General features: G+C 36.0%; 11 protein-coding genes across 21 annotated transcripts in view; 6 read left to right on the top strand and 5 right to left on the bottom strand.

Moving 5' to 3' along the window:
- The first annotated feature begins 8973 nt into the window (after positions 1–8973).
- Positions 8974–12911, top strand: LOC105137009 (ankyrin repeat domain-containing protein 2-like). Of its 2 annotated transcripts, XM_011042563.1 has the most exons (10): positions 8974–9024; positions 9115–9172; positions 9289–9390; positions 9510–9700; positions 9961–10173; positions 10269–10417; positions 10583–10751; positions 11832–11924; positions 12333–12472; positions 12568–12911. In XM_011042563.1, exons 3-10 carry the CDS (start codon positions 9354–9356, stop codon positions 12665–12667), a joined length of 1092 nt encoding a protein of 363 aa, XP_011040865.1. In that variant the 5' UTR covers positions 8974–9024; positions 9115–9172; positions 9289–9353; the 3' UTR covers positions 12668–12911. The 2 variants fall into 2 exon arrangements, with proteins under 2 accessions (XP_011040865.1, XP_011040864.1); XM_011042562.1 differs by having other exon boundaries at positions 8979–9172.
- Positions 12912–14741: 1830 nt separating this feature from the next.
- Positions 14742–19760, top strand: CLC-E (chloride channel E). 3 transcript variants are annotated; one of them, XM_011042556.1, is made up of 7 exons: positions 14743–15640; positions 15729–15929; positions 16087–16227; positions 16363–16553; positions 17479–18039; positions 18510–18718; positions 19112–19760. In XM_011042556.1, exons 1-7 carry the CDS (start codon positions 14839–14841, stop codon positions 19140–19142), a joined length of 2136 nt encoding a protein of 711 aa, XP_011040858.1. In that variant the 5' UTR covers positions 14743–14838; the 3' UTR covers positions 19143–19760. The 3 variants fall into 3 exon arrangements, with proteins under 3 accessions (XP_011040857.1, XP_011040858.1, XP_011040856.1); XM_011042555.1 differs by having other exon boundaries at positions 14742–15640; positions 16087–16553; positions 18510–18761; XM_011042554.1 differs by having other exon boundaries at positions 16087–16553.
- Positions 19761–20492: 732 nt separating this feature from the next.
- LOC105137005 (histone deacetylase 19) lies at positions 20493–23946 on the bottom strand. 3 transcript variants are annotated; one of them, XM_011042552.1, is made up of 8 exons: positions 23847–23946; positions 22899–23490; positions 22235–22675; positions 21861–22091; positions 21576–21646; positions 21436–21493; positions 20965–21036; positions 20493–20820 (listed from the first exon to the last, which is right to left on the bottom strand). In XM_011042552.1, exons 2-8 carry the CDS (start codon positions 23427–23429, stop codon positions 20719–20721), a joined length of 1506 nt encoding a protein of 501 aa, XP_011040854.1. In that variant the 5' UTR covers positions 23430–23490; positions 23847–23946; the 3' UTR covers positions 20493–20718. The 3 variants fall into 3 exon arrangements, with proteins under 3 accessions (XP_011040854.1, XP_011040855.1, XP_011040853.1); XM_011042553.1 differs by having other exon boundaries at positions 22899–23485; positions 23847–23937; XM_011042551.1 differs by having other exon boundaries at positions 22899–23895.
- Positions 23947–26517: 2571 nt separating this feature from the next.
- Positions 26518–43207, top strand: LOC105137004 (phototropin-2-like). Of its 2 annotated transcripts, none has more exons than XM_011042549.1 (24): positions 26518–26731; positions 27305–28039; positions 28433–28615; positions 28739–28830; positions 28943–29192; positions 29312–29528; positions 30506–30576; positions 31248–31354; positions 31590–31639; positions 32387–32491; positions 33117–33176; positions 33796–33885; positions 34678–34754; positions 35397–35481; positions 36217–36297; positions 37667–37770; positions 38160–38209; positions 39018–39124; positions 39622–39744; positions 40353–40404; positions 41118–41230; positions 41881–42021; positions 42157–42275; positions 42515–43207. In XM_011042549.1, the coding sequence occupies exons 2-23, from the start codon at positions 27333–27335 to the stop codon at positions 42271–42273; spliced, it is 2982 nt and encodes a 993-aa protein (XP_011040851.1). In that variant the 5' UTR covers positions 26518–26731; positions 27305–27332; the 3' UTR covers positions 42274–42275; positions 42515–43207. The 2 variants fall into 2 exon arrangements, with proteins under 2 accessions (XP_011040851.1, XP_011040852.1); XM_011042550.1 differs by having other exon boundaries at positions 26586–26660.
- A 3096-nt stretch (positions 43208–46303) lies between these two features.
- LOC105137003 (pentatricopeptide repeat-containing protein At4g38150) lies at positions 46304–47759 on the bottom strand. The gene has a single exon (XM_011042547.1). It carries the CDS (start codon positions 47624–47626, stop codon positions 46487–46489), a length of 1140 nt encoding a protein of 379 aa, XP_011040849.1. The 5' UTR covers positions 47627–47759; the 3' UTR covers positions 46304–46486.
- A 126-nt stretch (positions 47760–47885) lies between these two features.
- Positions 47886–49886, top strand: LOC105137001 (uncharacterized). Of its 2 annotated transcripts, XM_011042545.1 has the most exons (3): positions 47887–48067; positions 48493–48593; positions 48698–49886. In XM_011042545.1, the coding sequence occupies exon 3, from the start codon at positions 48703–48705 to the stop codon at positions 49702–49704; it is 1002 nt and encodes a 333-aa protein (XP_011040847.1). In that variant the 5' UTR covers positions 47887–48067; positions 48493–48593; positions 48698–48702; the 3' UTR covers positions 49705–49886. The 2 variants fall into 2 exon arrangements, with proteins under 2 accessions (XP_011040846.1, XP_011040847.1); XM_011042544.1 differs by lacking the exon at positions 48493–48593 and having other exon boundaries at positions 47886–48067.
- Positions 49720–53527, bottom strand: LOC105137002 (probable L-type lectin-domain containing receptor kinase S.5). The gene is made up of 2 exons (XM_011042546.1): positions 51654–53527; positions 49720–51103 (listed from the first exon to the last, which is right to left on the bottom strand). The coding sequence occupies exons 1-2, from the start codon at positions 52939–52941 to the stop codon at positions 50280–50282; spliced, it is 2112 nt and encodes a 703-aa protein (XP_011040848.1). The 5' UTR covers positions 52942–53527; the 3' UTR covers positions 49720–50279.
- Positions 53528–55184: 1657 nt separating this feature from the next.
- Positions 55185–56188, bottom strand: LOC105137000 (uncharacterized). Its single transcript, XM_011042543.1, has one exon. The coding sequence runs from the start codon at positions 56116–56118 to the stop codon at positions 55378–55380; it is 741 nt and encodes a 246-aa protein (XP_011040845.1). The 5' UTR covers positions 56119–56188; the 3' UTR covers positions 55185–55377.
- A 2666-nt stretch (positions 56189–58854) lies between these two features.
- On the top strand, positions 58855–62474 carry FRS9 (FAR1-related sequence 9). Of its 3 annotated transcripts, none has more exons than XM_011042538.1 (4): positions 58855–59126; positions 59420–60910; positions 61585–62054; positions 62455–62474. In XM_011042538.1, the coding sequence occupies exons 2-3, from the start codon at positions 59420–59422 to the stop codon at positions 61750–61752; spliced, it is 1659 nt and encodes a 552-aa protein (XP_011040840.1). In that variant the 5' UTR covers positions 58855–59126; the 3' UTR covers positions 61753–62054; positions 62455–62474. The 3 variants fall into 3 exon arrangements, with proteins under 3 accessions (XP_011040840.1, XP_011040838.1, XP_011040839.1); XM_011042536.1 differs by having other exon boundaries at positions 59417–60910; XM_011042537.1 differs by having other exon boundaries at positions 59413–60910.
- Positions 62475–62492: 18 nt separating this feature from the next.
- LOC105136998 (protein FAR1-RELATED SEQUENCE 5-like) lies at positions 62493–66176 on the bottom strand. The gene is given in 2 exon segments (XM_011042540.1): positions 62493–62899; positions 63952–66176. Coding segments are annotated over 2 exon segments (2370 nt in total). The 5' UTR covers positions 66148–66176; the 3' UTR covers positions 62493–62725.
- An 864-nt stretch (positions 66177–67040) lies between these two features.
- LOC105136999 (AT-rich interactive domain-containing protein 6-like) overlaps positions 67041–68692 on the top strand; it is a 5987-nt gene continuing 4335 nt past the window's right edge. Inside the window, exons 1-3 of one of the 2 annotated variants that reach the window (XM_011042542.1) lie at positions 67041–67130; positions 67560–68423; positions 68521–68560. In XM_011042542.1, coding sequence (XP_011040844.1) covers positions 67597–68423; positions 68521–68560 — 867 coding nt within the window. In that variant the 5' untranslated portion in view covers positions 67041–67130; positions 67560–67596. Of the gene's footprint in view, positions 67131–67382; positions 68424–68520; positions 68561–68692 lie in introns of those variants that run through there. The other variant, XM_011042541.1, reaches the window with a different exon arrangement.

The raw sequence follows: 68692 nt of genomic DNA, 5'->3' as shown, positions 1-68692 counted from the left end.
CAAAATTCTTAAGTGTTTTGTTTTCTTTTTCTTAGTCATAGCTTTATGGAGAAGTCAGATAATGTCTGTGTTAGATTTATGAGTAAAAATTATGCTATTTGGACATTTCAATTAGAGATCTTTCTCAAGAAAAATGAATTATGGGGCCATATAGATGACAGTGACAAAAAAGACTTAGCTGCTGAAGGATTTGCTATTGTTAAGGCAAAATGGGCTACCAAAGATGCACAAATAATGTCTTGAATTCTTAGATCTATAGAGCCATATCTGATCCTTTCTTTGCATTTTTTTAGATCTGTAAAGGTTATATGGGACCACCTTACTCAAGTTTATAACCAAGACAACAATAAGGAGATCTTTCTATTCAAGATTACTATTCTATATTTCTAACTTTGTGGAATGACTATTTTAATCTTGTTACGACAAAGGTTTCTGCAGAAGGTGTGCTGACAATACAACAAGTCCATAAAATCAGCCAACAAGACCAAATTTTGATGAAATTATGACCAGAATGTGAACTAGTTCGTGCTTCTCTAGTCAATTGCGATCCTGTTCCATCCTTAGACGCTTGCTTTGAAGAATTCTTACGTGAAGAGTAGTGTCTCCATACTCAGACCATTCTGGAGCAGGCAAGAGTTATCTCTTTCATTATCTTCGTTGCTTATGCTATTTACAACAAGGGGAAAAGTTGCGATATGAGCAAGACACACTATTATAGTTGTAAAAAGTATGGACATATTGCTCCTTATTGTCCTTATAAATTTTACAACTACTACAAGCAACCATGACACGTCATTAAGGAGTGTCTTATTCGTCATCCTCCACGCTTTAACAAAACTTATCACATTATTGTTACTATTGCTGGTTCCTCTATTTCACAAACTCAGCCTCTGGTAAATTTCCTAACCTGAGAGATAGTGCAAGAAATGATTGTGAGTGCTTTCTTCATGCTTGGCCTTCAAGGTATTGGTTCTTCAGCTCTTTCTTGGATTTTAGATTCAGGTGCTTTCAATTATATGACAAACTTTTTTTGTGGCTTAAGTAATATCTGAAAATATTATAGATCCTTACATATTAAAATAGCTAATGGTAGTACTTTTCCCATTATGGTTGTTGGTGATGTTCTTTTTTTTTTTAAAGATGTTTTTGTCTCACCTAAATTTGTTATAAGTTTAACTTATGTAGGTTATCTTATGGACAATAACTATGATGTACACTTTTCTAATCATGGTTATATTATATAAGACCAGATTTCAGGATAGCTGATAGCAGAAGTACCTAAACATGAACTTCTATTTTCTCTTCAACTCCCTATTCCACGCACCTTGCTTCTTTCCTCTATTTTATCTTTCTTTTGTACTGTACTTAAAGTGTCCACTAAAGTTTTGCATAGGCATCTTAGTTATCAAAATCCTATAATCTTCTTTTATTTGTTGAAATTTAGGTTAATAAACAATAAAGAACATTCGAGTTCAACTATGTTCCTTGACTGTGCTATATGTAAACTTGGCAAAAATAAATTTTTACTATTTTCTTCTAAAGGCAATAGAGCCACAAAGCTTTTTGAGATAATTCATAGTGATGTCTGGGGAATAAGTCATGTCGTTTCTCATGCACATTACATATATTTGATCACCTTTATTGATGACTATAGCCAAGGTTGTCAAAACACTTTTTTGACACGACACAGAATACACAATATAAACTCGAATCGTAAACTTGAATTGTAGAATCATAAAATCATAAGTAAAATATTTTAACTAATTATTTATTGATAATTTCAATCAAGTAGTAAATAATAATATAATAAAAATAAAATAAATAACACAAAAGTCTAAACACCTTAAAATACATAGTTCACATAAAATTCATAGATAGTTTAAATAACTTAAAAATTATGTCCATAGAATTTTATTAACTAAAAATTAACTAAAAATTAACAAATAATTTGTTGGGGTGTCATGTAAATTAAAATCAACCTCTTTGCCTTTATCTTATTTGTTATTTCTAAAACATTCATCAAAATCTTTATCATCTTAATAATTATTCCTAAAACCAATTAGTTTTTTTAGATGCCATGTATCCTGTAGTTCAATTTTCAAACTAGTTGCTTGCAAACCATGCCATAAACTTGAGCCTTGATGCACATTAAAGATGGCACGACTGATTCTCTAACATATGCTAAAATGAATGAATCATAAATTATATATATAGTATAAAACGTGTAAAAATAACTAATACAAGGAATATCTCTCTTTTAGATGAGATTTTAAATCCCAATGCGACCAAATCACAATCTAAGTAAAGAACCTCACCTTAACTCCCCTATTTTTGTTTTTAATATACTCTCACATAATGGTAATTCTTTTAGCTATTGCTTGTACTTTAGTAAGGATGACTTCAACTTCATTTGAAATATTATTGATATGATTGCAAGGTTAACAAAAAATATATAAAGATAAGCCATAATATTGCTTAATCAAGTCTAGTTGTTATTAAATACTTTAGAGTAGTTAATGGGTTAGGAAAATAAAATGATAGAGGATTACATCAAACTTAACAATCCAAGACAACCAGAAGAAAAAATTAAGAGCTCAGATGCCAAGTCTATTTTATGTGCAACTTGGTATTAACATTGTTATATAAAAGCTTCAACAGATTGAAAATTTTGATTATAATAAAAATATTCTCACGTCATATGGTTTGTTTAAAAAATAATACTAGCGATGTTACAACCATCTTAATAAAACCCAATCATAATCAATGGAGTAATTCATAAATACAGAAGGACATAAGAAAGGCAAGGATTGAAAAATAATGAGATTAACTACTTATAGGATAATTGTATCAAGTAAACCATAATATTGCTTTATGAAATCTGTTTGCTTATCTGGTATTTTATAATGGCTTATGGGTCTAGAAAATGAAATTAGAGAAGCATCAAAAGATTATTGCACAAACATAGCTTATTAATCTCTCTTGTAGAAAGATGGAGTTTTCATAAAAAAAAAATAATGGTAATTAGATGATGAACATTAGAGAAGAAAAGTGTGCTTTATTTCAAAACAATATTAGAGAATTTACAACTCTTTCTAATGAAACTTGTAATCAATGACATTCTTACAACACGTAAGAAAACTAACCTTGTAGTGCCAAGATCTCATCATTCTTATGACCATCAGCAATATTAATGCATGTTTATCTCTTTCCTATTAAAAATCATCAATACAAAAGGTAAGCATTAAATTGGCAAATGAAAAAAATATTGCAATGCCTCAAGATAATTAATGAATGATTTTAAAACAGGTTGCCTGAGATCGTTTAGTCATGAATGACAAACATTTATTGATAAAATTATGAAAAAAAAGTTATTGCATTATATAAGAGCAAAGATGTGATAGAGGCGAGAAGAAAATGTGACAAGAAGGAGCGTTGGAAAAGGACCTGATTGTGTATCAATTTAAATTACCCTTGTCCTGGAATTTCAAGTTCTCTCACAAGCTAGTAAATGTGAAAGAAAAAAAGCTAAAATATACATAGATCCTACCAAATAAACAAACTAAACATTGTATTTCATGAAGTTAAGAAAATAAATTACTATGTAGATCACATATTTTAAAAGAGAGAGAATCAATTACTTTTGATTGAACTAGTTAATAAACACATATTTCATATTACTGATAACAAAGTAAATTTTTAAATTTTAAGCCAAAGAGTTGGGAAAACCCTAATGAAAAATTCCAAATCACTAATAGCAACCAAAACAAATTCAATTCCACTTGTAAGTTTCCATTAAATTAAGTTAAATTTAATATAGAAAAAGGAAAATAAAGAAGAACTTAAATAGAACATAAGGATTAAGGTACATAGATTGTTCAATCTGACTTTTGCAGCAAACCTATCTCTAGAAACAAGTCTTCAAGAATCAAGTATGTCTAGAAAAGCAACTAATTTGTAATAGAGAGGTGAGGTATGAGAGTCACAAAAGATAGAGAGTGGAGAGTTTAGAGACTCGAGGAAGAACATAGGCCAACAAATTAAACAAAAAAAATGGATGTTTTAAGAAAAAAAAAGTGAAAGTTGTGGAACTGGTTAGGGGAACTTGAGATTTAAAAAAAGAGAAAAGGAAAGATGATTGGAGTTTGGAGAGTGAATGAGTGATGGCCTGACGAGGAGGAGAGTTAATTGATTTTTTTTACTTTTTTCAAACTCGTAAACTCGATATAAGTTTCTCAAGTTTGATCCAGTTTGCTAGTTTTGGAGTTTTTAACCCAATTTTACACATTATATACATGTTGACTCGTAAAATTATACAATTTTATGGTTTAATTCGTGATTTTGACAACCTTAACTACAATTGCTATACATAGGTCTATTTTTTTGTGAAACAAATTAGAAGTTTTCTTTATATTAAAACTATTTTTAGTACTTGTTAACACTTAACTTTTTACCACTGTTAAAATTCTTAGATCAAATTCTGGTGGGAAATATATGTATAATGATTTCCAATCTTTTGTGCAAACTAAAGGTATCATTTCTCAATGATCATGTTCCTATATCCCTCAATAAAATAGAGTAGTGGAACGAAAAAATCATCATCTTTTAGATATGGTTTGGACCTTGCTTATTGAAACTTCTGGTCCTTCTAAGTTTTGGGTATAAGCTCTCATTACAGCAATTTATATAATCAATAGACTTCTTTCACAAATCTTGGTTCTAGAATCTTTATATTTTCGCCATTATCATTGCCATCCTATATACAGAAATCTTCACACCTTTAGGTGTTTATACTTAATGCATCTTTCTTCACCTTATAGAGATAAACTTTCTACTCAGTCAATTCATTATGTCTTTCTTGGATATAGTGTCACTTAAAAGGGTTATTTATGTTTTGATCCATACACTAATAGGGTTCATGTTTTTAGAAATGTTATTTTTTTTGAAAATCAATGTTTCTTTCCCTTGCCTTCATCATCGGCCACTTCTCTTGCCTATTTGCCTTCTTTCAATGACACTTCTTATATGCACAGTGTTCAAGTTGACAGGTTCAAGCCATATTTGGTGTATAAAAGAAGACTTTCAGTGCTGCCCTCTTCAGCTTCTGTCCTATAATCTACTCCTTCTTTACACCCTGTTATGAATTTTGAGTTAATTATTTTGGATTCTTTACGTTGTTCCTCTAAAGTATCTATACCATATGATAGGTATGGATTTAATCCATCTACGACACATAATTTTACTACTACTCTTTTTACCACTTTATCCTCTAGTGCTATTCCTATTGGTTATGCACATGCAACTAAAGAACTATGCTGTTAGCAGGCTACGCAAGAAAAATTAAGTGCCCACTTATTGGCTTTTAGAAATCATAAAAAATATGGAGTATATTATGAGGAGACTTTTGCTCCAGTGGCCGTAATGAGTACTATTCAAACAATTCTGGCCATCACAACTTTTAAATATTGGTGTTTACACCAATTAGATGGAAAAAATGTCTTTATTCATGGTGGTCTCATTGAATATATATATATATATATATGACCACCAACTAGTTTATTTTCCACTCCTACCTCTGCTATATGTTAGTTGTGCCGCTCTTTGTATGGTCTCAAACAAGCTCCTTGTGCTGGGTATGAGAAATTTACTTATATCATTCTTAAATTTGATTTCCTCAAAAAGTAAATATGATGCCTTTTTGTTTCTACAAAAGACTGCACATGGAGTTGTATTTTTATTGATGTATGTTGATGATATAGTCATCACGCGTATTGATTTGGCTTTAATTGATCAACTAAAATAGCATTTACAGAACTCCTTCTACGTAAAGGATATAGGTCCTCTAACATATTTTCTTGGTCTAGAGATTCATGCTAGTTATTAATCTCAAGCTACACAAGGATAAGGGTGATTTATTATCAAACTCGGCAGCATGTTAAATACTCGTGGGCAACTTGATCTATCTTACAAACACTAGACCTGATATTTCTTATACAGTACAAAAGGTTAGTTAGTTCATATCCTTTCCAAGGCACAATTATATGGTTATTGTTAAAAGAATAATACGTTATGTTCATGACACAATTTGAAGAAGGGTTTGCTATCCTGCTGGTACTTCTCTTGATCTTATTGCTTATAGTGATATTAATGATGCGAGGTGTTCTGACACTTATTAGTCAACAATTAGTTGGTGTATGTTCCTTGGCCCTACATTTATTTTCTGAAAGAGCAAGAAACAAGACTGTGTTTCTAAGTCTTCTACTAAGTCCGAATAGAAGACTATGTCCTAAGTTTGTTCTAAAATAATCTAGCTACACGAGCTCCTTGTTAAGCTTGGTTTTCAGCAGTGCACTCCTACTTCTTTTTTTACAGATAATACAAGTGCTATTCACATTACCGCTAATCCTATCTTCTGTGAGTGCATGAAACATATTGAGGTGGATTGCCAATTCATTCGTGACGCCTATAAGGCTCAAACTACATCACTTCCATATATGTTGTACAATCTTCAGGTGGCTGATGTTTTCACCAAGACTCTTATATGATAACGTCATCATTTTATTACTACCAAATTGATGCTTATGGTTATGCCCACACTTATTTGAGAGGGGATGTCAATAAAAAAGCTAAAATCAAGTAGCATACAAGTCATTAGAAAGGCTAACATCAAGCATACAACTATTTGTACCTATTAAAATCTAGACTTTAAATATTAGATATAAATAGAAAATTTACCTTACCATATATAGCTCCCTAGATTTACTCTTTGTAATTACTATAAACAAGACAACTTTTTCTATATAATGAAAGACTAGTCTAAAGATGAAGACAATTCAAACCATTCTGTTATTTCCCGTCAGCATATTTTAAAAAATAAGGTCTTCACATGCAGACCCTTTTTTAATGGGTCATGCACACTAGCTTGATTTGCTAGCCCAACAATGTCTGACTTTTTTCTTTTTTCTTTTTTTCTTTCCCTTGAAAAGATTAATACTTTTTTTTTATATTTTTTAAAAATAATTTATAATTTACATTTCAATTAATACTTATTCTTTTTTTTTATTTTGCTTGTTTTGATTTTCTTAAATAACAATTAATTTTTAATTATTTTTATGTATTTAATTTTTGAAGAGATTATTATGATTCATTAATAATTAATTTTGTTTATATTTTATATAGATGAACTTTATTTTTAAAAATAAAAAATATTTATTTTTGGATAATATTTCTAATATGTGTTTTTTTTTAATTTCATTCTATCAATTTTATGTGTTTGTTTGTTTCTATTATCATTTGATTTAATAAAAAACTAATTTTAATAAATAAATTCATCAGATACAACCTGATAAATGACCTATGTTATAAGATCATATATCTTATTCTACATCTATCTTTCTATTTTTCAGTTTTATTTTTAGTTATTGTTAAAGAATTTTTTTTTTGTAAAAAAAGCATGTCGGAACAGTTTGTGTATTCAATTGTTTTTATTGAAAAAAAATATTTGATCTACGACGTAGCACTAGTCAAATAGCTAGTTAAATCCTAAACTTGAACCTTGAATCTTGAACTCCAAATCATAAAACCCTAAACCCTCTCAATCCTAAACTCTTAATCCTTGACCTCGAACCCTCAACTTAAAATCTTAAATTGAGAACCTAAAACTTGAAGTTCAAAACGGCTAATCATTAAACACCATAAATTCTAAATTCTCATACCATAATCTTTAATAGTTAAATCTTCAACATGATATTTTATATTTATAATTTTGTCATTATATATAATTTCTTACAAATTCTAATATTTTCTTAGTACCATGTTGGAATAATTTCTTTGTTTATGTCATGGGCATGATATGTTTGAAGAATAGTTATATTATATTATTATTTAACTGATGTGGTTATTGTTAATGGTGTATTTATATTTTAATACATTTTTGTTTGCATGTCATTAACCAAAATTATTTATTCTAAAAAAATTATAAATTATTTTTTAATTGTCCTTTTGAAAAAAAACTGGATGGATAATGGATATTGAAAATATAATGGTTAGGGTATGGATATTAAAAATTTAAATCCAATGATGAATAATAAATAGTTTATGGTTATTATTTTTTTATACGAATGTTATCTTGGTTGTACTACGAAATGATCATCGAACAAGAGTTAGGTTTCACTGTTAGCAGAAGTGTAAGGTTCCACCTGCTATAACTTTTGTTACTTGTTCTAGTGTTAGCATTCAAATTTTGATTTGTAAAAACAAAATCATAAATATGTTTAACTAGAAGCAAGTTTGTGACAAATTTGGGTAAAAATATGATTTAATTAAAATTTAATTTTTAATCTTTAATTTATGAATTTTAAAACAAATCATATATATATATATATATTTTAAAAAATTGCTTTTAGTCATTTTTATTATATATATATATATATATTTAACTTAAAGTCATATTAATATAGTAAGTTAATTTGGGTATTGTGCGTTGCTTTTTACAAATATTTTTTACTTAAAAATACAATAAATTTTTTTATTTTTAATATCAACACATTAAAACTATTAAAAATATTAAAAAAATATTAATTCCATGTTTTTTTAAAGTAACATATATTTTTAAAACCATTAAAAAAAATAGAAGCTATTATACTTCCAAACATTCACTTAATAAAAAGTAAATCTTAAATTATTTGAAAAGGAAATCAAATCGCTAGAAAAAAAAAGTAAAGTGCGATGTAAAATAAAAAGATATATGCAGACTCAAATTGTTTCACCTCGCGCTCAAATTGAGGCAAAATAAGGCAACTGTTCAAGGAAATTAATTATCATCCCTGTGAGGGGTCAACAGAACATGTACACAGGCCCAATCTCAAATATTGTCGGCCCATCGATTCATGAATCCGGTCATCGGGTTCGGGCCTGCTAGTAAGGTAAAAAAACAAAAAAGGAAGACAGCGGTGGCAGTAACCGATACATAAGCCACTGGTTCGATGACAAGATGAGGATTGAGATGGCCTACTAACAATAAGCTTGGTCTGTATTCAATTCAATCAAATCCTTTCCTTGTCATCGTGCACGCTTCTTCTTCTTCTTCTTCTTCTTACTTGAGCTGTGTGGTGGCAGATACCTTTCTTGAAACCATCAATTCATACACGCAGCCTTGCTTGCCTGCGTCTGCCTGGTAATCCTCTTAGTCCAACCTGCTTCTAGTTTTATAATTAGCAAATTAATATTATTTATTTATAAAAAGTAATTATTCGATTGGATTCGATTTCTTCTTTTGTCTGTCGTCTTCAGATAAAAATCTATCCTCTCCTTTCTTCGACTGCATAATTTTCATTAAGCTTAGCTTGTTGTTCGTCATGGCGACCACGAACAAGGATGTTACTATTCCATCTGGTATGCTTTCTACCGTCCTTTCAATTTCCTGGATGGATCCGTTGCTGCTGTTGTTATTGTGCTTGCGAGATAACCTCGACTGAGTCGCTCACTCGAATCGCAAATTGCTTTGTTATTAGATGAGAAAACAGGTTCGGCTTCGGGTGCAGAAAATAACAGCAAAGACTCCTCATCTAAATCATCAGAAACCTCCTCAACCTCTGGGGAACCAAGAAGAGCTCCTTCTCAATCTCCAGGAGTGGGAGGTGCTGCTGCTGCTGGATTTCCTCCTAATCCTTTTGATTTCTCTGCTATGACTGGCCTGCTTAATGTATGTTTATCAATTTTCATTGCTTTTACTCTTCAGTTCTTTTCTTTGTTTTCAATTTCATTTGCGGAGTAAAAACATTAGATAAGCTATCTTTTTGGCAGTGAAGGTCTTGCCTTCTAACATGCCCGCATGTCCTAAGCTAAATCCACTTTTCACATTGAAGCTCATTTTGTGAACTTGTTCTTACTACGTTTTAATATTGAATGATTTTGCCATATTTCTCTAAGGGTTTATAGATGTCTATGCTTTGATATATGAAGGACCCGAGCATAAAGGAGTTAGCCGAGCAGATAGCCAAAGATCCTTCATTCAATCAGATGGCAGAGCAGCTCCAGAAGACTTTTCAAGGTGCGACAGCCGAAGATGCTATCCCTAACTTTGATACTCAACAATACTATTCAACCATGCAACAGGTTATGCAGAATCCTCAATTTATGACTATGGCTGAGCACCTTGGCACTGCATTAATGCAGGTATATCTGTGTTTTTTTGGCTTGTCTCATGTTCCTATTCATTGTTTAATTGTAAGTCCTGATGAAAGGCTAATTTTTTCCCTATCATTACTCAGGATCCATCAATGTCTCAAATGCTTGAGAGTTTCACAAACCCATCGCAAAAGGATCAGATTGAGGAGCGAATGACACGAATAAGAGAAGATCCTTCTTTAAAGCCTATTTTAGAAGAGATAGAGTCCGGTGGTCCAGCTGCCATGATGAGGTTAGTAATCATAATATCTAGTATTTTACTATTACTTGTTTATAAAAATGGGGAAAAACTAGAAGATTGTTGCTATGTTTCTCCTGCCTTGATATTAGCAAAGATGGATCATTTAAGTTCGTTTTATTTTCTCAACTTATTGACAGCCAAATTATGCTTGCCTAGGTACTGGAATGATAAAGACGTTCTCCAGAAGTTGGGTGAAGCAATGGGTCTTGCGGTTTCCGAAGAAGCAGGCACTTCTGTGGAAACTTCTGGACACGAGGAAGCAGAAGAAGCAGGAAATGAGGATGACTCAGTTGTCCATCACTGTGCCAGTGTTGGTGATGTTGAGGTAGGGTACAATTTGCTTTTGATTGCCTGCTGCCTTGTTTGCAGATTTGACACACTTAACCTTTATGTATTTTTCCCCTGATGGATGCCACCTTTATTTATAATTACATCATTTAAATTGTTTTTGCTTTTCTTTCCCATTAAATGCATTGCATCTTATCTATCAGTTAAAGCGATTGCAGCCTAGACTGGCTGAAAGTATTGAAAGTTGTCTAATTACTGTTAATGGAAGTGTTTTGCTAATGTTTTGTGGATGAGTGCCCAATTTGATATGATGAGAGAGGATATAGGCACAGATTTCTATTTCAGCACACCACAAGACTTACTGTCATGGCAGCATTATTAGACAATGATGACCCCTGGAACTTTCTTAGACATTGATGGTTTCTTCTCATCACTCTCTTTTAAGCCCATGCACAGCTTTTGACATTTTGAACTTTGTTGGTAGCTGTAGATACGTGACTTGTTCATGTTCATTTAGCAATTAGTTGAAGCTCCTTAACACTTTTAGCTTGATCTTTGGATTAGTTTAAATGTGGAGACCACATGGTGAATGCTGAATGGAAAATTGAATATATATACCTTTATTTTGATTTTTATGTTGGTATTTTGTTCTTCCATCTCTATAGATTTTAGTGGCATTGCTTCACTTGGTAAGATGTAGAGCATTTATGTGGCCCTTGACTTTAGTGTATTATATATAATTTTTATCATACTTACATGTACACTCGTTATTCAACGTTTCCATTAATCCTTTGAATAGTTTGTTGGATATTATGGTCCTCATTGTTCTTCCATTTCTATTGTAAATATCTGAACATGGCCCAATGCTATTTAGTTCATTTTAGAGAAGTCCAATGACTGCTAACTTGGTCATTTTGACTACATTGGGAGAATTCAATATTTCTCTAAAGTCTGCGGAAGGTGGATCATTTTTTTTTTCCTCCTTTGACGTTCAATATAATTTCTTTTGCCTCCATGTAAATATCCAATGCTTCTCTGTTCTATCTATTTAAGTCACATCAATTGGAGATACCGTTTGCAAATTTACCTCAAAATTTTATGTGCACTCTCCAATTAGGGTTTGAAAAATGCTCTAGCCTCTGGTGCTGACAAGGATGAAGAAGATTCAGAGGGAAGAACTGCATTGCATTTTTCCTGCGGATATGGAGAGGTATCATTATTTCTAAACTACTGCTCTGTTGTTTGTATGTGGTGTAGACTCTTGCTTTTTGCCCCTCCCCTCTTCAGCGGTTAATCTTGGCTTTTTTGTTATTATCAAAAGACAAGTAATCGTTAGATGTGACTTCAGGAACCTATTATGGTATGCTGCTAGAAAGAGTTCATGAATACCTGCGCTGGTTCTTGGTAGTTGCCCATGGCACATTGCAAAAAATGAACTCCCTAGTTGGCTTGCAATGATAAAAGGCTAGATGTTAGATTGGTCAGTGAGCTATAGCTGACATCTTGGTTTGGGCCCCTTCTAGTTGCAGAATCATTGGGCCGTCAGACATTGGAAATTTATGCAAATTGGTCAAATTGCTATTGTAAGCAACAAGCAGCTGCTTTCAATTTGTTTCAGGTGAAGTGTGCCCAAATTCTTCTCGAGGCTGGGGCAACTGTTGATGCACTGGATAAGAACAAGAACACCGCCCTGCATTATGCAGCTGGTTATGGAAGGAAGGAGTGTGTAGCCCTTTTACTGGAAAATGGCGCTGCAGTGTAAGTCAATAGCTCTCAGTTAGGAATGCCCTCCCTTTATGGCTTCATGTGATTTTTCCTGTCATGATGGAATCTCTCTTTGGGTTAAACTACAGTACGCTTCAGAACATGGATGGCAAGACGCCCATTGACGTTGCTAAACTCAACAACCAGCAAGAGGTGCTAAAGTTGCTCGAGAAGGATGCCTTCCTGTAACTTGGCATGTCTTAGGACTTGAGCGTGCTAAACAATTTGATGTCTTTATTATCATCTGGTTGCTACTTCTTGAGTTTTGAAATTGGTGGCATAATTATTCTGTCTTCTGTATCTGGGATTAGATAGGCATGCGACGAAATGTTCTATTCCATCCTCCATACATTATCTCCAACTGAGAGCATCTCGAAAATGGTTTTGATTGGATACCGTATTGTATTTATTTATTTATTCTTGTTTTAACTTCTGATGCCTCGGTTTTAACATCAACAAATCCCAACAGTCATTTTGTGTTCCTGAGGTAGTACTTCTGATGCGAAAACAGACTATCCAGCATTTTGGTCAGGGTTCAACCTGTTGGGTCATCCACACTGTTTGAGGACCAAAATAAATATTTGAAAAATAAACAGGGCCATCACGGTGGTTTATAAGGTGGTGAACAGTGCTGAATGCTCACTGTCTACCCCCACGCTTTTTTGTTTTTAACTAATAAAAAGGTTTCATATCTAAATTAACATTAACAAATTAAATAAATACAAAGCTTTTTCACTTTCTAAGTCTCTTGATTTTTTTTCTCTCTACGCTTTTGTTAATGAACTGTACTTCTTTTTAATTTAATCATTGTAAGTCATATAAATATAGTTTTATGTCTTGAAATCTGTTTTAATTGGTATGTTATGGTATGTTGAATATTCTAGCATTAAATTTTAGATCAATTTTACAAACTTGAATTAAAAATATTTTTAAAAACAAAATTAAAAGAGAAGAATTGAGTTTGATATTTTTTTCCCTTAAAAAGAAAACCTATTCTCGATTACATTGTTCGAAAGGAGTGGAAAGGTTGAATTTAGTCCCTCAAGTTTTATATTTTGCGTATTTGGCTCATGTTTTTTGAACCTTTACTTTTTATTTATGTAATTTTTATTTGTTTTGCATTTCTGTATATAATTGTTGTTGAAGAATAGAAAAAATCACTAGTAAATAGAAAAAAGAGATAAAATTCACATAGGACAATATTTTTACCATGTGTTTATAGATTTGTTTTTAATAGGAGAACTCAACTAAATGTTTGAAAAAGTAAATGAGGTTGAAATTTATTTAATTTGATTTGGATCTTTTTATTGTAATTAATTTTTTTTTTATGGATATAAATGAGGTATAAGAGATCCAATTGTTTTTTTTTTTTGAGTTAATAAAGATTGGAATTTAAATTTTTAGACCCAAAAATCAATTACCGAAGTCTGCAGGCACGCGATGCTTTGTCAGCCTAAACAGTGTTTAGTTGCCGGCTAGGTGCGCGTGACTGAATTTTGTTTTTTGCATTTTATCACTAGATTTTCTTCAAATAAATTTATTAAAATGTTAATCAAATAATTATCTAATTATATCATAGTTTTCAAATAACATGAGTATTTTATGAGAATATTAACCATTACTTTTCAAATAATTATATATGAAACTAATATGCATAATTTCTTAAGAAATTTATATATAATGGGAATGAAATATCTATTTTGTTATTTTTTAATGTAAGCTTTTCTTTATATAATTCCTTACATGATTATTATTATTATTAATATTTTCAATACATTTGTGTCAAAATCATGAATTCATGATTTATTTTTAATTTTTCTAATAAAACCTGTTTTTAAGATTTTAATAAACTTTTATTTTTCTAATGAAACATATATGATTCATGGCAAAAAAAAAGAAGAAAAAAGCATGAGGTTTTTATTGAAGAGATACATTTCTCTCTTATTTCAAATCACTAATAAGTTTTCGGATATTTATTTTAATTATTTTTAGTTTTTATTATATAAATAAAAAAATTGTTAAAAAAATATGCATTAATAAGAAAAAGAAAACTTAAAATTAAAAAAATACAGAATTTAAATTATACATCGTAACTTAATAAATACATATATTCCTTTTATTTTCAAATAACTTTATAAAATCTATCAAAACTCGAAAGAAAATTACGATAAATAATTGAATAATATATATGGGAGGCTTTTTTTTTTTTTTTTTTTAAAAAAAAAACACTAATTATCTAAAGTATGAATGGATTAGAGAAGATCCGTTGGTAAAACTTAAGAAAGACAATGACGATGGATAGGATATATGAATTGGATAGGTGGAGGATGTAGAAGAAGGTAATATCAAATTGGATATTAATGGGAAGTGCATTGCCTCCACGACTGCTCATCTCTGCTTCCCTCTCCCTCTCCTTCTCTAGAAGAAACCGATTGTTCTCCTCCTCTTCAAATCATCGCTATTACCAGTACAAAAAGATTGGGATCCCCACTGCTCTCTCAGCCCCGTTAACCCCAGCTGAGAGAAGAAGAGATTGCACTAGTACTGTTAATGCTACTGCTACTGCTACTGCAAGCAATGAAGACGATGAAGAAAAAGAAAATCAAAAGCCAAAACTGATCAGAAAGATAAATGATGGTGGTGGTGGTGGTGATTCCGGTATAATAATATCATCTTGCTTGGTGGGTCTTTTGACTGGGATAGCTGTAGTGCTGTTCAACAACGCAGTGCATGAAATACGGGACTTGTTCTGGGATGGAATTCCTTATAGGGGTGCTACCTGGTTGAGAGAGGAGCCTCTCGAATCTAACTGGTTAAGAGTTGTCTCCGTCCCTGCTTGTGGCGGCTTGATCGTTAGCATCTTGAACCTCCTTCAAACAACCATTATTACCAGTAGTAGTAGTACTACTAATAAAAACGATAAAAAAGGATGGCTACAATTACCAGTGGCCGCTGCCGCCGCCGCTCCGAGTTTCTTGAAAACGTTGGCTGCTTGTTTCACTCTTGGTACTGGTAATTCCCTTGGCCCCGAAGGTCCTAGTGTCGAGATTGGTGCTTCCGTAGCCAAAGGAATTGCTTCTCTCTCTGTCTTTAATAATCACAATTCTAATCAAACAAAACTTTCCCTCCTAGCTGCTGGCTCTGCTGCTGGAATCTCGTCTGGTTTGTTTCTCTCTCTATCTCTCGCTTTGTTTTACAAAAAATAGTCAATTATTATCTATTTCCTAAAGAATTTAAAAAAGAAAAACAGGATTCAATGCTGCTGTTGCTGGTTGTTTTTTTGCTGTGGAGTCGGTGTTGTGGCCATCACCAAGCGATTCAACAACGTCACTCACAAACACCACTTCTATGGTTATACTTAGCGCTGTCGTAGCTTCTGTTGTATCAGAAATTGGTCTTGGTTCTGAACCTGCTTTTAAGGTCCCCGACTATGACTTCCGCTCCCCGAGTGGTAAGTAAAAAGATTCAATTACTAATAGCACATGCTGTCAACGTAATTTCTTCTACGTTGATTGGTTGGTTTTGCTTGTATTTTAATTAATCATTCAAGCTTTTATCACTTACTATTAAAGCCTAAAAATGCTAGCTATTATTCATCTCATTTTCAGAACTTCCACTGTATCTTTTGCTGGGTATCCTCTGCGGCTTGGTTTCATTGACCTTATCTAGATGCACATCCTTCATGCTCTCAACTGTCAATCATCTTCACCGCACTGTTGGGATTCCAAGTGCTGCGTTTCCTGTTCTAGGTAGTTTAGCTACTGGCACCATAGCTTTGGCATATCCTGAAATCCTATACTGGGGTTTTGAGAATGTTGACATTTTGTTGGAATCTCGGCCATTTGTCCAGGGCCTCTCAGCTGACCTAGTGCTTCAGCTTGTAGGAGTCAAGATAGTTGCAACCTCCTTATGCCGGGCCTCTGGATTAGTAGGAGGCTACTATGCCCCATCCCTCTTTATCGGTGCTGCAACTGGAATGGCATATGGGAAGTTCATTAATATTGCAGTTGCTCAGTCTAATCCCACACTCCAACTATCCTTCTTGGAAGTGGCATCACCACAAGCTTATGGGCTGGTACTATTATAATGCATGATTATACAGCATCATAATTTCTTATATTCAAGTTCTTATCTACTGGTTTTTATGGTCCTTGCACAATGATAACTCACTATGGTATGCATCACAAAACTCAATAATCCCCTGTCAACATATATATTGCCACTGCTGAGGACAAAGAAGTGTAGATTGATGTGGCTTTATTAGTTCACTTTCTGAAAAGGAGAATTTAAAGCTTTCAAGTTTCCTGCCAATTGTTACATTAGTAAATGGTAGGGAGTAGATCACCACAGAAATTCTTTGCTCCCTTTGTTGGCTGTTCAATGAACAATAAGTAGTCTCAACAGGAGCAGACCCACCCTGAAGTTAATCTCTACTGAAATCAAGTACACCATAACCTTGCTGCTATGTTCTTTGTGTAATTAGAGGTAAGTAAATATATAAAAAGATTCATCCCTGGAAGATAACAAGATTCCAGATGGAACAGAAGAAAACAATTGCAGTGAGTGCTGGGAAGTTCTCACTATATTCAAATAAAAATATATGCAATCAGGATAAAAAATTCTTATCTATTGGCTGTAAACTAATGGAAGCTAAAACAAATCTACTCCTTTTGAACTAACTGCTTGAGTATTAATTGATTGATGACGGTTCTGTTCAGTTACACGATGCCTTCAACATGAATGAAAGCTATCATGATTGAATCTCTCCCAAGGCATCTTAATTTCTCATATAAGGCTACTGATATAGTTGGCAACTAAGTCACAGAGGCATCTTTGGACAGAGATGACTACCACAAGGTAGCTTGGAATCATCATGCATTGATGAAATGATTTTTTGTTGAGCACATTTAGTCATCCATACATGTAAACATTTTTTGATTGGATACTCTAAACCATCAAAAAGCATAATGCCATTGATCATTGGGAGATGCCCGTTTCAGGTTGGAATGGCTGCGACACTTGCAGGGGTGTGTCAGGTACCTCTTACTGCAGTTTTGCTGCTCTTTGAATTGACACAAGACTATCGAATAGTTCTACCACTACTCGGAGCTGTAGGGTTGTCCTCATGGGTCACATCTGGACAGAAAAGAAGAAGGGATGGCAAAGGTACCACAAAACTCAATGAGGGAAACAGGCATCCAACTCAAGAACCTGAAATGTCTTCCTCCAAGACAAGTGGACTCTCCTCTGGTTATGTATTTACCGAAAAGGCACCTTATGAATATAACCCTTGTGAACTTGAGAGTTCTCTCTGCATAGATGATTCTAGTCTTGAAACTGAAGTTTTCGAGAAGAGCATTTTAGTTTCAGAGGCCATGAGAACAAGATATGTAACTGTTCTCATGAGCACTTTACTCACTGAAGCAGTGAGTCTTATGCTTGCAGAAAAGCAGTCTTGTGCAATGGTTGTTGATGACAATAATTTTTTAATTGGTTTGCTGACTCTTGCCGAGATTGATGATTATAGCAAAATTATAAAGTCTGAAAACAGGATGACCAAGGTATGGGACCCTTGAACAAATTTTCATCATCCCATATAACTTTCAGTTGTTTGTTCTGCTGTGTTGAAAAGGTTTAGATGTCATAAATATGAAAAAAAGGCCAAAAAAATATAATAAACCACTCGGTTAAGGATTCTAAAATCAAATTAAGACAGAAGACAAAATGTAAATGGTTTCATTATGTTCATCAAGTAGGCATGCTTTGGTAGAAATCTTTTTTAACAAGCACATGCTTAATTATGCTGCAAATGGAAATTTTAAATTTATCTGTACATTGATATTGGGTACTATTATATATTGGTATTCTGCCTGCATACTACAGAACAGATGGGTTCAATTTAAAGGTGTTGGTGACTTGGTCTTTACTTTAGAGTTCCTAAAGTACCTGCCATGTTAATAGCTTGTTGCAATTACCACATCCGAGTTATGACTGTCTACTAATCTTGATCGATTGGCTGTTTCTGTATCAGGAACTTTTAGTATCTGAATTGTGTTCCTTAGATGGAAAAAGATGTCAAGCACCCTGGATTGCAAAGCCTAGTATGGATCTTCTCTCAGTGCAGATCATCATGGATAGGCATGGTGTGAATCAGGTTCCAGTTGTTTCAGAACATATTGAAGATCACAAGAGGCAACCAGTAGGCCTTTTGGACAGAGAATGTATCAGCGTGACTTTCAGGTTTCTACACAACATTTAGCAAAGACAGCACTTCCACTAGCTAGTAACTATACTAAACATCACTTGCTATATGCAACAAACTGGCTGGTCGCGTCAATGCAATTCGTTTATGGTCATGTCATGCTTTTCTTCGTTCTCAGTACTTTTAATTGACTCTATCAATGCCATTGCAGTTTCAACAATATTAATCATGTTTTGTGCTGTAATATTGGGAAATCAAAACAAGGATAAAATCTGGTTTAAAAAAGTAGAACACCTGCTTCTCTTTCCTTGTTGTATGAGAAGAAAAGGAGAAAGAAATCAAATGTCAATTAAGTTGTTAGTGTATTATCACTGTCCTTCCTACCATGTTTTCTGACCTCTTTATTTTATGATTTTGGTGGATGTTTACAGAGCCCTAGCAACCAGAGAATCCCTCAGATAGCATCCCATGTTAGAAAGACCAGGCCTCTATACAAGGATGAGGAGTCAGTCTGCCTTGATATGATATTTGGCTGATGCTGATAGTTTCCTAGTTTGTAATACCAGTTTGAGGCTAGCAGAGGCTGTGTTATCGTTTTAGTGACAGTGGAGCTGGACAGCAGCACAGGGGGAGGAAGGACCATCCCCTCTAATCCATATGCCATTAATTGAGTTGAGAGTAACAGCAGGAATAGGATGAAAACTTAACCTCTGCAAGGATACAATAAGGGTCCTGAAATGACGGCGCCTGCTGTTGGATTGTCGGTTTCTCAAACAATGGTGGCCTAAGCTAAAGCTACTGGCTGGCCTTGGGGGTGCTTCAACTTGGTGCTTCATCTTTCATGGGCTTTTTATCTTGTGTGCTTTTTTCTCGTGGTCCATGTCTATTTTTGTCATTGAAAATTGCGTTGATAATCTATCTAAGTATGTATACTTGATGTGAGTGCTAACCCGATCACTGACTGCAACAGCAAGTACAAAGTTGCTCTGCCCTGGCTATGCCACTCAAATCAGCTTGGTTTCCTGACAATTGTCTCGAATTATTTGGTGCAATGACAGGCAGCATGCGCCCGTCAACTATATGTGTCATTTTTATCGTTGGAGGCTTTCCTGCAAAGATTAAAAAATTAATTTTTTTTTATTTTAAATTAATAATTTTTAAATTTTTTTAGATTATTTTAATAAACTGATATTACAAATAATTTTTTAAAATAAAAAATATTATTTTAATATATTTTTAAATAAAAAACAATTACAATTATATTCTCAAGTATAAAATTTTTTAGATTAATTTTTTGAAATTTTTTGGTATGAGCTTTTAAACTGTGGTTTATAAATTTTTTTTTTTTAATATTTTCAATTTATTTTAATATATTAATATAAAAAATAATTTTTTAAAAATAAAATAAAATATACTTTTAAATAAAAAATATTTAAAAAAACAACTATTCCTACATTTTTAAATATATCCTTCCATTAAAAACCGTTAAAATTTGAATTATAGCTTCTAGTGCACACGTCAGAAAATCTAGAAGAGAGATAGGAGTAAGAAGATGGCCTGACCGTAGCCGACCAGTGGCTGACCATTTTGATTCCACAGACCCTGGCGTCTACCTATTCTTATACATGCTGGGAAATCCAAGTAAGGGTGGCTTCACAGTGGCAGGGGTCACCAATGAATCTGGTGTGAATTCCACTTTCAATGGCTTCAATCTTCTGTAGGGGTGTTGTGCCCAAATACACTCTTCATACGCGCTGGGAGATCCAACAACATGCTGCTTCTAGGTAGAACAATCACAATTTTCATCACTAATTATTTAAGAAGAAAAAATCATCGAATTCCATTATATATTTTTTCTCTATTTTGAATTTCAATTCGAAGTTTCCATAATATCCAGTACACATTGCATTAATTAAATAACCCGTATTCAGAGATGAAACCATTCAGGATTCAGGCTTTTACAAGTGTGTATTCGTATATGCAGAGCTCGAGAAACCATACACAAACTTAGAACAGTTTGTGGAATGGTACTTTTTACTCATGACTTGGAGAACATCTGATCAGAAGATGCCTTGTTCACATTCTCCTGCTCAACTCTCACACCTGCCTCATCAATTTGCTTAGGACCAGCATCCACAGCCTGCATGAGATTATGCCAATCAGTAAAACTTGTGATCAATAGAAGCAAGTCCCCTTGAGAATTTTGTGTGCTGAATAATCTATAAACAGTATCGCATTGTGTTTCACATTCGATTTTTCTTGCAGGAGTGCGCATTAATCTCACCTTTCCACTTGCATTCTCGGCTATTGTTGTATCAAAGCCTCTAGCATGCCCAGAACTTCCTTTCTGGCCCTCCTGTGAAAAGGAATGTGAAAATATTCAAAACTGGAAGATGTACGGATGAGTATTTTGTAATCTTGCTTCTGGGAAAAAAACACTAGGAGATCTTGTGTTGAAGGAAGATAATAAAAAAAAAAAAAGTTTTTTTTTTTTTTTATCGTTACAGCAGCATTAGCGTTATCATTGATTGAAGAAAGCAGATGATGCAACTTCTTCCTGCCAAATTCACCTGGGATAAATTCTCAAAAGCTAACTATCAAAATTATTTCTCCCCTTTCAGAACCAGAAAAAGGATATCTTGTTAAGGTTATGGGTTAAGACAGTTGATGAGTAATCAGGAAAAGTCCACTCATAGGCCAACATCATGAATTTAAAATTCTGAAAAGATAAAGAGGTAATTGTAGTTCTTCGTACCGACTCTTTTGGCTCAGCTTCGACTATTTCTCTCTTGACTCTGCCTGGTAATGGCTTGCTGTAAATACAGGTAAATTAGTAAACAGCAGACATAAAATAATCTATAAAAACTTGTTTTTTTTTGGTAGAACAAAAGATACCGTTCTTCATCAACATCCATGTCGGAATCTGGATCCCATCTCTCATCTGCTTCATTCTGTTCTTCTTCTGCCTGATCATTCTCAATAAATCATGACATATTGTTTAGTATCAATTAGCAGACATGATTCTATTCATGAACTATAAAACAAGTTAACCCTAGACTATTAAAAAGAGTTTTAATGTGAAGCCCAAGTAGATAAACTGTAAAATCTTAGTTGTGAATTGTGAGAACAATTAGAATCAATGCCACCTATTTTGTCTTTATAAAAATAAGCGAAGGATACCTCCGGAAGCTCAGTATCAGGTACTCTTTCCTGAAATTGGACACTCGGTGCATGCTGAAGCTTTGAAAGATTATCAAGGAGCTTAGACCGTATTTCCTCTAGTACCTGGTGGGAATTCTTATTTTCCATGTTGCTAGGGGCAACATGGAGAGTATAATCTGGACCGAAGTACTCATAATACTCATGCTGAGGCATCTTATCATCAACTTCTATTCCAAGTGCAACTCCAGTCTGTCATGTATTAGACGCATCAAAAACGTAGTAGGTTAAAAGAAGACATTAAAGGAATTAATTCAAATCAAATTCATAAATAATTGAGAAAGATACGTTTCAAATGCAAAACAACAAAGGATCATTTACCAAGAAAATCATACCTCATAGCACCAGCAGCGAGCAACATTTCGAAGGGGGTAGCCCCCACCCCCCAATAGCAATAATGGCACATTAAAAGATCTCATAAATTTAACACACTCTGCATGGCCCTTGATTGAAAGATTGAAGCATCCTAATCTATCGCCAGATAATGAGTCCGCACCACATTGGAGAATCACAGCGCCCGGCTTAAAAACTTCCATTACTTTTCCAATTAGTGGTTTAAACAAGAAATGATAGCTCTCATCATCAATCCCATCATCCAACGGAACATTAAGAGAGTAGTATTTTCCTTTTGAATATCCAATATCACGTACATCCCCAGTCCCAGGAAAATAATCTCCAAATTTATGGAATGAAACGGTCATGACTCTATCAGTGGTGTAAAATGCTTCCTCCACACCGTCACCGTGATGAATGTCGATATCCACATACAGAACACGCTGCACAGACATGGAAAGAAAAAAAATCCGATTATAAGATTAGACCTGAAAACCTAAGAGAAAAAATAATGATACAATAGGTGCCGTTCAATTTTGGAGTAGCGATTAGAAGAGATTGAATTAAACCAATGCTTCACTAAAAAAAAAAAAAACCGGGCATTTTTAAAGGTGATATTGAGCAACCATGTTAGCGTCTATAGCTGAGAGAGGGATGGTAAAAAACCTCATGCACTTTAAGAAGCTCCAGGATTGCAAGCACGATGTCATTGACATAACAAAAACCAGAAGCCTCACACTTCTTAGCATGATGGAGGCCACCAGCCCAATTGACAGCAATGTCACAGAGGTTGTGATTTAACTTGACGGCACCCCCAACAGAGCCACCAGCGTAAGTCTGGCAGAAGGAGTAGAGGCCATCAAAGACAGGACAATCTTCACCAACATTAAAGCGCTTCAGCTGCCTGAGCTGGTCCTGCTGGGTCTCAGGGGTGATGCTGCGGAGGAAAGAGACATAATCATCAGCATGGAAGCGGCAAAGATCGCGGTCACGAGCAGGAAAGGGCTTGAGGACCTGCATGTGCTGAAGCAAACCATAGTGGGCAAGCAAAGCATGGGTCATTCGAATGCGGTGGGGCTTCATGGGGTGACCTTGGCCATAATAGTAATTGCCGACTTCTGGATCGTAGAAATAGCAAACCTTTCTCTTAACCCCGTCAGGAGCAGCGGATTGGAGAGAGTTGCCACCAGTGTCCATTGTTAGTTATTAATTATTATGGATACACGGATCTCTCTACTTGCAGCCGCACAACCCTAAACTGAAATTAGATTTGTCGATTAATTATTTAATTTTCTATCAATTTATTACATAAGAGGTCTTTGAAATTAAAAGCCGGAGCAAAAACCTAAACCCTAAAAGAAAAAAAATGGAAGAAAGGAACAACGATGCTCATGGCCAGGTATTACTAGCAACCAGTACAAGCATAGTGGGGAAACCAACAAACTACCTAACGGAGTAAATCGAAGAAGAGAAACTAAAGCAAATCAAATAATAATAGAAATATTCAAAAACGACAGAAAAAAACAAACTAAATGAGCATTTGCAGAGATTAATCAACAAACAAAACCGAAGAACAAATGATGATGAAGAAGAAGAAGAAGAATTAAAATATACTTAATGTAACACTGCACTGCACTGCTTTCTTTTCGTTGTTTGGAATCGAGGACGCCTGTGGCGAGACGGGCATGACGGCTTCGCCGGGCATAAATGGGCCTGACCACTTCATTCTGCGATCAATATTGGGCCATATAGAGCCCATTGTATATTGAAATATTTGAATCAGATGACTCATTTTTAGGGTTGTTTGGGAATGTATTATATATGTATTTTTTAAAATTTTAATTTTTTATTTAAAATAATTTTTTTATTTTCAGATTTTTTTTAATTTATTTGTATTAAAAATTAATTTTAAAAAATAAAAAATTATTTTAATATATTTCTAATTTTTTTTTAAAACATCATTGATATTGGCATAAATTATATAAATATAATAAACGAAAGTTTCTGGTTGTATTTGTTAATATTATTATGGCTGAATTAACTTGGTCCGGTTGTGGGAACATTGACTGTCATCACAGTGCAAAAATTTGGGGTAACAGTAACCACCTCAATTTCTTATTCATCCTAATCTTTTTTTTTTTTTAATTGAGATTTTTGTAACTACACGTAAAACAATAAAAATTAAAAAAAAAAACAATGTAAACGCAACAAAGGTCAAACTTGTTTTTCTCTTTTTGCAGCTTTTCTTTTTTATTATACTGGATGTTTTTACTTCCTATTTAATAATTATAGTTTGATTTTATAAAATGAATATTCAATAAACTATAAAATAGTATTTAAAATTATAAACATACAAGGTAACATGAAATGAAAAAAATACTAAAAAAATAAAAATGCAATACAAGAGAAAGGTAACAGCCCTTGTAGATTGCATTGTCACTCCTAATGTTTTTTTTTTCAATTAACTTTTTTTATTTACAATTTAATTTTTTATATTAAGTTTATTTAAGACTAAGTTTAATGTTTTATTTTAATTGATTTTATGTATAGCTCTCGTGATATTAATAACAAATTTTGAAAAGAATTAATATTTAATTTTATTGTTTTAAACCAATTAAAACATAAAAAATTCAATTTCAAACTAAAATAAATCTTTAATATTTTTCCTAATATATAACATATTTATCTTATTAAAAAAATTTATAATTTACTTTTTTTTTTTTTGAAAGCAACATCCACATTACTCCTATCCTCGCAAAAAAAATCAATCTAATGTAAAGTAGATATATCTAGAAAAAAAGAAAAGAAAAAAGAATTCGACCAGACACGTGATGGGATATCGATACAATAATCAAGTTTACATCTTGAAGAAATGAGGGGCTGGACAACGAAGAGCGCGTGTTTGAAAATATAACTATATTATTTTTTAAAATATTTTTAATTTTAAAATATATTAAAAAAATATTTTTTTATTTTTTAAAAATTATATTTAATATTATTTTGAAAATATAAAAAACATATTAATTTAAAATAAAATAAAATAAAATAATTTTTTTTTAAGACCTAAAAGCACGACTCGTTCCTGCGCGTGTATGCATTTTTCTTAACAGCTAGCCTTGACATAGAGGGAGAGGGACGGGGAGGACAGTGACTTCTTGGCAGATTATCAAACATCATCTGTGGAAGGAGACACGGTCACCACTCAGCTTCGGGGAAAGCCGAGACCCACATATCGGCACGTAGCCACGTGAGTACCAAGGACTTTCGTGGCTGCAACTGATGCCACGACTACTGGACCACCTTGCATTTTTTTACCTGCTATCTACAGTCGGACCTCACCTGATGTGGACGTTCCTATGTATTTGATTTTTTTTTTTTCCTGTAAGAAATTTTTGCAAAGAAATGAGACCGAGAGATCAGAAATGAATCCATCGGTCCTTTATTGATTCTGTGCCACGTCGAAGACTACAGATAGGTGATGGAAGGTGACAATTGAAGGATCTAGCTACTACGTGTACGAAAACTTGATTTAAGTCTCCAAAAATACAATTACACCATATATATATATATATTGATATTAAAAATAATTTTTTAATACAATTATTATTATATTTTCAAGTACCATATACAAAAACCAAAACAAAATAATTTGAGGCTCTCCTAATTTAGTTATATGTGTCAAAAAAATAAAGGATAAAAATAAAATTCACAGGATGTTTTAAATAATAATAATAATAATTTATTTAAAATTATTTTTTTAGAAATATATTAAAATAATAATTTTTATTTTTTAAAATTTATTTTTAATATCATAAATTTAAAAAAATTAAAAACAATTAATTTAAAAAAATTAAATTTTAAAACCTCCAACTAAAAAGCATACCAAGCACCGCCATGGCGAAACTTATCTCGAAACAACGCCCCATCGAGAATTTGTGGCCTCATTTAAATATGTTAATAAAACTTAGTGTTCATCCATTACTTTTTCAAAACCCGCACGGTATATTAACTCTTTTTTTTGGGTAAGTTATATTAACTCACTGCGTGTAGAAGGGGACAAGATAGTTGGGGACGTTCCATTAATGGTGAAAACGGAACGTTATCTGATTTCCACCACACCCACCTGATAATGCTTCCATTTGGAACTCAAAACAAGGAAGAAACTATCACTTCATTTACTGCGCACACGCGGGAGTACACTACTGCAGTGCTGACAGAGATAAAAGGGCCGGCGATTAGCTAGCTAACAGCTTAATTACTAAAATCAAAAGCCCTTATTCTAGCTCCCTGTGGCTGGCTGACGTCCAGTTTCTGTGAATTATTAATTAACGAACGAGCTGCAAATATGGCTGATTCATGGCCGACGAGAAGAGCTAGCTAGCCACCCTTGAAGTCTGATTCTGTACTGTTGCCGTTGATCTGAATTACGTGAGAACCTTCTCAATGAATATTCCCCGCGCTCTATGCTATACCATGCCTTCCTTTATTGTTTTCTTAAGGTCCATTTGGCACTATGCTCCCACCTCATTCTCCTTAATTTCCTGTTCAGCTCTTCTGTTCTATCAGTATTCAATGTACTGATAGAGCTATATAAAATAGTGTTATACAAATACATATGGCTGAATTTTAAGGGATGCTTGTAATAAATACACTGTTTCTTATTCTTTAAGTAGTCGATCAAATCTTTGTAGAAATATCAAACTAAACTGTACCTTTACAGCATATCTTACTGTTTCCAGTTTCTTGACGTAGTCTTTTGATCTCTGCTGTACCTTTCACTGCCATTTTTAATTAGCAGCATTTTTTCCAGAATTTTGTGATTACTTGATCCATGGACAGCACACCGTGAATTCTACAGCACTGTTTGCTTGATGCTTCCTCAAATTAATTGCTTTTGAATTCAGAATTTTCAGCCCGATGTTTTCTGTTGGAATTTGGAAACTCAATTCTTAGTTCATAGCACTAGCTAGCTAGCTAGCTTTCAATTTATTTTGATAGAGCATGTGCCAGGTTACTAACGTGTGTAACATTCTTCTCTGACTTGTTTTTTTTTCCATAATTTTGGCACATAGGTGATTTCTAAAGATCAGAAATTTAAATATGGACAAACCAAAGGTGAATTCTTCCACGGACGATCAAGCGCAGAGATCAATAGAGGGTTTTGATCCTCATAATGATAATAATGTTACTGGCACTAGATCAAAAGATGTCCAAGTAGTGGAGGAGGGATCCGGATCATCTCCAGCTACTAATGCAACTTCTGGTAGCGGCAGAGAGGCTGTGAACAAGCGGATGACATTTGAAAGAAAGTCCAAGAACACTTCTGATCATGATGATTCCATAACAGATCAATCGAACGGGACTGGGACTGGAAAAGATGAAGATCAAGGCACCTCATCCGATCATAACAACTCATCTTCTATAGGACAATCCTCCCCCTCCTATTCAAATAAGATACTAACCGGAGCTAGCATTGCAGAAAGGACTGCAGAATGGGGAATAGTTTTGAGGTCAGATGTAGGAGAACGTAGTTTCAAAGCTATAGCAACTGGGTCAGAACAGGAGGATGGAGGAAATAGAAGCAAAAAAAACTCATTTATGGTGGAGTCGACGAGGACATCAGAGGAAAGCGAAGCAGGAGGAATCGTTCCGAGGGTATCCCAGGAGCTGAAGAATGCTCTGGCAACATTGCAGCAAACGTTCGTGGTCTCTGATGCCACCAAACCAGACTACCCTATCATGTATGCAAGCAGTGGTTTTTTTACCATGACCGGCTATTCTTCGAAAGAAGTTATCGGAAGGAACTGGTGAGCTAGCCATCCACTACCAAACCTTTCAGTTGAAAAACGGTTAACCTTTCCCCTTAAGATTCCGATTCCGGTTAAAGCCTATAGTAGTAGTAGTTGGAGGAGGAGGAGGAGGAGGAGGGAACTGGTATATAAAACATCGGTTTTTTTTTTTTTAATTTAAAAAAAGAACAAATTAGGAAAAAGTATATAAAATAAAATAAATACAAAGCACAGAAACGGTGAGCAGTAGAGGGAAACGGAGGGGAAGGAGGAGGAGACCCGCCCCTAGGACTAGGACTGTAGCTAGGTATCGTTGATTAAATCGAAGAATTAGTTACTGTGATTTGATTTTTAAAACAAATTAATTGAATAGTCGTCTCGTCTCGTCGTGTGTGTATGTTGCAAATGCAGCCGGTTTCTGCAAGGCGCAGGCACGGACCATAATGAAGTGGCGAAGATACGAGATGCCGTCAAGAATGGGACAAGTTACTGTGGGAGGCTTCTCAACTACAAGAAGAATGGCACTCCTTTCTGGAATCTTCTCACCGTCACCCCTATCAAGGATGATCATGGCAACACTATCAAATTCATTGGGTACGCTTCATATTTAATCTCTCTCTCTCTCTTAATGATCAATAATCTAATTGGATGAACTTGTATCAAATTGTATAGATTAGCAGTAAAACATTATCGTCATTTTGGTTTTGGTGAGCGCAGAATGCAGGTGGAGGTCAGCAAATATACGGAAGGTGTTAACGACAAGGCCTTGCGCCCAAATGGATTGCCCAAGTCTTTAATCCGCTACGATGGTATCTACAGTTGATTGATTTCCCCATTTTTCTGTTTTTTTTTCTTTATTAAAATACAGTCGTATATCCATGAAAATTGATTCGTGATTCTTCTGCTTCTTGAACTTGTCAGCTCGTCAGAAGGCTAAGGCTTTAGATTCCATGACTGAAGTTGTCCAAACTGTCAAGCACCCCAAATCTCACTCTCGCACTGTGAGCCATGAAACTTCTGGCAACCTCGATTATGTTCTCCCTAAATCCATTGATCTTGGCAATGTCACCGCACCTGGTAGACTCACTCCGGTTAATGTCTCTCAATCCCCCACTACCTTTCCTGACGCTGCCAAAAACTCAAGAAAATCATCTCGCATTTCCTTGATGGGGTTAGTCTGGCTGCTCCACCTTCCCGCTGTGTTTGCCTCACTAAACTTACATCTACATCATTCTCTAAAATTTTAAATAGATATATCACTTGTGCGATATCATCCTTTCTTCTTCTCAGGTTCAAATCTAAGTCTACACATTCTGCAGAAAAGCATGAAGAACCACCACCTATTGAACCAGAGGTTTTGATGACTAAAGACATTGAACGCTCTGACAGCTGGGACCGTGCTGAATGGGAAAGGGATACACGCCAAGGATTTGATTTAGCTACCACATTGGAACGCATTGAAAAGAATTTTGTGATCACAGATCCTAGGCTTCCTGATAACCCCATTGTAAGGCATCTAGTCAGTTTTAATACTTTCTTCGTACTATTTTTCTCATCATTGTCCAATAAGTCTTGAATTTCAAAGTCTGTTTTGAGTGCACGAGTAAAGGAATAGGCCACCTAGTCTGCTATCTAAAACCTTCTTGCATTCACGCCAGAGCACTGGATTCAAAAGCTTTTTTTCACATCAACTCATAAACTTTTAAACGAGGGGAAGAGGAGGAGCTTGTAATGTAGAAATGGATAACTCTGTCTCGTATATGCTTTCTTACATGTTTGATTGCTACACTAAATTTCATGTGCGAGGATAGAGCACAAAAAGTTTTGTAGAACAGTTGTGAATGAAAAGAACTCAAAGATTTACATTAGTTAGTTGACTCAAGGTCAATGAAGGCATGGGATTTTGACTATAATTCATCAAAAAAAAAAAAAAAAAGAAGGAAATTTGACTAAAGAACTGAATAGTACAATGTAGTGCTTCCTCCACACCCTGTCCCAAATACAAGTACCTCCAAAACAGCTAGTTAGACTATCTCTGTACATCACAGTCCACAGTGTGTCTGCATACACACTTGTGTCTCCCATATTGGAAACATTGAATGCGCATAGGATTTCTCATCCAAGTCAGTTAGTTGCACTGCTCCAGCTTTGCTCCACAACTTGATGCACTAATCCAACAAGTAAACTGAACAAGTACAATAGATCATGGGCTTTTTCTGATACACTGCCCTCATGCTCATCCCTCTTTGGAAAACTGACCTACAAACTAGCGGGGTTATGAAATCAATACATGTTTAACATTTTTTTTTTTTTTTTTGCATTTGAATTGCTATCAACCCTAGTGTCCATTCTTTTCAATCCATGAAATAAAATATATGCTCTGTTCTTTCTCCATGTTAGCATTATACTCCTTGCAAGAAAACTTGATCTGCATATTTGCAGCCTTACACCAGCATGTTATATTAATTCAGCTTTATTGTGCAGATATTTGCTTCTGATAGCTTTCTTGAACTAACAGAATACACTAGAGAAGAAATTTTGGGAAGAAACTGTCGGTATGAAATGCAGTACATTTTCTGTCTTCATTGAGTGTTATCTTCTGTTTTTTGCACATGCCTCCCACTTAATTTGCCTTCAAGTCGTACTCTATTTTTTACATATAGTACTCATGCCCAACCAGTTCCTCTCATGTCTTTCCCAAATAAACATGATGTTACTTTGTGTTCCTCATTAATCAACGATTTCTTCAGTTTATCTTTCAATTATATGCCTTAAAGAGTACCCTCGTGTGTTAATATTTTTGGAATTCTTAGGAAATAATATACCATTATAAAACTATAAATTAGCGACTTCTGCTTAAAATTTTGGATATCGATGGTTCAAAGTATTAAAGAGGCAGGGAGAAAGTTAAGAGAACATGTTATTACTTGCAATGTTTTCAAAACACCAGAATTGGCAGGACTTCATTTACAGTTGACTGGTTGACCAGCCAAGAAGAATATCAAGAACAGATCTATGCTGATTCTCATGATTATATCATGCCTATATTTCGTAATTTTTTGTGGAAACATTTGCTGCTAAAAATTGAACACTGATGTTTAAAATTTCCTTTCCTATACAAATTACATAAACATAACAGCATCAGTTTAACTCCCTTCTATTCTTTGCACCATGTACTTTGTCAACAATTAACACACTATTCTACTTTGCCTTGTCAATTATACAGGTTTCTTCAAGGACCTGAGACAGATCAAGCAACTGTCTCAAAGGTAAGAGATGCTATAAGAGAACAAAGAGAAATCACTGTTCAGTTGATCAACTATACCAAGAGTGGTAAGTATGTGAATTCAATTTCATGATGTTGCAAATGCACACCTTTTTTAGCTGAATGTCACAATTTTCTCATTAATCCTTGAATATTAGAGAGAGAATTCATCATCTGTTGGCAAATTTTCTATGATACAATCTTTGGGAGGAAACTTTATTGCCCCTTGTTAAAGACATAATATGTAGTCATTTTTTTTTTTTTTAATCATCATGATGAATTTTTATGTTTCATTTCATGCAGGAAAGAAATTCTGGAACTTATTTCACTTGCAGCCTATGCGTGACCAAAAGGTATATGATTGTTATTGTAGACAATTCTTTGAGTTTCTTGGTTGATCTTGGGCTGTAATTCTTGTTAGTCTGTAGTTATTGTGCGGTTGGCTCTCTAAACTAAACTGGTTAATCATGTTGGTGTCTTGGCCCTTGGCCTAATCTTGTCCTTTTTCCTTCTTTCTTCCAGTTCTGAGACTTGCACCAACACTCCGCACTTGCAACCATTTATCCTTTCCCGAGGTTGTCATGTGAACCAACAATCCTCTTACTGCAGACTGTGCTTGTGTTCTCACCATACCCAGCCTTTTTTTTTTATTCATGCACGATCCCTGTAACATACCATGTACCTCAATCTTTTTTTTTTTTTTTTTTGAGGTAATGATAATTTTACCAAGGAAAATCCATCTGAATGGATTCTTTTAATCAATCTAGAACATTTGAGCAGTGGACGTCCACACTTACCAGATAGATGCCCTTGGTGAATCAAGATCTCTCTTTCCTTTTTCTTCACCAATAGTCTTAGGCTATAATGTTGTAGGGTTTTTATTGAGAATTTTGCTTCTCTCTCTCTCTCTCTCTATTGTTGGGTTGATTCCACACTAAAATGGTTAACCACTTTGTCATTATACTGTTGTCTCTTATCTCGTTCTTTCTCCTGCCTCCTTCATGTGGGACTTAATCCAACAATAATTACCCTCATTTTCAAGCAGTTATGTGGGAATCTTGTGGTCTGATTTTTAGCTATGAGTCCCCTTTTTTATGTAGGGTGAACTTCAATACTTCATTGGTGTTCAACTGGATGGAAGTGATCATGTGGAACCACTGCAAAACCGCCTGTCAGAGGCAACAGAACTACAAAGTGCTAAGTTGGTATGTGGTTCCTTCCGTCGCTTTTCCTTTGTTGGTAGACATCATGGTTCATACTTCATAGTGTCCACTCATTTTAGATAAGCTAAAAAATTGAACTAGCTTGCTGAAATCAGGATTTGTAATTAGTGATTTGGATAAATTGACCAAACACAGAAATAAGAGTCCCCATATTATACTATTTGTTGAGATGTAATTAGGACACCCAGAATAGCGTTAAACTGTGCCTTTGGATTTCTTCTAGATATTCACTAGTTTCCTCTATGTTCTTTTCACAGTTAAGACTATGCTGTTTCACTTGTCTCCTCTTGTAATCTCTAATGACAATTGAAACCACCCTCCTCATACCCTTTATCATTTTATAAACAACTAATGTTTTGGTTTGCCATTTTATACTCTATCTAGCCACAGCGACAAGAAAATCACAAGTTAGAAACTAACCAAATTATTGTATATTTGTTGCATAAAACTATGAATTTGAAGAACTGTTGCGTGAAAATCTGAAATTGGGTTAGCTCTCAAACATGTTTGAAAAAACATTTTATAGTGGATCTAATGCTCGTAGAAATCTGCCATGTCCATTAACACCCACAAGCTTTTAATTCTTTTACATGTGCTTCTTTATCAGGTTAAAGCTACTGCAGAAAATGTGGATGAAGCTGTTCGAGAACTTCCTGATGCCAACTTGGTAAGGTACTCTTTCCTCTTCAGGTTAAGACTGATAACTAGCTGATGTCATTTACCTTCGTCCAAATGATTATCTGCCTCTTTCTTTGAGCTTTCTGTGTTTTAAATTCTCAATAGCACATGGATGAATTGCGAGGATGATGATATGCAGTGTAACAAATTGCTTGGTTGCTGAAATTGATGACTGATAATCTCTAAATTTTCAAAACAAATAAAACAAAATGGACTATGTTCACTGCTTCAGAATATTATGAAATCCATAATTTAATGTGTTGGGAATCACTTGAAAAAAAAACTACAGAAATCTTAATTTATGCTCAAATTACAGAAATTCATTGAGTTCATGGGTTTATAAATGATCTTAATATGTATAATTTTAGATTCTTAGTACACAAATTGGGCTGATTTAATACTAAATTTTGCAATGCTATTAGAAAGTCAGCTCATTTAAATGGTGTGTGATGTGTAGGCTGGCATAGTTTTTCAACAGTTAATTTATTCTCTGACTTCCATTTTCATGCTACCTAAACTTTTTATGTCTTCTCTGAAAAGTCATTTACTTTTTGAGAAATTGTAGTTATGTCATTGTTCATGCCATTATGTCCTCTAATATTTTCCAGAGACCTGAAGATTTGTGGGCAATTCATTCTCAACCTGTCTTTCCACGGCCTCACAAAAAGAATAGTCCTTCTTGGACTGCAATTCAGAAGGTGCTGATCAATCAAGTTAACCTACTATTTTCATACTGCAATGATATTCAATTCTACATATTGCACAGTGTGCATCAATTTGTTTGGGTTAAACCTACATCTAAAGTGAAACTCTGTAATTCATGCAGTGACACAACACGATCAGTTTTGTGTTAATGCCTGATGTTTAAAATTCTGCTTTTTTTTCATGTTAATTAATGTCCCTGCTTTCTTTTTGGAAAAATGAAATGGGGAAGTGATGAGTTGCAGGATTCAGGTGCAATAAATGCTAAAGAAAGATTGTGTGCTAGTAGCGTGGTACTATCTGATGTCTAGGACCAAGCAGTAGAGATACTTATCACGTGCTTTATTTCATTTAATTATGAACTTTATTTCATTTACTTCAGTGGAGGAATGAATTAATAAATTACTCTAAAGTGGACTTCACTACAAAGCAGCAGAAGTAGTAATAATGATAAGGATTCCAGCTTCTAGATGTAAAATAATCCATGCTAGCCAACTTTTTGGAGTCAGATAGAGAATAGTTATGCTCATAAATCATGAAAGACATCTATAAGTCTTCCTTTTGATTCTCTATTATTTAGATGGATTATATTGATTGCTTTATTGGCATTCATTATTCATTGTGTGATGAATGCATGTTGAATTGAACTGATTTTGCACTTCATAATTGGTTCGTAAGAGATTCATATATTTCTTTACAGCTCTGAAATCAGAAGCAGTTTATTTATTGCTTGTCTCTTTATTGACTTTTCTTGTTTTTCATATTAAAACCCATCCATTTGGTATCAGATCACTTCCCGTGGAGAAAAGATTGGTCTACATCATTTCAAGCCCATAAGACCCTTGGGCTGTGGTGATACTGGCAGGTATTGACTTCTCTTTTTTAGGTTTTTGGTTGAAATAGGTGCATTGTGCATGGATCTGTGTTGTGATTTATGACTTCCATTCTATTTCCAACTTCAATTGTTTTTATTTTTCACCTTTTCTGTTATTGTTCGCCTAGGCAATGTTGGTTTTACTTGGAATCATGATGGTACCTTGGAAAGCTGTATTTGTCTTGATTAATGTTGGTATTGCTTGGAATCGTGATTGTACATTGGAAAGCTGTATTTGGTTTGATTAATTTTCTAGTCTCTGCTGTAAAAATTCAAGCGAGGAAGGATTGTCAAAACTAATGAATGAGGCAACTTGTAGTTAGTAAACTTGATAACTGTTATTAATTTAGGTCGATAGGTTGTCATGAGAGGTTCCTTTTTTCATTTATAATTTTAGTTATTTTTTATTTCCATCAAATTTTAGTGTGTATATGTAGACTGGCAATAAGTAGTGGAAGAAAGTATCATGACAGTTTTTATCTTTATTTTTTACCACACCAATGACAGTTCTGTGCCTTTTCTTGTGCTGGCTTTCTGTTGATTGTTTTGGCTTGAACTGTGACTAGCTCATTGCTGTTCACATGTCCATAGAGATTTCCTATGTTTACGTTAAACCATTTTTATGTAATTCAGTGTGCATTTAGTGGAACTGCAAGGCGCAGGGGAGCTGTATGCTATGAAGGCAATGGAAAAATCTATAATGCTGAACCGTAACAAGGTGTGAAGAACCAGAAGTTATTTCTGAGATACCTAGCTACTCTTATCATTTCATTTAATATCTTATGTGATAGCACATGACTTGTGTTGTTTATATATGATTCCTGAAACTGGCTTAAGCTTTTCTTTTATATCTTTTTGCTGTTGTTTCTGAAATGTTCCATATTTAAACATTTTCACTGTATGAAAAGTACTTTGAGAACATACAATTTTCTTGTCCAATCACCTTTGTGTCCTAAGTCCAAGGGTCTCTATATCATTTGTGGTACAATATTGATGCCCCTTCAGTTGTGGTTTTGTTCCATGTTCAAGTTATAGAAAATTTTTCATTGTTTATAAGATATACAAAAGGGAATTCTTTATGCGGGGAACAAATAAATTTATTAATGTGAAAATATATGCATACACTTGGAGAGTGGTCAAAGCTGAACAATCACTTATACTTTTGGCCAAGAATGAAAACTACATGATGATCTTGACACTCATTTTCTTATCCTTTGAAGGTTGAAAATTTAGAACCACTAAGATGGCCCTATCTAATAAAAATTTCAAATATTAACTTGGATACACAGAAAGCAGGCAAGCCTACGGGCATGCTTCAAAACCTACCATGATTTAATTACCACAATATCCCAGAATGGGGAAACTGCAACATCATAGATCTTCTCTGCCAAAAACAACTCATGTTTGATAACATAAAGGTATATTCTCATCACTTATTATGATTACTTTACAGGTTCATCGAGCATGCATTGAGAGGGAAATCATTTCGCACTTGGATCATCCTTTTCTTCCAACACTGTATTCTTCTTTTCAGGTATTCTCATTTGAGATACTCTGTACTTTTTTTCCCTACTTTCAGAAATTTTAACATGCAAGTTTCCAAATTCCTATTTTTGTATTTATGAATTGTTTTGTAATTGATGAATAGATGCTTAAGTTGTCTACTACTGCAAATTGTGCTTCTAGTTAACTCTTTCTGTTGCCTAAATGGTAGAAGATTATTGTTTGGCTGAAATGCCAGAAGTTTCAAGGGCAATTTAATTTTGGTTGCTTCCCCCCCATCATTTCATTCAACATGTTTGCTCACTTCCTAGTAAAAGAAAAACATCTTACCACTCGGAAATACTTGGGGCCATCATCCATTGTGGTGTCATATTTGATGAAATTTTATACTTGCTTCCTGCTTCTGGTTCTGCAATTACTCATAAAGCCAACAAAGGGTTTGGAGAAAACAACAATAGGTTGACTTAGTGGTCCTTAATTTAGTTAAATTATAGTCCACGTTGTTGGTGGTTGTAAAGTTTGGCAAGTTTTACATAGAAAATGGCCATACTTTCACAACACCTGCTCCCCCAGGCAGTGTTTTAACAACCCTTAATGTTTAAGGTTCCATTACATTGCAACTAGTGTAGATTTTCCCACCCGTAATGGCCAAAAAAGAGGTTATGTCATGTTAATGGATGTTGAATAAAATCCTTTGTGGTCTTTTTTTCTTAAGGGTAAATTGGATAACACCTTTAAGTTATTGTAAAATTACACAAACCACACAAAAGTATAAAAATATGATTGAAACCCTCTCTATATTTCAGCAAATATTACAAAACCCCTTACTAATTTTAAAATCACCCATTAGTATGGATAATCTGGGTACAAAAAGGGTTTCCATTATATCTTTAAACTTTTAGGTTATTTATCTAGTTTGGGCACAAAAGGGGTCATTGTAATTTACCCTTCTTTTAATTAATGTTAAACACACAGGTGTACAATTTTTCACCCTTGCAAGTATTGTGCTTGTGTAAATTAATTTTTATTTTGTTTTTAATGATTCACACCTATGAAGCTTGAAACTGCACCATCACCATGCCCACAATTTAGAACCATGGAATGACTCCAACAAATAGCTTAAAAATTTTGGTTGGACGCTCTCACATATAAATACCTAAATGTGCAGTGTGCACATGTAGTTAGTGCATTTTTGGAAATAATTGCTTGAATGCATACTCTAAATTCGTATTAAAATGAATTTGTGTGGTTTCTTTTGTGTTTCTTCTTCATTTATATGGATCATCACATAATCCTAGTTAAACCGCTAGCACCCTTGCTGAAAATTTCAATATTTGTTGCTTAAATTTACTGAGTTATTGTTTACTGTGAAATAAACTGATACGTCTTTATTTTGTCAGACTTCTACACACGTTTGTCTGATAACAGACTTTTTTCCTGGTGGAGAGTTATTTGCATTGCTTGACAAGCAACCCATGAAATTATTCAATGAGGAATCTGCAAGGTACTCCTGGTTCTCCATTTAATGTCTTAAAATGCCAATGCCATTTCTACTTTTACCATTTCCAATTGTAGGTTCACAATTTTGAAACCAAAACTGTTGCTTGTGGCACAATTTCTTTGCAATAAATGTAAGTTATAATAAGAATTTGGATGTGGTTAATGAACCCAAAGGTGCAGGATTTTCTTTTGCTTTACCCACAAGCTGATTTTTAGCCCTAGATTTTCCTTATCATTGAGCTCTCTTACCAAACAAATACTCATGTCATAGAATTTTGAAACAACCGTCCCCCAAACCATTTTGACCTGGCCAATATCAGTTGCTGCCTTCTGCATCACAGCCTCTTATATGAACAAGCTTCTAGTTAATTGTCAACTGTTATTATTCTCCAGGTTCTATGCTGCAGAGGTTGTGATTGGCTTGGAATATCTTCATTGTTTAGGTACTTTGTGAACAGAAAGTGTATGCCTTACTCTCTGTGCTTTGGTTTAAGTTTATTATCTTTTAGTTGTTTCTTCAAGTCATAAATCAAAAGAACACCATGAAGATGAATGCATGCAAGTGCTGTTCAGAATATTGTTAGACGTCATAGTAGCATGCTATCATCCTAAGTCCTGTTTGATTGGAGCTCAGTATTTTGTGTTACCATCAATGCCAGAAAAAAAATGATAAGAACTCATTTTAAAATTTTGTTTCTTCAAGTTGTCATGATTTAAGTATGCCAAACTACAAGGGAATGAATGCAAGTGTTTTCATACCTGATGCTTCTGAACATTTTGTATAAATGCTATGATGTGATACAAATCTTTATTTGTCTTTACCTTTCCCATTTCTTCCAAATAAACTTGAAATGATGTTTGATGTTGTATTATGTGCTAATGGGTGCAAGTGCCTTGGATGGGATTTCACAATCAAATATGCCATTGAGTTCATAAGGATGGTTAAATTAAGAAACACATTATCTGCATTTACAGACAATATATGTGGTTTCTATCTAAGTTTATTTAAATAGATAATTTGAATGGCATTATGTCATGCTTCTATGCCAATATAGTATTTGTTTTGGGAAACCATCTTAGTAGATACCCTAAATTTCAAAGTTGGTCTATCAACCAGAAAAACTTAATCATCTCGTAGATGCAACAGAATAAGGTTCTCTAATGATCATTATATATATTTTGCGTTGATTGTATGGAATTTTTTATTTCTGGTTCTTATTTTAACTTTGTTTTTTTTACGACATTGTACAGGAATAGTTTATCGGGACCTGAAGCCTGAAAATATTCTTCTTCAGAAGGATGGACATATTGTCTTGAGTGACTTTGATTTGTCATTCTTGACATCCTGCAAACCACAAGTATAAACACTGTCTTCCTGTTAAAAAAAATCATATGTTTCGTTTCTGACATATTTTTTTTCATTTTGGCTTCCTACCTATGGACCACTGTTATTCATTACTCCAACTACATCCTATCTTCTTTATAAATGTTTGAATAGTGGGAGGGCCATCCTTCCCTTCGTACTTTTTCCAATTTTTCTAATCTATGTTTTTGGAAGTTATTTAAGTCTTCATTTATTGTTACGTTAATCGAATATGTCTTCTCTGCTATGTATTTGACACTCTTCTTCTTACACTTTTACTATTTCACAATACAATTCTGTAACTCTACACGATTCAATTCTTGCACCAAAAAAAATCATGAAAATGTTTATATCGTTTACTTTTTCAGATTTTTTTTCTCTTTAACCATGCATGCCATGATAATACTGGAATCAGAAGTTTACAGATTTTCTAAAACTGTATTTTGGGAATCAAGACTCATTTTACATGTTCAATTCAACTGTGCTATGCAGATTATAAAGCATGCACCACCTAATAAAAGAAGAAGATCAAGGAGTCAAGCACCACCAACATTTGTCGCAGAACCAATAACTCAATCAAATTCTTTTGTTGGAACTGAAGAATATATTGCTCCTGTATGGTGAATTTAACATTTTCTGAACTTTTATACAATTGTTTACTTGAAATAATCTAATGTGTGTGCTACCAAGGAAGTTATGTTCCACAAGGTTCTAGAAAGACCGGAAGTTTTTCAGAGCAATTTTCCTGGATTGAGTCTCCCGTTGGGTTGTTTAATGTCCATTTATGTTGGGTTTAAAACAACCATTTGGAGGGGTCAAGTGTTTCTAATTGGCTGCCAAGCTTTTAGATTTCCCTAAAGAATTTTATGTTCATGTCTCTTTCCTAAAGAATTACAGGGTTAATAACAACATTCTTCAAAAGATACAGTATTTTTTGAAGAATGTTGTTATTAACACTGTAATTGCTAATTTTCTTTCGTTGGGAATTCAAATCTGCACTCAAATTTTTACCATAGTCTAAGATTGAATGATTTGCTTTAGCAAAGAAATATGCATGCATGTATTCATTTTTTTCTCAACACAACTTGAAACAAGCTTGCATGTGCTCGTTCATCTTGCATCAATCAATCAAACAACATGTTTATTACATAACTAGGAATTATGTCTGCCATTTCGTTGCATTTTTATTCATATAAGAGTTCTTATGAGTTTCTTGACTTCAGGAAATAATCACAGGCATGGGCCACAGCAGTGCGATTGACTGGTGGGCTCTTGGTAAGCATATCGTGCACACATGACACACAAATGTTATAAGTATCCCATTTTCTTCACAACTGGTTTAATTGGGTTCATTGGGCCACTGTTTCTTTCCTTATATATTATTTTCCATTTTCTTGCAAATATAAGCCTCTGAAGCTGCCAGTTTTATGTAACATAACTTGTCCTTGATTGATGGCATCATAATGTTTTTTTCTTCACAGATTTCACATGTTCATATTATTCAATGTTCTTTGAGTATACCTGACAGTTTGATGATGATGTCCTCTTTACCGTGATTGTAACTGTTTGCAATCATGCATACCTGATAGGCTAAATGGCATGCTACTAATTGCATTCCCTTTTAGATATAATACTTGTTATGAAGAAGCAAAGTTGTGACTTGTGAGTGATGGGACCGCTCAATGACTGCTCAAGAGCTTTGGCCCCTACAGTCATTGTCACGCTGCATTGCAATTTCTATAACTAAGTCACGTGTGATGTTACATTTTTGGTGGTTGAAACAAATAGCTAGCAAGCTGCATGTTCTGTCACTGGATGATTTATGCAGCGTGAGAAAATTTGCCTTGGTTTTTTGGCCTGCAGTAAAAGATATATTAATTGCATTCTGAAGATAAGTGCTGATTGTGCTTAATTTGCCTCTTGAATATCATGCATTATTTGACTTGTCTCTTTTCTCATGATTTTTTTTTATTTAATTTGGAATTCAGGTATTTTGTTGTATGAGATGCTATATGGTCGTACACCTTTCAGAGGAAAGAACAGGCAAAAGACATTTGCCAACATTTTGCACAAAGATCTCACCTTTCCAAGTAGCATCCCTGTAAGATCTTTAACTTGCAATATGTTATCATAATTGTGTGAGATAGCATTTATTTTGCTATTTAGTTCTTAAGATTTTGTCGACTTTTTAATAGTGCTCTTCTTAAATATTGCCAACGTTGGTGCCACCAGGAACTTCTGTTTCCTAGGAAGCAGTAATTATCGGGAATTTTTACACTTGGATCTGAAATGTCTTTCTAAGAAGGGAAAGAATTAGCCTTTTGCTCTTGAATTTTGTTTCTTCTTTTCTCCTTTACTGTCCTAACCTAATTACTTTTTTCCTCTTAATTGGTGCTTCTCACGTCCTATAAAAGAAGTCTATATTTGAGATTTTGGTTATCCCACAATTTGAAAAAGAAACAAGTACTCCTGTTCTGACACCCTATGATGATGGTTTCTTTTTTTGGGTGACATCTAATAACTTAATTTGTTGCATGTACTAGTTTACTTTCTTAAAACACAATAAGGGGAGGTCTTGGAACATTGAATCGATACTCTAAAAAGGAACGCTAGGTCAGGGATGATTGGAGTAAAACTTGAAATTAGATCTCCTTTATGACTAATATTGAAGCATAAATGCAGGTGGGTTTGTCCATGTCATTATTAATCTTAAAGCTTCTGGACTAATACTGACCTATCTTGATTTTCCAGGTTAGTCTTTCTGGCAGACAATTGATTAATGCGTTGTTGAACAGAGACCCGTCCTTCAGATTAGGATCGAAAACTGGTGCTAATGAAATCAAACAACATCCATTTTTCCGTGGAATTAATTGGCCTCTCATACGCTGCATGGTAGTGTTCCCATCTGTGTTTGAGGAATAATTCTATCCTGGTGTTCTCATGCACAAACAGTTTTCGCTTTTGGTTCTTGGAAAGTGCGATATTGATTAAGCATGGCTAAATTTCTTGAATGCTGTATGTGTGCAGAACCCACCGCGCCTGGATGCGCCTCTGCAATTAATTGGAAAAGATCCGAAGGCCAAGGATGTTACGTGGGAAGATGATGGCGTGCTTGTACAGTCTATGGACATGGATATTTTTTAAAGGTTGAAACAAACTTTTGTTTTATCAATTCAGAGAAGCAGTAATTCTCTCTACTGCTAACTCATGGCCATCAAATGCATATATCTGTCCACACATTGAAATGCCTTTGTCCAGTTCTTTCAGTTTCCAAAATTGCGTTCTTATGCATGTATGTGTGCATGTGGACACACACACACGCTTTACTGGAACGTTTATTCAACCCAGTTACATCATGGCTGGTGACGTTTGTGCCTTCGTGCAGGTTTCCGTTGCCGGCTCCCGTTGGATTGCTTCTGCTCCGCTGCGCATTAATCCAGAACTCTCACAAAAATTGACTATTTAGAAGGAATTGATATATAGTTTTTTATTTTCTTTGAATTTCCATGTCCCTCCAGTTCACTTGAACTGGGCTGCTTCCCTTACAACCCCCACCATCGAAATCGAACCCAGATGATCAAATTAATGCAAATGAAAGTACAACGAAGAACGGCTAAAAGTTAATAATCTATGGAGGTCCTGCAAAGTGGGCAGGTAAAATGATCACGCTGAATCCATTTGTCAATGCAATCCGTATGGAAGACGTGCATACACCTTGAGAGCTGGCTCACCGCATCTTCTTTCTCCAATTCCACAAGGCAGATGGAACAGGACACGTCCTCCTTCTGCACCTTCTCAAACCTGCAGGCCACTAGAAGCCGCCGCTGCTGAGACCTCCGACGGCTGCTACAATACTCAATATTCTCTACTGGCTCAAGCCTGCTACTGCTACTAGTGAGTAGTACTACGGTACTATATAGAGTCTGTTTAATTTGACGGAGCGGGATAAGAATGCACGTGTAAAATATAATCGTCGCCATGCATATACCTGAAGACTGGTGAGAACACATCAGTACTGAAATCATATCGTTGCCCCTGGCTAGATAACTCAACGGCTGCTCTTGTTTCTCCTCCTCTTGATTGATTGACTTTGTGTATGTGTTGCTGATTATCAGTCTGTATCTGCAGGGAAGAGATCCATTCAGTATCTATAGGCAGAACAACCGGCTGCGAGAGAGAGAGAAAGAGAGTCAATGGTGATAATTTATTTAGAATTAAGACTCCTAACTTCCGGAAGTTGGAGAGTGTCGATTCTTTTATGTGTTTATTAATTAATATTGATAATTGGCAAGGAGAAAGGAAAATAAATTAAAAGTCCACACGTCATCACATGCATACAGTGTACATTAGATTTGCATAAGTGAGTGTGTCGCAACTTATGTCCTGAATACGGCGGGGTTGATGGGCCGGCGCCGACCCCACATTCTGCCTGGTCCTCAATTATTTCACTTCTTGGGATTTTAATTAATTAATTAGTATTATTATTATTATAAACTTCTCTCTTGGCTGCATGTTAACAAATAACCCTTTCTTGAATATAAAATTGATATTTTTCAAATCATTTCATCTTTTTTAAAATTATATTTTAGTTTTATTTTTTATATTAATATATTAACATAATTTAAAAAATTTTAAAAATTAATTAGAAATTAAAAATTTAAAAATAATTTTTAACAGCAAGAACAACTCATCGGGACTCTCCTAACACTTGGTTCTTATCTTAGAAATGATATTTTATAGCTGATAAAAGCTGTGCCAAACCCAAACTGCTCCGCAATAGGCTCCTCGACTCTTACTATTTATATAAATGTCAGACTATCATCAATGTAATTTTATTTATTTATTTTAAAAGAAAAAAAACGAAGAAGTCAATGTAAAAGAACATGCGAATGGCATCCTTAATTCTTCGAAACGTAGCTATTCGAAATCAAATTCAATTTTTTAAATAATGTTTGTTGAGTTTTTATTTTTTATTTTGAATACGAGTTTCGTGAGTCAATAGATGGACTCAACCCGATCAGCATTATAATATGGATTTTTTTATTTTATTTTTATTTTTTTGGGAGTCTATAACATGGAAAGGGGAGATGGCCGAAGCCGGAGGACCTGTTTGACGTGAAGCGGATAGAAAAAGATAAATAAAGGCCGACCAAATCTGAAAAGGATCTCTTTCAAGATTTTATAAGAATTAAGAATTTGGCTGATGAAATAAGGTGGCAGATGCATCAGACTGCTCATTATTACGAGTAAAAACAAGCATTTTCCTCCTCCAATTCCCTAATCTCTTCTATTATAACCCATAAGTCCAAAGTTAAAAGATTATACCTTCTGATTAAATCAAGATTTTAACTCAGTTTTATAACTAACTTGTGATTTTAAAGTCCAGATTTCAGTCTCACCTGCAGGCTCTGCAACTCTATGCTTCTGCACATTCAAGCATGAATCATCTTGGCGCTCTATGCTTCTTCTGTATATGCATAAATCACTCTTGTTTCAATCGACCTTGTATCCACCACATTCCCATTTTAGAGTCTTGCAAATCCAGCCTTTGGTGCATGTACAGCCCTCGGGACCCATCTTCTCTGCAACTCCATGCTTTCGTCTATTCAAACTCTTTCTTTTTTTTGTCCATCATAGCACTTGCAAGTTCTGTTGGGATTGCTGCAATCCACCCCCAAAGGAACACACTAACAATTAGAAGTCTTGCAAGATGATCTTTTGCATGCACAGCCTTCAGGATCCGCCCCAGTCTTGTCTTCTCACCTTACCTCTGTAGAGTAACGAGTTAGGAGGTATCGTCTTTTGCATGTACACTCATTTGGTTTCTCGACTTTGTCGTTCAACAAATTTATATCATGAATCCATACCACATGGTCAAAATTTATGGCTTACAACAAGTTCATGAACTAATATTACCCACCCCAAAGTACAAGCCAGCATTAATCACAAATTCATAATGCCTTGAATATCTTTCACGTTACAAATGCAATATATTGCAAGCGTATATTGTTTGAAGATGGTAATTCTACATGTAGCATGCCACAAAGCAGAGATTTGAAACTATTTGTTAGAGATTTGTAATTGTTAATATAATGGTCAAAAACTATTTCAAGTATCAAGTGACAGTTAATTGTAAAACTATTTGTTAGAGATTTGTAATTCCATGAGCGGAGGTGGTGATAAAATTAAACCTTTAATCTTTTCTGTACAAATTGTTGAGATTGCTTTGTTCGCAAGTGATTATCACGAGTCCACAATGTTGCTGGCATTATTTGGTATCAAAGCAGGTTGGGAATTCTTTGTTCCTCTTATGCCAGATACTCAGAGTGGACACTCCTACAAACGAAGGATTGCAGGATCCTGCTCCTTCCTAACCTGAATCCTCCACAATAAACATCACCACAAAATGACCATGCCTCCATGTTTTACCAGTAACAACAACAGATGCAACTTGTTACTCGTACTTTGCGAAACATAGAAATGTTTGGAGGGTCAAATAAGGGGAAAATCAGATAGAAGATGGGGGAGGAGATGAAGATAAAGAGGAAGAACATTTGGGCGGGGATAAACTCTGAAAATGGGAGGGTTTTGGATGAACTCACTAAAAGAATAAAAGTGAAAGCATGCGACTTCATCGGGAAGTTTGATTATGATGCTTTTCATGATTGTATGGTACCCTAAATGATTATTTTGATCTGTTTTCAGTGCCTGAAAACAGAATGTGAAAGAGATTCCCTGAGTGGTGTGAAACTACTTATTATTTATCCATATAATTCTGCATTTGTAATAAAATTTTGAGATTTCCTTTTTTTCTTGTATTCTTTTAATCTTTTCTGTACAAATTACTGAGGTTGCTTTGTTTGCAAGTGATTATCACAAGTACAGAATGCATTAGATATGCTATAAATTAAAAAAATAATAATATTATATTATATCATATAAATCTAAAATATATATCTTACTAGTTGAGATTAGATCAAGAAAATATAAAATATTATAATATAATCATATAAAGTTATATTTTTCACTCTTATAACCAAAAATAATAATTTAAAGTAGTAAGCCATATGGATTAAAAAACAAAATTAAATATCAAGTGAAAAAATAGATAAATAGATCAAAACATAAATAAGTTAAAAAAAAAACCTACCGAAAAAGAAAAACTTCAAGCAGATACAAGGCTTAATGCCGTCGGCGGTCGCCTAGGCTTCACTTCATTGAAATCCAACGCCTGAGGCTAATAAAGGCGCTGTGCCTCGCCTCGCCTGAAACGCATAGGCGAGAGCCAAAAATACAGAGTAGAGGAAGACAATAAGAAAAGAAAACTTGCAAAGCATTACAATAGCACAAAGAAAAGTCAAAAAGGTTTGTGTGAAGGTTTCTTCCCAAAAATAGCATCCCAAACAGAGGAAGAAAGTGGTTTGTTTTTGTCCAAAAAGTCTCTAACGGCTTTGTCATGAACATGGAATCCCTTTTGGCGCAATGTTCCAATAACAGTCCTGGCTTCTTCGACTCCCTTTTCCCTACACAAGCCATCAATCAATCCAACAAAGGTGGTAACATTGGGAGAGTGACCGAGCTCCAGCATTTCAAAACAGAAGTCGATGGCATCATCAAAGAGGTTACATTTAGAGAGTCCCTGAATCAATACAGCGTAGCTGAAAGCATTAGGAGTGATGCCATTGGACTGCATTTTCCTGAAAATCCTCTTGGCATCATCCAACTTGTGGGCTTTGCAAAAGCCATCAACAACAGCAGTGTAAATAACAACTTCAGGGATAGTGCCTTTCTCGCGCATAGTGCCGAAGAGTTTCAAGGCTTCCTGGACAAGGCCATCTTTGCAAAGGCCATCAAGCATGGCGACAGCATTGGGGATGAGCCCAGTTTCCTTCATCTTGTTGAAGATTTGTTCAGCATCCTGTGAGGGCTCGGAAGTGGAGGCGCTGTTTCCTTGTTCATTTTTGGGAGGAAGAGGAGCAGCAGCAGCCTTAGTATCAGCAGCGGCAGCATCCTTGTTCACGTTGTTGTTATGGTCAGGACGAAGCTTGAATTTATCGAGAAAAGCATCATCAGAGATACGATTAAAATCATGAGTCTGGGTCTGGGGTTGAAGATTAAAAGGAGAGGTTGTTGAGGGAGGGTGAGATGGTTGGGGGCGGGCGGGTCTGTTAGTGTTCTTGTTAAACTTAGGTCCTCTTCCTCCTTTATTGCTAGAGCTATGATCACTGTTAAGGTTAGGTCCTCCCCCTCCTATATTGCCAGAGTTATGATTACTGTTAAGGTTAGGTCTCTCACCTCTTAAAGGCCTATTCGGTATGGGATCCGGAGGGTTCTGGTTCTGCAATCTCCTCTCTTTTTCATCATCGAAATTGAAAGTAGCACCAGTAGTTGATCCTTTAACGGAGCTGCAGAAACGACGCAGTATTTGTGACAGAGAGGTGTGTGAGTGAGAATGTAGTAGCTTCAAGACTCGAGATTGAGATGATGATGATGCCATTTCCCGGATGGATTGATTGATTCGATTTGATTTTGAGGAGAGACAGAGAGGGGGGGGGTTTTAATTTTATTTTTAGGGTTTTTGACAACGAACATTACAAAACGAACCAGATAAGAAGCGAGGAGGCGAAATTGGTATTTTCATATGAACTGCAAGGGCTATTGCTGTACTTTCCAAATCCTAATCCTTGGGCCGGGCCGGGCCTGTTCTGCTACTAGTAGAGTAGTAGTAGCGGACTACAGGTTGGCTGGAATAGAAATACGAGCTCCTGCTGTTCCAGAAACAGTCGCAGAAGAAGAAGATAAGGCAAGTGCAAGCTCAGGAATTACTATTTTTTAAGGGAAATCAAAAGCTGCGCTGCTCCCCTCCCCTCCCCTCCCTTCCCCTGCCCTCACACACTCACAGTTTGAGTGATAAACTTGTTCATGTCCTGCTTTCAAGGTCAGGCCGCTCTCTCGTCTTCATCTCCATATTATTGTCTTTTCTTTTTATTTGATTTATTATTCAGATGTAGCGCTGCGAAATGGAATTGGAATGGGAATTCGTTATATTACTTGTTTCATCATCCTTGGCTTAAATCCTCTTAAGTTATTGCCGTGTTCATCGACAGTCAGAGAGCTGTCTGACACCATCCATTTCATATAAATTACTTGATTCTTTCCTCTTAAAACATCGCTTATCTGCCTTCTCTTTGTTTCAATTCAACTGCAATTGACCTGTTATAAAGTAAATAACGTAAAGTAATAGTAAAACCATACACCCAAAAGGATAATCGATACAAACACCATTCTCATATCAGATGCTTTAACTTTTAGTAATTGCTATTACTTACCATGTTTGTTGCATTGCAATGCTAAAACTACCAGCCTCGGCGAGGCCAGCACAATCCAGGCTCTCCAGTTAATCTTCAACCCCCTCACGGCCTTCCACACTGCACCATTCGAGTCCTTTGCTCATGTCTTCTAATGTTCTCTTCATCCCTTGATATTCTTATTCATTTCCCCTTCTCTCTGTTTTCTCGCCCCTCTACTATACTCTTATAATAATTACAATCGCTTCTTTTCTTCTCAGCCGATATGGAAATGGCTACCTCTCAAAATGGTAATAGCAGCCTCCTCTGGTTCTTCAGGGATAGAGGTTTTGATGATAACACCATCCATGAAATGTTCCGCAAGTGCAAGCGGCTGCAAGACACCCAGAGGGATAGGGCATCTGAAAACTGGGCTTACCTGAAAACCATTGGCATTCAAGAGAGAAAGCTCCCTTCAATTATTTCAAAGTGTCCCAAAATACTTACTCTTGGTCTCAATGAGAAGCTCATCCCCATGGTTGAGTGTCTGGCTACCCTCGGTTCTAAACCTCGTGAAGTTGCTTCCGCCATTACCAAGTTCCCTCACATACTGTCTCATAGTGTTGAAGAGAAGCTCTGCCCCCTTTTGGCATTCTTTCAGGCAATAGGGGTCCCTGAAAAGCAACTCGGCAGGATTTTATTGCTCAACCCAAGGCTCGTCAGCTACAGCATTGATTCCAAGCTCAAAGAAATTGTTGATTTTCTCACTTCTCTTGGCCTTACCAAAGATGGGATGATTGGTAAAGTCTTGGTGAAACACCCCTTTATAACAGGTTATAGCGTTGAAAAGAGGCTACGCCCCACTTCAGATTTTCTCAAGTCAGTTGGACTGACAGAGCTGGATCTTCAAACGGTGGTCATGAACTTCCCCGAAGTTCTTTGTAGAGATGTCAACAAGATTCTGAAACCCAATTTTGCTTATCTAAGGAGATGTGGATTTAATGATAGACAAATTGCAGCTTTGGTGACTGGTTATCCCCCTATTTTGATAAAGAGTATCAAGAATTCACTGGAACCTCATATCAAGTTCTTGGTGGAAGTAATGGGAAGGCAAATAGATGAAGTTGTTGATTACCCCAACTTCTTTCAGCATGGTTTGAAGAAGACCTTGGAGTCAAGGCACAAACTTTTGAAACAGAGGAAACTAGATTGTAGCTTGAGCGATATGCTAGGTTGTAATCAAAAGAAGTTCCTGATGAAGTATGCCTTGCTTCAAGGATCTGCCTGAGATATTTGTTTATTCTTGCACTCTAGTTGAACTTCATCTTTAGACCGAATTCAACTCTTATGAGGATGCAGATCAATGGGAACTCGATTTTTTTTCCATTCGTTTGAAATTTACTAAAACAGGACGTGTATTTGTTAATGATCTGATCCAGCATTATCAATTTTAATCAATTCAGGCACATCGATCACAAGATGCTTGCTAACTGATATGGACTTGATGTACTGCAATCTTATTGTTTTCTTTACAGTAATGTTTGAAATGGCGGCTATTAAACTACGCCAAACAACAGTTCCTGGAAATCAAGCACGTGATTACAGTGTTTTGATTCCTCATTATTATAAGAACAAGTATAGATCAACAGGACTGTAGGGTGATTGTTAGAAAATGAAGATCTAGCGCAGTAACGTAAGACACGAAAATTACAAAAACTAGATCAATAAGAAGCATGATCTCTGGAAATGCAGAAAAAATTGCTAGGCAGAAAAACAATGCCATTGGAAAAACTAGGACGGCGTGCTACCTTAAGCAGAAACTTTGTAGCTTTCCCAAGAATACGGAAGCTCAGAGATTAGGATCTAAACTCGGAGACTTGACGTAGTCCTCCGCAATTTGATTCCACTTTGTGTTCTGGCGTAACTTCGAGAAGATGATGTCATGCTGGAGAGGGAACCAGTTGTGCTGTCAGTGGTGCTCATGCTAGGCCAAGTGAAGGCAGGCTTGATTGGAGGTACGTGAGGCGGAGGCAAAGTTCCTGATACGATCTGGGTTATGGTCTCTGTTTTAGGCCTTTCACTGTCGATAGGATGAGAACAAGCCAATCCCAGTAGTAATAGTCTATTAGCCTCGTCGTGCACAAAATCGTTACTGAGGTTTTCATCTACAGCTTCTAGTATGCGTCCCTCACGATGTAAGGTCCAGACCCAATCAACCATAGAATAAAGATGCTGGTTGTGATGGATCTTTGTCCCTGGACCTTTACCACACACAACCTCAAGAACCACCACTCCAAAACCAAACACGTCAGATTCAGGGGTAGCCCTGCCCGTGTGGAAACATTCTGGAGCAACATAACCCATGGTACCTGGAACTCCACCTAGCCCAAGCTCATTATATGAATTCTTTTCATTTTCCAAGGCTCGAGCAAGGCCAAAGTCACCTAGGCGGGAATTAAAGTCCGCGTCAAGTAGGATATTGCTGGTTTTGATGTCTCTGTGGACAACTTTCTTGTCATACTCATTGTGCAGGTAATGTAATGCCGATGCAACCCCTACAAGTATCCTGTAGCGACGATTCCAATTTAGAGTGTCCTGCTCTGGACCCTTCTGTAGGTGTTTCTCCAGGCTGCCATTTGGCATGAAATCATAAACTAATAGAAGCTTCCCTTTCTCATAGCACCACCCTGAACAAAGACAGAGGTTATAAAGTCGTTCTTGCTGTAGTTCGTTTTTCTAAAGAAAGACAGATTTGCTGCGAATTGCATGCTAATGCTAAACAAGATGAGATACAACATTAATTTAAAATCATAGGACAAGGTCATTGCCTTGCCTTGCCTGTGAAATATTAATGGCAGCGATATATCTTTCCTTTCATGCTTTACTATGTCAACATAACACTAAACTAATTCTTATTTTTCTAGACCTGGTATATGTATAGTACTGTGTGACCTATGAACAGAAGAAAATTAGGGAAAAAAAAGGAAATTTGAAGCAAGGAATTGCAAGAGGGAAGCATGTGGGTTTGACTACTGTTGCTTGTTTACTCAACAGCCCCCCCACTGTTATATTTGACAATGCAATCAATTAATATGCAATCGAAATATCTGGTGGTCCATTCAAATTAAATAATTCGAATAGCCAAGTGCTTATCCAATGAACGAGATCATGGACTTAAATTTTATGCAAAATGATTAGACAAAAGAAAGAATAAGAACCAAAATATTCGATAATTACCCACTAAGCGGACGAGATTTTTGTGGCGAAGATGATGAATGATGGTTAGCTCGGCCAAGAAATCATCTTTGCCTCTTATGCTGTCTCTGGAGAATTTCTTGACAGCAATTTCAGTAATCGTGGTAGTAGTACCATCATCAGCCTTATCATTGAGGAGCAGGACGCCTTTATAAACGATCCCAAATCCTCCTTCCCCGAGCTTCAAACTTTCATGGAAATTGCTGGTAGCCTTCTTCAACTCCTTGTACTTGAACTCTCTTGGCATCCCAGGCAACCATTTCAAGATGTAAGTATCAAACTCTGTGGCCTCCTCTAGACTTGCTTTTGATCTCCTTTTCCTCACAAAAACAACTCCACATACCACAAATATAAAGATTATCATCACTACTGAGACGCAAACCCCAGCAGCAATCTTCCACCATTTCTCATCATTTTTCTCATCGGGTTGATTATTTATCTGTAAGCTCCATTTCAGCACACAGTTTAATTCAATCCGTGGATCACCAGTGGAAGCAGCAAAACCAAAGTAGGATTCTTTTTTCAGGTACTCTTTGAGGTCTATGGTCTCGTTCAAGAGAGGCTCTCCAGGCTTTTGATTTCCTTCTTTCACCATGTACACCTGCATCAATTTGGAGGTGCCGTTATAATCAACCCAAACAGTGTAGTTAACTCCTGGTGGATCAGGAGAGAGTGTGATGTTATATTTGTCTAGAGAGGTGGCATTTTTTGACCGAATGGAGTTGATATTGAACCCGATATGGTTATGATCTGGATCTTCGATGTCATCTTGCTTTTCCGTGTCAAACTCTATAGCCACAAAGTGGTTTGCAGTGTTACCATCAGTGGAGGCATTGGTCAGGCCTAGATATTGCCCGTAACTTGCTTCGGGTATGCTAGCATTTGGAGCTATAAGAAAAGCCAGGCCACTACCAGCCTCCCAGTCTCTTTCTCTGTAAATGTTAATGACAAAGGTGGTGTTGAAGGAGGCTAATCTGTACTCGTCCCCACCATCACCGATCCAGAACCTGAAAGGTTTATGATACATGATGCGGCCAGATGCATTTTTTTGTTTCCAACTATGAGCATCATTGGGGGTCTCAGGAGTAAGTTGTAGAGCTTCAAGATAGATAGATGAATCGCCTCTGAAACTCAGGAGCTTCTCATGATCATCATCAACAAATCTCTCAAAAGTGAATGACGACATGTTGTCTGTGAAAGCTAGATGTGCAAGGTTGAATAACATAATAATGAGGAGAGGGATGATCGAATATGGATTCTGGGCAGCCATTTGTTGTCGCTAGCTGTACGTACGATTCATTAGAAAGAAAGACGGGGATGAAATGAGAATTTTAATTACTTTCTTCACTCTTGCACACACACACACGCATATAGAAGCCAGTTTGGAAATGAATATGGAGAAATCACAGGGAGATTACAACAGGGGATGCTTGACTGCTTCTTCTCGTTAAGGTCCGCCCGCGTTTACGGTCATCACTTTGAAATTGGGAGATCGTCGATTGCCCAAATAAAGCATTAGCTCTCCGAGAAAGATTTTATCGGTCCGCACATACATACATCCATATATATTTCCTTCTTTTGTTTGGTGTCCAAGGAATATTGGGATAATCCCGTTTGACCGTCTAGCAGCGTTTAAGTTTCAGAGCTGAAGCACCTTGGCATGTAGTTAAGAGTCAACAATTTCATGCCTGCAGAGAGGAGGAGAAACATCGCATCCTGTCATTCTGTTCATATTTCATTGAAGTTTCTGTGCAAGGCACGCCAATACGCTACGCGGAAGGTCCTAGCTTAGATTTTTGAAGGAATCTTGTTTGACTTTTGCTCTCCATGATAATGCATACCAGGCATGCAAAAACCACGATTACCCTCGTAATAACCTTCCAGACAAAGAGGAAAGGATATTTTATTTTTATTATTTTGACCGTAGCGCGTACATTTGCGTGTGTTTACAATATGTATGTATACATTTTCTACGTGAAATTTCCATTCCTCAATGGCCTCTTGAAAAGCATGTGCGACGAGGCTGTAGAAAGATTGGGAGCATTTTTCATTTGCGGGATAAGGTAAGAAAAACACTTTAAAATTTAAGTAAATATAGTATTTATTTAAATGACGGGTGAGAATAAATATTTTATAAACTTAAATATTTTTTAAATTTTATTTATATAAATTTTATATTAAACTTGTATTTTTGAAACTTAAATTATTTAGAGAGATAAAATCTAGGAAGATGAGACGTTTCCAATTTCTTGTTAAAAAGATAAATACTTATAAATATTTAAAATATTTATAGAGATGTATACATAAGGATGAAGAAGTAAAGAAGGTTATGATATAATTGGTCATGAGACAATCACGTAAACTATGAGGCTATAGCATAGGTAAAAGAAACATAGATTATAAAAAATTCAATAGCCCACCTACCTTGATTTTTAGTAATCGATCATGAGACAATCACATAAATTTTTCAATAACCCAAAATTCAATAAAAAAAACTACATTTGTTGTTTATTAAAAACCACATAAATTCTAAATACAAATAATTAGATTTGTATATTTTTATAAATTAGAGTTTTAGCTACCACAGAATGCAAGACTAATTAATGGGCTAATTAAATCGATAATTTACATTGAAGAGGAACTACTTAATGAAGCTCTCGTTTTGATTGTATTTACAGCTTAATAGATATGTATAGTGCAACTTATACTTTAAAGTATGGTTCAAGAAGGATCTTCTAACTCTATATGTGAAGAAGTTGATGGTTGTTTGATTGTGATAAAATCTTTTGAATTTATATTTATTTTATATTTGATGTATGAAATAATAGAAATTATTGATTTATTTTGTCAAGTGTTGCAGCAAAAATCTCTTGACATCTTAAATACAATGAATTATCAATTACTAAAGTATTGCTTTAAACTTTGAGAGATGATATAATCTTTTCTTTGCATATGTGCAATCTATTTGTACACAATATGAGATTGATATACTACGTATGAATGCTTTATATTAAAAAGTTATAGGTTGTTTATGCCTATAACAAGGATCAATGATAATTTATCAACATTATCATTATGATATATTTAACTCAATAATAGATTTTCAATTGGAAGATTTAAATTTTAGATTCAATGATGGGATAGTAAAACTCATGCATTTAGCTATATTTTGGAACATAAAAATAATTTTAACTCATTTAAAATTGATGTTATTTACATGTTTGCTAAGAAATGGATAATTTGATATCTTAACTAGAGTATTATTAGATTGATATGATTTATTATAAAAATTATTATAATATGTCTATTATTTTTTTAAATTTTACGTACTTTAAATTATTATTATTTTTACATTTTATGTTATTTATTTGGATTGAAACATCATTTTAACTTATACACACACATGAGTTAATAATTTATCTTGAAAGATAAAATAGGAAAAATTCCTAACTCGGTTTTTGTGTATACATTATATAGATTTAGATTTATAATGGATATACTTTCCAAGAAGGAGGGGGGAAGGAAATTTCAAATCTCTCACTATATATATATATCACACAGTACAGACAGGTAATTAAGGGTAACAAACCAAACACACGAGCATTAATTATGAGTATTAGCAAGGAACAAGGAACAATGATTTAACATATTGTAGTGTATATATAAATATTGGTCTACTTTTTTTGCTCAGCCATATATGCTTGAATTACTTGGATATGAAACCCCCGACGACTGCAGCGATTATAGCGGTAGGATCTCCCAGGATAGCTGAGACAATAAGGCGAATGGCACCACCAGCCATCTGACAGCACTTCTTAACCTTTCCACCTCTTGCTTCTCCATGATGGTTTGCCAGTGTCATCTTGAGGCTTGGGATCCTAGTCTGTATCTCTCTGACCTTGTTCTGATCCACTTTGAGATACATGGCTTCCCAGCTCTCCACCAGCAACTCCTTGACACATGACAGATGAAGATTATACGTTTTGCAGCGAGACCTGTAAGACCACCCTGGTCCTTTGCCCCCACATCGATGACATGCCCCGGAGAGCTTGAGACACAGGTAAAGATTGTGCTCACCATCGTCTAGAACTTGAGGGAGGTTTGCACAACAAGGATGGAGATCAAATCCACATCGCTTGCAGTGGTAGACGAAGCCTAGAACTTCATTTCGACATGCATCGCATACCCTCTTCTCCTCACCTGGAGGGTGATGGTGAAATTCGAAAACGCATTTTTTGTAAAAGGAATTGTTGATGATAGGAGGCGCCACAGCACATACCTTGTGCAGATCAAATTGATCATTGCAATATTTCTGCCGGCAACTGTATTTGAGACCAATGCCAGCTTCCTTGCAACCATCACAAGTGAATGGGATTTCTGTGTATTCAAGTTCTAGCTTGTGCTGTGGGTGGATGGGATGGCTGATTTCTCTGTCACTAATCTTCATGGGATTTCTTTAACTAATTTCATCCCCTTTCTGGACCTTTTCTGTTAAGAAGGAAGTGGTGATTGTCTATATATATGTGTGTGTGTGTGTGTGTGTGTGTGTGTGTGTGTGTGTGTGTGTGTGTGTGTGTGTGTGTGTGTGTGTGTGTGTGTGTGTGTGTGTGTGTGTGTGTGTGTGTGTGTGTGTGTGTGTGTGTGTGTGTGTGTGTGTGTGTGTGTGTGTGTGTGTGTGTGTGTGTGTTAGAAAGGAAGTGGTGATTGTCTATATGTGTGTGTGTGTGTGTGTGTGTGTGTGTGTTAGAAGGCTATGTACAGGCTGCTTCTTTAAACTTTTTAAAAAGATGAAAATAATGGAATAATATTTCTACAGTCTAATTGAAATCTAGATAGACCACAGGTTGATACTTTGCTTAAGTTCCACTAGTAGAGAATAACTTGGATGTAGTAGTTTATACAACAAATTATAAAAGCTCTTGTCGAGCAGAAGCTGGCCGGAATCTAATGCCAAAGAACGCCCGGGTGGGGTGGGGTGTTGTTCATATAGTAGGGTCTATTAATGCCTCGTAGAAAGAAATGAATTTTAACATTCTCTTGTGGGAGTGAAGTTATTTACTTGATTCATATTAAAACTCAAGGATTGATAATTATATATATGGAATATTAGGCCGATATTAAAAATATATGCATACATGTTTAGTTAATTATGTTTTAATATATCAAATATCACACATTCTTTTCTTGATATATATGTGATTTAAAGACTACTTTCAAATTAATTAAATGAAATCTTATGGCTAGAAAGATTTTAGGGTGTTACTCATTAATCAATTAATCAGCAGAACATTTATTAAAATAAAATAAAAAAACCAAATCTACTAAGAAAATTATTTTTCACCAAAACACCGATGGAATTACCCCTTGAACATTTTTTCTTCTTCTTCTTATCTCTGTCAGAACATTTATTTTTTATGTCAAGAAAAAAATCTGGCCGGCCCGCCGCGGAGAGGACGCCAGAAATCTAGTGTGTGTAGATTTTCCGTGCAGTACTAAATGAGAGAAAGAAAAGAAGGTTGTCTGAAAGATTCAGGCGACACCAAGTACGTACACCTGCAGACATTATATTCTAAAGAAAATCAAATCTATGCTGTCCTCATTGATAAGATAAAGCGATGCAGGCAGGCTGATACATACAGGAAAAGTGCGAGTTCTGTACCTTCTCCTATTTCGAGGGTCCCTCGGCCTTTACCTTAGCCTTCACACTTTGCTAATTCAAATCTTGCATTTCATGAAGAAAAAGATTAGCAGTAGAGGTACGCAGGCCATGCACAGTGCCATGGCGCCAGTATTTTCCTCCCCTGTTCTCAATTTCATTGAGACTCTGCAGGTCATCGATCGTTCGCAAACTGACTCGTCAGTATACGTGCTTCAGGGGAAAGAATATACATATAGCATGCACAAATTAAGGTACGTAGGCAGGATTTCACCTTCAACTTTTCATTTTTATTTCTTCTTTAGTTCTTTTGACCCTTGAATGTTGCTGCTTTCTGAAGACGAGATAGCAAAAGCAAATAATTAAACTAAACAATCGCGACTGGGAAGACAGATCAAGCATCGCGACATCATCGATCCAGGCCTAGCTACGTGTATTGCTTTCCCTTACACATTGTGGAGCATCAGCATGAATGCATGCATGTAAACTGTAATGCATTCATGTAAATTGTAAGTGCTGATTTTGGTGGCAAGTCGCTCGATCGCTGCCTGTTTAAAGGGGAGTACTGCACTGTGCTGTGCTCTTTGTAACAGAGCAGACACGGCGAAGGAAATTTTAAAAGCTAACAAATCTCCACTTCGCGCTATTATATCTCTAATATATGATTGAGTTAAATAAATTAAAATTATAAATTAATAATAACAACAATTTGAAGGGTTAAAAATAAAGATGAAGAGAAGATAAATTACTCAATTCCATACACTTTCTGACAAACCAAGTAAATCTCTTCCACAGACTGTAAAAGGAAAAAAAATTTAATTATTTTCTCAAAATTAACAATATTAAACACAAATTAATTCATTAGGCAACAGATTTGATTTTAATTTATATAATTTACACATACTGTAATTTATTAATAAATTATTTGATCTCATTTATCAATATGTGTATCCACACTGAACATCATCAAAATCCTGAATCTTCTTTAGTTATTTTATTCTTTTTATTTTTCTTAATTACCTAGTTAATTAATTATGTCTTTTATTGCTTTTTTAATTTAAATAAATTATTAAAATATTTTATTATTTTAATTGTAGTTATTTTGGTCAAATACAGTATATCTTGAGATTAATACATTAATAAATTCTCAAAATTACAAATACTCAAATAAATAAATAAATATAAATACATGGATGGGAGCAAAATGAAATGAAATGCTGGCATATCAATGTCAAACTCTAGAAATAACACTTGATTAGAAGAAGAAAATTCACAAGTTCAAATAATAATTAATATGATTAAATAAAAAATTTGAAACGTTTGCAAAAACACACACAAAAAAAAAGATTAAATGTTTTAATTAATTAAATTAGGATAAGTGGAAGAGCCATTAATTTCTCGGATTCCAGCACAAACCCAGGCCTAAAGTTAGGGTTAATTTACCAGGCTTCCATTCGAGGTATCTCTGAGCTAGCCTAGCTATAATATTTTGCAAGCCCAAGATTGACATGGGCAAAAGTAAGAACCAAGCAAACATCTATAGTGTGGACAGACAGCGAGAAACGTTGCCAAGCCCATCCTCCTATTAGCAACGCCTGCGAGTCTGCGCTGCAAGAAACAAAAGAGAAGTGATATTAAAGAAGCGTGGTGTGGTCTGGTGTGATGTGAGCTCCTCCTGCGTTTGCCTTTGAATTTGCAGTCCGCCACTGAGCAGGAAAGTGAAGTGAAGAAGGAAAAAGCGAAAAAAGACGCTTCGATTGCAGTTTCTGTTTCCAATTCTCAAACCCACTTCTGGCCAGGTTAGCTACCTCTCTCTGCCTATGCCTACCCTATAAATTCTTTGTTTTTATAACTAATTATTTGTTCGTTTATTAAAGAATGGAAAGGAACAGTCTTGTTGTTAATTTTGTAGTACCAATTCTATTGTCTGAAACTGGCCTGTAAGAAATGCTATGTTAGGTTTTCATTTCACTCTTTTTTTTTTCTATTTTTTTGTTATTATTATTATTATTATTATTCTTTGCTGCCTACAACCACAACAACAGCCACATCCACCGTAATTTATGGATTTTTTCTTCTACTTAGTTAGAAGATGAGCGGTGGCAGACCCAGGTCCCTCGGGGGTGGGGGTCAGCATCATGTCTTGGATTATTTAAAAAGAATGCAATCTGAGAATCCTGCTTTCTTTTATGCAACTCAACCCGACACTGATCACTTGCCTGGAGGAGGAACCATATTCTGGGCTGATGCCACTGCCAGGATGAATTACAATTACTTTGGAGATACTGTTTTTTTGGATACTTCATACAGGACACACCGTTACAGGGTGCCGTTTGCCTCTTTCACGGGAATCAATCACCATGGCCAGCCTGTCTTGTTCGGCTGTGCTCTCATTCTCAATGACTCTGAGTCGTCTTTCATTTGGCTTTTCCAAACTTGGCTTCGTGCTATGTCTGGTAAACAGCCTATCTCTATCACAACCGATCCAGATCACTTCATTCAGACTGCTGTATCACGAATTCTTCCCGAGACTCGCCATCGGTATTCTAAGCAGGGCATACTAAGAGAAACCCAAGAAAAACTGGCTCATATTTATCGCTCTCATCCCATGTTTGAAACTGAATTTAAGAAGTGCATTAATGAGACTGAGACAATTGATGAGTTTGAATCATCTTGGCAATCCCTTCTGCAAAGATACTACGTCATGGACAATGAATGGCTTCAGTCGATGTACAATGCTCGACAGCAATGGGTCACGGTATATTTGCGAGACACTTTTTTTGGAGAGTTGTCAGTAACTGATGGAAGTGGAGGTTTAAATTCATTCTTTGATGGATATGTGAGTGCATCAACCACCATACAAATGCTGATCAAACAATACGAAAAGGCTTTAGCAAGTTGGCATGAAAAGGAACTAAAAGCAGACTATGACACTACTAACACTACACCAGTTCTAAAGACACCTTCTCCTATGGAAAAACAAGCCGCTGGCCTCTACACTAGAAGAATATTCATGAAATTCCAAGATGAATTAGTTGAGACCCTTGCTAATCCTGCAACAAAAATTGACGATTCAGGAACCATCACCACCTATCGCGTGGCGAAGTTTGGGGAAGGGCACAAAGCACACACTGTTTGTTTCAATTCTTTTGAGATGAAAGCTACTTGCAGCTGCCAGATGTTTGAATATTCTGGAATCATTTGTCGACACATATTAGCAGTTTTTAGAGCAAAAAATGTCCTCACACTTCCATCTCAATATGTATTGAAACGATGGACAACTAATGTCAAGAGCAGAGCTGTATTAGATGAAGGAGCTTCCGAATTGCCGAACGATTCTCGCGAGTCTTTAACCGTTCGCTATAACAACTTGCGCCAGGAAGCCATCAAATATGTTGAAGAAGGGGCAAAATCTATTCACATTTATAATGTGGCGATGGATGCTCTACAAGAAGCTGCTAAGAAAGTTTCTGATGTGAAGAATCGAGGCTCTGGAAGCACACAAGGTGGAACTCTGACAAATGGAAGTAGTCAAGAGCTTCATGTTGCTGAAGATAATACATCGGCAACATTTCAGTCTGTGGTTAGTTTCTTCCTGCTTGTAACTTGATATGGTTAAGCTTTCTTTCAGCCCATACGACCAGTTAATTACATCCCATAGTAACATTTGTGCTGCATTTAATTTTAGCTAAACCCTAAAATATTTCACCTGTTGACTTTAGGAAGATACAAAGTACAAAATAAATAGTTTAGAAGTCAAAGTACTGCCTATATTGAAGGGAGACTAATGTTATATTGCCTTTCCTTCTTTAATAACTGAAAAGTTTGAAGCTTCTGCTTAGTTAAAAGACAGTTTATGCATATTGCTTCTGAATCCACTGACAATTTATTGCAATCGGTGCATGCCTGGAAATGAAGAATGAGGGAAATTGAAAAATAATGCATCCTTGATCTTTCTTTTCTTTTTCCTTGTTTGCCTTCCCACGATATGGTAATTTTGTTATTTTGTCGGTAAATGATCTGCTTGGTAACTGCAGTATGTCATACTCTACTTATTATCATTATGTATGTGTCAAACTCATCGAAAGGAGTGTTGCCTTTAAGGCAGCATCGGCCGTGTATCGAACAACATTATGTTGTTATGGTTGTGATCGATGTACAAGATTGATATGTTATTTTATTTTTTCTGTAATTGTGTATGCATTAAGCAGTATTTCCATTTAGTATTTGTTCTAATTTATTATTCTCCTTGCCCAGGATGAGAAGCAAAAGAAAATCCGTGAATTGACTGCTGAGTTGGAGGGTACCAACCAACGCTGTGAAGTGTACCGAGCAAACTTGCTAGCTGTTTTAAAAGATATGGAAGAACAGAAGTTAAAGCTTTCGGTGAAGGTGCAGAACGCAAGGCTGAGTTTGAAAGAATGAATATAGCGCGCAAGGTTAAATTTTATGGGTCTGTTTTTCAACTACCAAGTTCCAGATCTTTACACCGAAACCGCGACCACAGACCATCAGGGAATTGTGTTAGGTGGTAGTCAGTAGTAGGGTTTTCTCCGCCGTTACATTTTGTAGTTTAGAATTTACGAGCTCCTTAGGTTGTGCTATGATCTCGTTGACGAGGTGTATTATTTGAGTTCACTGTCAAAGACTTTCCTGCATGATCCTCAAAACACATGCTGCATACCTAAGAACTTTTATGGATACAGAGCGTTACTAATCCAACGGAAATGCGAAACACAAACGTTCTTCTAGAGAGGTCTCCTCGGAATGTCATTTTTTCACTCCTCGGGGGTAGCTGATAAAATGTCTCCTGCAGAGCCAATCTGATAAATAGATGGGACGGTCACTAGACCTTCCTATAGATGCAATCGAATCATGTGAATGCCTCCGGCTTAACCTTTGGATCACGATTCGGAAGTAGACGGACAGACCCAAGCTCAAATCCAGAAAGATGCCCAACTAAAAACCACCGGCCATATGCTTAATTAAATTCACTGTGCATGTTACATGAACCAACGTAAATATAGGACACCAATGAGCAATGTACTTCAGAGAGAGCAAAGACCGATCCTGTACGTGACAGTACGTAAGGTGGCTGAACCCATTCTGGGAAAACAAACTGGGTAAATATATTACAGAACTTTTGGCCATGCATCTGCCTAAAATTGAAGAAATCATTGCTTCCTCGTATAGATCTCAAGATAGTAAGTGCACTGTACAAGAGAACATAAATTCAAAGTTATTCACAATCTCTAAATTCTCTATAGCACTGAAAAGGTTAAAAACAAAAGCCATCCACAACACAGTTTAAATACTAGGACTTTCATATGATTGGGAAGGAAAAGGGAAAGGGGAAGAAATTACAAACGAAACCAGATGCTAAAACTCTACTGCACCTTCAGATACTGCCCTTCATACTAATCTTTATGCTCTGTACTTTAATTGACAATTGTAGCTTATGATCCTCAATGTCTTTTAAAACTGAAAGCAGGTTGGCTCGGTAGACTTCGCACTTTCGATTTGCATACTCCAGTTCATCTCTAAGTTCTTGGATTTTCTTGTCCAACTCCTCCTGCAAAGTGGTAAATGAGAAGGAAAATTAAAAACAGACCTTAGAGCATCATAATACAGATACCTCTGTTGCAACGCCATATCAGAAATGAGGGCACTAACCGTCATGCAAAGGATACCGTGAGAGAACCTTCAATAAATTGAAAAACAGTATGCGTTGGTCTTATGCTGGTCAAGATGCCTTCTCATTGAAAAGCTAGATGTACAAGGTTGTTTTTTACTCTCAAGTATTTACAAGCTCAATGTACAGTATTTCTTTTTTCAATTTTCCTCTGTACTTCACGACTTCAAGTCAAACTTTTTTGTAGAGTTACAAATTCTTTAACTGCGTTTTTTTCCCTTGTATTTTCCCAAACATCCACGAACAATTCCATAAAATGAAGTGATTTTATTTAGGATATCATGCGATTTAGATTTCCCTGATGCATGGATTTTATTTCATTCAGCACATCTATTCAGAATAATAACTCAATACAGGCATTTAGGAGTACAGGAGAACTTCTAGAAATTCCTAAAATTAGGATGCAATCAATTAATGGTTCTACCGAAATTCTCATTTTGAATTAAATTACCATGATCACATGTATGTATGTTTAATTAGTATTAACATAAAAAGCTAAAAAGGAATACCAGGGGCTCTTCAAAAACACCCCTGCCAAAAACCTCAAATAGGTGAAGAATACTAGTCATGTTAACAGAGGTTTCCAAGTTTTGAGCTTGTGTGTACATGGATGGACACAGGCCTAAGATAGACAATTTTCTAGTGATCACCATGATGAGGGTATCCTTCAATCACTAAATAGATGCTGCTCATGGGAATTTTAAAATCAAAATTTTGGGTTCATTGAGAAGGTGAGAAAGTTCAGCATTTAGCAGAAAACCAACTTATTAAGAGAGCAAAAAGAACAGAAAATGAACATAGAAAAATGGTGTATACAAGTAGGTCTATGGAGAAATGAAGCAGTAGACAGTAATAAATGAAATCAATTGACACCATGTGATTGCAAGAAAATAGATAAGCACGAAGCATGGTAAATGAAAAATGATTCTAACCTCAGACAAAGGTTGGCCAGAGATCCCCAGATGATTCCCGCTGGTATAATTAGCCCTAATTCCACTGCTTGCCGAGTCCCCTTTATTACGGCCATGGACATCACCAGCTCTCCCCTCATTCTTTGTTGCTTGTGCAACTCTAGTTGTGGCCTCTTGCAGAACACCCATTGCCACATTGTAAGTGTCTAGGGACTTGGATCCTTCCTCTACAAATTTGAAGGCCTCATGGCGTAGGGTATTATACCGAACAGTATGAGATTCAAGATAGCCATTATGTACATCAGTAGGGCGCTCTTCCAATATGACATTGCTCTTGGCATTTCTTGTCCATCGTTTCAAAATGTAACGAGATGGGAGAGTAAGGACATTGGTCACTCTAAAGACTGTCAACACATGTCGGCATAGAAGACCAGAGAACTCAAACATCTGGCAGCTACAAGTCGCCTTCATCTCCAAAACATTGAATTTTACATGGTAAGCTTTATGATCCTCCCCAAACTTAGCAACTTGGTATGTAATGCTCTCCCCATCATCTTCTGATTTAGATGCCATGAAAGTTAACGTCCCAACTAGCTCCTCTTGAAATCTCACGAACAATTTTCTAGTGTAAAGCCCGGATGCTTGTTTCTCCATTGGAGATGGGGTCTTCAAAACTGGGTTTGTGTTCATCGTATCATAATCTGCTTTAACTTCTTTCTCATTCCGACTCTCTATAGCTCTCTCATACAGCTTAAAGAAATGGTTCAGATTGGTTGAAGCGTTCACGTAACCATCAAAGTATGAGTTCATGCTATCACTTCGCTGGGTTATAGACATCTCAGCGAAAAATGCATCCCGCAGATACACAGGGACCCACTGCCTGCGATCAGAATATATAGTTTGAAGCCACTCATGATCCCGAAGTTCATATCTATCAACAAGCGACAACCAAGAGGATTCAAATTCTTCGATCAACTCGGTCAAGTTAACACATTTATGAAACTCAGCCTCAAAAGTTGGATGTTTGAGTAACACATGGGACAACTTCTCCTGGCATTTCTTGAATATATGCCATTTGCAAAACCGATGGCGGGTCTCAGGGAAGACCTGCATGATGGCCAATCTTATCACTGCATCATGATCAGTGGTGATCGACAGGGGATGACGGCCAGACATTGCTGTAAGCCACGTCTGAAACAGCCAAACAAATGATGCTTCAGTCTCATTCAATATGAAAGCACAACCGAACAAAACAGGTTGTCCATGATGGTTCACTCCAGTGAATGGCGCAAAGGGCAAGCGGTACCTGTTGGACCTGTAGGTGGTGTCAAAAGTAACAGTGTCGCCAAAATAACTGTAGTTTGCCCTGGCTCTTGGATCAGCCCACAGCACATTGCCCGTAAACTGACCGTCATCCCCCTGGAGTGCATAAAAGAAATCGGGGTTCTCACTTTGCATTTGCCTCAAATAATCCAAAAGGAGCTGGATGTCTCCTTCCATGCTTCTCTGACGATTGTTCCTCATGTAATTCCTGCAATCGACCTCTGTAAATCCAACTTTGCTAATTCCACCATACTCCTTAATTAAGGCAGACATAATCCTACGAGGGCCCATTCCAGCAGCCTGCAACGTATCGATCAAGGTCTTAGCAGGGCCAGATATTTGCCTGTGTGAACGGAGGCAATGCACCTGATCGGGAGGGACCAACTCATGATTATGTCCTCACACAAAACTGGAGACAACCCATTTGCCAGAATCCTGCATTTTGACAGACAAGGAAGCTTTGCAACCAACTCTAGTGATAACACGGGGGCGCTTGATCTCTCTATCTTTGGTACGCTTCTCATTCAAATTCCTAAAGCCCTCTTTGGCACACACAAATTGTCTCTGAATAATAGCTCCATCACGCCTGGAACGGCGGGAAGAGCTGACACGGGTGCTAAAGCCAACACGCCTAGCGTAGGAATTGTAGAAGGCCTTGGCAGCCTCTTCAGACTCGAATTCCATGCCCTCATAAGGTTCAAGATCCGAAAGGTCACCCTCAGGAAGGTAAAGTCGAGTAGCTGAAGTGGAAGCAGAATTGTGAGAAGTGGTAAGATGAAGGAGAGGAGTGGAAGGCAAATCGTCGTCGATATCGATGTCAACAGCATCATCATCATCATCATCATCAGCTCCACTTCCTAAACCTATATCGAATTCAAGTACCTCGTTTTCCATCTCAAATTCAACTTATGTGATGAAATTAAACTAACATACACAAACCTAAAATAGTGTCTGTCTACTCCACTTAAAATGAAAAGATGTGGTACGATTAGTACATCTAAGGAAATGAGGAATAAGTGGTATAAAGGATACAACTCAACTGACCCACACTTAGAAACTGCTACTGCTACTGATAATGAGCTCCCACTTTCTTTCTTGGCGTCTTTTCTGTTCTGCTTTCGATAGGAGATTTAAGCAGTGAAGAGAGGGGGGGTGTCCTAGGGTTTCAAGAAGAAGAAGCCCTTGGGGCTAGAACAACGGGAAAAAAGGTGGGAAGCTGTTGTATTAGCAAATCGATATGTGATAGGCAGGAAATTCTTATGGATGTGCGTTTGGGTCAGCGTGATGATAAACTAAAATAGGAACCAAAAACAAAACAAAAAAGGAGAGAGGCCAAGGCAATAATTATGGTGGTTCATCGACGAATTAGGAAGGAGGGAGTGAGATCAGATGAAAATAGCACGCTAGGGAGAGAGAGAGAGTGCTCTCCATTTCTACAGCTTGCAGCCTGAAGGATCTTTGAGTTGATCAGATGCAGGTGATGATGGGCCTTTTAATTAATTACAAAGAGCGGATCGAATAGGCCTTAGGCCCAATAAAACTGGGTAGTGAGGGAAGGCGGGGAGAGGGACTGCCTGAGCTGAGCCAAAGCGAACCAACCCAGCCGATGAATTAAAATCGGTTCACGCGTGCCGTGATATGATCATGAATTCAACCCATCATTGCGTCGCTGCGCTGCCCCCTACATTCTCTACCTTTAGCTTTCCTTGAACAAACAAGCTCACAAGGGCTTCGAGTCAGTTGAGCAACCACTCTTCTCTTCTACCGACCACAGCTCTCTCTCTCTCTCTCTCAATCTGGAAAGTGGAAGCAAAAGAAGAACGAAGGAGAGCTAGAGGAAGAAGAAGAAGAAGAAGTCCAGGACTGACCGAGTAGAGGTGAGTGAATTGATGAACAATGCCACCTCCCATCCCTTATGGATAGTCGTCGTGTTGTTTCCTTATTTCCTCCTCTCTATTTGTTTCCCCCTTTTTCTTACTGTCTATCCTAGCCTCTTTTAAGTTTTAATGCTCCTTCCTACTCAAGAATAAATCTTAAAAGGAAAGAAAAAAAAAGCTGTTCTTCCTGGGTAGGGCTGGAGTGTTTGCGAGTTTAATAATAATAATAATATTCAATGTAGCATTAAATAATAATAAATACACTACGTGTCGTGTGGACCTCTGTTTCTTGCTTGGTCGATTTAAATAAACCATATCAAGCTAGGGTTTCACAGCCCTTTCTCTCTCTAGCGTCTCTGCCTCTTCCTCAGTTTCTCTCTTTTATTTATTTTGTTAATCATAACGAAAAGTCTGCAACTTTTTGTTTAGGGGGTTTTCACATTCACCATCCAATCAATAATAATAAATGGCAAGTGATGGTAAAAATAACACTGAAGACAAAATGGTGGATACCAAAGAAGAAGAAGAAGAAGCCGCCACTGAGAAGGAGCCCGCTCCCGACAATCTCAAACCGGAAGGTGAAGAGGAAGCGGAACAGGAAGGGGGAGCCGAACCCAGAGCCTCCAGCGAAGACCCTAAAGGTAACGATGTTGATGCTACGGCTGCTCCGATTCTCACTCCTCCTTCAGTCGCCCTTAATGATTCAGCTCTAGAGGACAAGGATAATACCCAATCTTCAGTTTACCTAACCGATACGAATCCTGCCACTCCTCATCCTCATGATCATGATACTTGTAATGCCGCCGCCGCTCAAGATTTCATCAAGTCTGAGGGAAAGGGGGACGAAACAGTTGATAACAACAACAAAAAGGAACCTCATGATGAGCCCAACACTGATTTAGCCACCACCGCTACCAATGTTGCTGATGCCAAACAGCTTTCTTCTCCGCCTCTCAAAAATGATGACGAGGGCACTCACGCACCTCCTCCTCCCTCGAGTCAGTCGGACCCCAAAGCTGAAGATGAAGAAGATGATGATGAGAAAGGTGCTGTAGTTCCTACAGAAATTGACAAGAAGGAAGCTCCTAAACCACCCAAATTGGATGCTTCTGCTCTCGACACTCCACCACCACCAACCAAGTCTTTCCTTTTGGATTCTTCTGCTGATGGTTACGAGTCCGGAACTGAGGAAGAGCAAGCTGCTTTTATGAAGGATGTTGAATCTTTTCATAAACAGAACCACTTGGAATTCAAACCCCCCAAATTTTATAAAGAAGAGCTCAATTTGCTCAAGTAAGTCCCTTTCTTTCTCTTCTTCTTTCTTTCGCTCGCTTTTCCTTATAACAAGTCATAGTTTTCTTTTTTTGTCTTTTTTACTCATTCCATGTAGGTTATGGAGATTGGTGATCAAGTTGGGAGGCTATGAGCAGGTTTTTCTTAATTTCTCTTCCCCTGCAACGCAGGCTGCCTTTCATTTAGCCAACTATGGGTTCTATTTGCAATTCCCTTTACTGCTGGATGCCTTGTTGACGTAATTAATCATGTGTTGCAAGTGATTTCAA

The sequence above is a fragment of the Populus euphratica genome, unplaced genomic scaffold, assembly GCF_000495115.2.
Source record: "Populus euphratica unplaced genomic scaffold, PopEup_1.0 scaffold61.1, whole genome shotgun sequence".
Lineage (NCBI taxonomy): Eukaryota > Viridiplantae > Streptophyta > Magnoliopsida > Malpighiales > Salicaceae > Populus > Populus euphratica.
This window is presented reverse-complemented; position numbering and strand designations above follow the sequence as displayed.

What these genes read in the sequence shown, in the direction of transcription:
- LOC105137000 (XM_011042543.1), bottom strand. Translation starts at nt 56,118, where the DNA reads ATGAAGATTAGTGACAGAGAAATCAGCCATCCCATCCACCCACAGCAC.
- CLC-E (XM_011042554.1), top strand. Translation starts at nt 14,839, where the DNA reads ATGGGAAGTGCATTGCCTCCACGACTGCTCATCTCTGCTTCCCTCTCC. An exon ending in TGCTGCTGGAATCTCGTCTG is followed by an intron (nt 15,641 to 15,728) that starts GTTTGTTTCTCT and finishes AAAGAAAAACAG; the next exon opens with GATTCAATGCTGCTGTTGCT. An exon ending in CACCACAAGCTTATGGGCTG is followed by an intron (nt 16,554 to 17,478) that starts GTACTATTATAA and finishes TGCCCGTTTCAG; the next exon opens with GTTGGAATGGCTGCGACACT.
- LOC105137002 (XM_011042546.1), bottom strand. Translation starts at nt 52,941, where the DNA reads ATGGCTGCCCAGAATCCATATTCGATCATCCCTCTCCTCATTATTATG. An exon ending in AAATCTCGTCCGCTTAGTGG is followed by an intron (nt 51,104 to 51,653) that starts GTAATTATCGAA and finishes GTCTTTGTTCAG; the next exon opens with GGTGGTGCTATGAGAAAGGG.
- LOC105137005 (XM_011042552.1), bottom strand. Translation starts at nt 23,429, where the DNA reads ATGGACACTGGTGGCAACTCTCTCCAATCCGCTGCTCCTGACGGGGTT. An exon ending in ATGGATGTTGATGAAGAACG is followed by an intron (nt 21,494 to 21,575) that starts GTATCTTTTGTT and finishes CTGTATTTACAG; the next exon opens with CAAGCCATTACCAGGCAGAG. An exon ending in AAGCTGAGCCAAAAGAGTCG is followed by an intron (nt 21,037 to 21,435) that starts GTACGAAGAACT and finishes TCCTTTTCACAG; the next exon opens with GAGGGCCAGAAAGGAAGTTC.
- LOC105137003 (XM_011042547.1), bottom strand. Translation starts at nt 47,626, where the DNA reads ATGGCATCATCATCATCTCAATCTCGAGTCTTGAAGCTACTACATTCT.
- LOC105137004 (XM_011042549.1), top strand. Translation starts at nt 27,333, where the DNA reads ATGGACAAACCAAAGGTGAATTCTTCCACGGACGATCAAGCGCAGAGA. An exon ending in AACACTATCAAATTCATTGG is followed by an intron (nt 28,616 to 28,738) that starts GTACGCTTCATA and finishes TGGTGAGCGCAG; the next exon opens with AATGCAGGTGGAGGTCAGCA. An exon ending in TGACATCCTGCAAACCACAA is followed by an intron (nt 39,125 to 39,621) that starts GTATAAACACTG and finishes TGTGCTATGCAG; the next exon opens with ATTATAAAGCATGCACCACC.
- FRS9 (XM_011042538.1), top strand. Translation starts at nt 59,420, where the DNA reads ATGAGCGGTGGCAGACCCAGGTCCCTCGGGGGTGGGGGTCAGCATCAT. An exon ending in CGGCAACATTTCAGTCTGTG is followed by an intron (nt 60,911 to 61,584) that starts GTTAGTTTCTTC and finishes CTCCTTGCCCAG; the next exon opens with GATGAGAAGCAAAAGAAAAT.
- LOC105137009 (XM_011042563.1), top strand. Translation starts at nt 9,354, where the DNA reads ATGGCGACCACGAACAAGGATGTTACTATTCCATCTG. An exon ending in CTATGACTGGCCTGCTTAAT is followed by an intron (nt 9,701 to 9,960) that starts GTATGTTTATCA and finishes TGATATATGAAG; the next exon opens with GACCCGAGCATAAAGGAGTT. An exon ending in TTTCCTGCGGATATGGAGAG is followed by an intron (nt 11,925 to 12,332) that starts GTATCATTATTT and finishes AATTTGTTTCAG; the next exon opens with GTGAAGTGTGCCCAAATTCT.